Source organism: Choloepus didactylus, chromosome 19 (genome assembly GCF_015220235.1).
Source record: "Choloepus didactylus isolate mChoDid1 chromosome 19, mChoDid1.pri, whole genome shotgun sequence".
NCBI lineage: Eukaryota > Metazoa > Chordata > Mammalia > Pilosa > Megalonychidae > Choloepus > Choloepus didactylus.
Window position 1 is genome coordinate 30,381,654 of NC_051325.1, and position 72,089 is coordinate 30,453,742.

Consider the following 72,089-nt stretch of genomic DNA (forward strand, 5'->3'; position numbering starts at 1 on the left):
GGCAGTCTGCACAAGTGCTGGGTCTAGAATCAGAGTCCTGAGGGTAATCCTGCCTCCAACACTCACCAGCCCAGGGCCCTTGGGTTATTTGCTTAAACTTTCTCAGTTTTAGTTTCTCCATTTGTAAAATTAAGATTTTAGTGGTTCATATTTCATGGAGATAAAAGAATATTAAGCAAATAAAAAAATTAGCACATTCTCTAGTACTTAATCAGAATCTAATGCATGTTAACCACCATTATTGTTTTTGTCATCATTCGGAGCTGCATATATACTGTATGGCTTTAAATGATAATCACACACACACACACACACACACACACACACACACACACACTCTCTCTCAAATGAAGATAGCCTCTAGAGTGCATGACATCAATAAGAGGATAGAACATGCAGAACTCCCATAAACAGGCCCCTGAAGAAAGAGGATGCGGGGATGTGTCAACATTTTTCAATATCAAAGAAATTCAAGGGGAAAGAGTTACAAATAATAGGAAATTAGTTTGGATAAAGATGATAAATTGTATCTCTCTACTCTTTCCCCACGCTATTGAAATGATAGGAAAAAAATGTAAAAGGGAAAAATAACTGAGTGATAGTCATGGGAAAGAAAAAGTGCATCCTCATTAGATCAAATTTTTGCGAAATTTCCAGTAGATGGATGATGGCTTGAGAATGAAGAAAAAAACAAACAGGGAAAACATAACCCGAAATATACAGAGAAGATCAGAATGACGTGAGAAGAGTTCTTCCCAGCTGCACCTCAGAGAAAGCTTAAAAATTTGAGTACCAGGAAACAGAGTGGCCCAGGGGTCATCATCTGAAGAGTTCATTAAAGGGCTGAATTTGAAAGAATTGGCCATTCCTTTCCTGCTGGGATGAAGACAGTATATGGAAGCAATGCAATTTTCCCCAGCAAAAAGCCCCTTCTAAACAAGGGTAAGGAAAGGCCTAAAGCTGCCCTTTGTCATCACAAGTTCAGGGGCTGAAGTGAGGTGCTGAGCAGAACCCAGATTAACTACAGATTGCTTTCCTCCTTCAAGATAAAGTGCTTACTACCTACCACTCTTGGATTTGATGGGTCTGACAGAAAACTTACAGAGTAGGAGCAGGGCTACTTATGAGAAGAGGTTGAAAGTTTCCCTATCTAGAAACAAAGCTTCCTGTACCCCATATTCTGCTGTATACCCTGTTCATACCCCATGAGCACTAATGAAAGGAGAAGCTGAATCTACCAATATGCAAATAGGGATACTCACTGGACCTGAGTGAGAAAGAACAACCCAGATACCTATTTAATTTCACTCCTCAAACAGATATTTGATCAGATATCCAAGAATCACTAAATATTAGAAAAAAATTACTGTCAAAGAAAAAATATCAACATCAATATGTTCTCTAAAAACTAGCCTTCAAAGTTATTTAAGACTATTGCAACCTTTAAGAGTAGACCCATGATGAAAAAGAAACAAATCATCTGATTTATTAATAATAATAAATTCTGGACTGGATTTCAGAAATGATAGTAGGATAGGTCAGGAGAGGTATTCTTAAGGAATGAAGTATGTAATTTTAAAAAACTAGGGTTTATGAGGTAAAGTTAATGTACATGGAGAACAACATCTTCCAACATCTGTTTAACATGAGTTTCAAAGTGAAAGAAAGGAGAACATAAAGCAGAGAAAATTATTTTTAATGGAAAACAATTGGCAAGAGCTGAAGAAACATAACACCACATTGAATCTTTAGATTATAATAGCCAATCAAAACCAAAACATAATAAATTGGGGGAGACTTGAGATTTTCACCTAAAACTATCCTAACTCCAGAATTCTTATGTGAGAAAAATATTTTTTAAAAAACCTAATTTGCTTGGTCTACTTGTTTAATATGACTTCCTAGCAGTCACATGTAATTCCTCACTAATACAAAGTCCAAGACATGTCAAAATAACAATGAATGTATATGAGTTTAGCCTAACAAAGACAGAGACTCTGAACTAAGCAAAACTTACAAACAAGCAAACAAGTGGAATTCCTAACTTTATCTGAATACTATTTACAAAAGGCATACCTCAAACATGGCAATGGAATTTTAAAAATAAAGGAAGGTTCAAAGCAATACAAATTAAAGGCTAAAAAATCCAAGGAAAACAGTGATATTAACAGAATTCAAAATAAGTATTATTAAACAGGATGAAAGCAATATAATTTCAGATACAGAGGAGATTAAAATTCTTACAATAGTATTTATAATTCTAAACTAAAAATTTCAAAATCTGGATGAAAAGATAATGTTAATTTTCATGGAAAATGTAAGTTACCTCAATGTACGTGAGAAGGAATAGAAAAAATGAACAGAACTTGGAAGAAATTGAAAATGTAGCCAAAGCTGCGGTCGCGTTTGCTGCTTCGTGGGGGGGGGGGGGGGGCAGCCGGTTGCTGAACCCTCGGCTCTCGGCGTTGCTCTGAGGGTACCGGCGGCGGGGGCTCTTTCCCGGAGGCGAGGGCGAGGCGGGGGACTGGGCCCTAGTCCCCGGCGGAGGCGTGCAAGGAGGGCGGCGAGAAGGAGCAGGCGGGACACGGTTCTTTGAGGGTGTGGAAAACCAAGAGAGCGAGAGCTTTATTAGGGGAGAGCACCAGCTTATATTGGGTGATTAGGGGGCGGGGTAGCTGTAGAGGTCAAAGGCTTGGATTGGTTCAGAGAGGGTGCAGAGGTTGATAGACAGGGGGCGGGAGTTGTTCCGGTAACTGAGCATGCTCACTAGAGGTGGGGGAGTTGCTCTGGCAACGAGGAGTGTCCGAGCAGGACAAGGGGGTGGGGAAAAGGCGGTTCCCTCCGGCAAGCCTCTCCCAACAGTGGTATTTTGGGTGAGGAAATGGGGCCTGCCTCCGGCCTCACTTTCCCAGGCCCGGGGGGCTGTGGAGGGCGCTGTCGCCCGTGCCCACCACCCTCCCCAGGGGCGGATCCGGTCCCCTGGCCCAGGCCCGCCAAGTTGAAGCACGTAATCAGTGTCCCGCATTTCCCCCTTCTTTTCAAATTAAAGGGAGAAGCTTACCGGAGAGGTCCGCCAAGGGATGAGGGAAGGGGACGGTTGGGGAGGGGAAAAAGGGGTAGACGGTGGCTCAGCAAGGCTGGAGCTTAGCGTTGGTGTGGCGCCCGGGCGCTCGACAAGGGCCTTGCTGGTAGCGGGCTGGGCGAAAGTTTAGAGAAGCTGGAGCTCGGGGTTGATACGAGGTTCAGGCGATTGAGAAGGGCCTCGCGGTCGACGGGTTGACCGGTGGCGGCGAGGTCGCTGAGGGTTGGTTGTCATCTTGGAGTAGGCAGCGTCAGAGGTGGCGAGTCGCTGGTACTGAACTTGCACGAACGAGGAAAAAATAGCATCCGTTTGTTTCCTTACAAGTTGGACGATTCTGCGGATAATGCAGGGCCCTAGGGTGAGAGCTAGAATGATCATTAGTAGGGGGCCAAGGAGAGGGAGGAGGTATGGGAGGAGGGGTGTAAAGATGTGGGACCAATAGTTGGTGGCTTCATGGTCTCTTTTACGTTGTTCCAGTCCCTCTCGGACCTTTTTTAGGCTGTCCTCGGCGAGACCTGTGGAATTGGCATATACACAGCACTCTTCTCCTAGGGCGGCGCAGAGGCCCCCTTCTTTGAGGAGGAGAAGGTCGAGACCTCGGCGGTTTTGGAGCACTACCTCAGAGAGGGAATTGACAGAATTTTTAAGATGAGAAATAGCGTTTTGTAGGTGAGTGATATCTTCGTCCACGGCTGCCCTGAGGTGAGTTAGGGCAGAGTTTTGTCGGGCTAGTGCAGCAATTCCAGTGCCAGTGCCTACAAGACCTAGGAGGGAGGCAATTGTAAGGGCGGTGATGGGCTCTCGCTTTTGCAGAAGGGCGGAATCTGCAGTTCTTTCCAGGCGGAGGAAGAAGTCTTCCTCGCTGTGGTATAAGACCCTAGGGATAAGGACAATTAGGAGGCAAGTTTCATTAGTTGTATTGAGGGTCTGCACGTTAAGGCAGGGGGTAAGTCCTGTAGAGGAGCACAGCCATTGGGAGGAGTTGTGGGGAATAAGAAACTTGGCAGAGCTGCTGGGAGAGGAGTAGTTGGCACAAGCTGTGAGGCTGGGAGAGTTACTCGAGCGAGGGCGGATGCACTTTCCTGTAAAGGAGACTGAATGAAAAGTTAGAGGGACGGCAGAGGTATTCCAATTGCATTCCGAAGGGCTGTCCTCTGTGTTTTCCGAAAAGGAGAGGTTGGAGGCAACTGGCTCATATAGGGGGAAGGAGGTGGAGAGGCAAAGCCAACAAGAAGAGGTAAGATTGGGGTTGGAGGAATTCACTGAGGTGAAGGCCGCTTGGATAAGGCCGAGGAGGGGAGAGGAGTAGCGAGAGGAGTAGCGAGAGGGGGGTAGAGGAGGTCGGGGTGGTAGGGTTGGCGATGCATTGTTTGCAGCTGAGGTGCGGCTGGTTGGAGCTGAGGTGCGGCTGGAGAGCTGTGGAGAAAGGGGGTTCACTCGGACTGGGGTCCAGGCCCAGGTGTACTGTTGTTATCTGGTGCACCAGGTTGTGAAGATGACGGTGTTCTCGTCTCGTTAGACGCGTGGTTGCTGGTGGTGGGCCGGATTGCCCTTCCTGGGATCCAGATTGGTTGTGCTGCATCATCTGGAAAAACACAAGCAAACCCGCGCCCCTGGGCGAGGAGTGGGGAGGGACCCTTCCAGGCATTATTCTCTGGGTCCTTCCAGTAGACCATCGGGGCCTGGGTGGGCCTATACGAGGGCCCCCAATGTTTATGTAGGGGCGAAAGTCCATCCTTATTGAATGTGAGTAGATTAAGGTGAATAAGGGCTGCTATGATAAGGTCCCCTGGAGTTGCCTGGGGGAGCATAGCCCTCTCTTTTTCAATTTGTATTTTTAAGCGGCGATGGACTGCTTCCACAATGGCTTGCCCCTGAGGATTATAGGGGATGCCGAAATGATGGGTGATGTTATATAACTGAAGAAAGGCCGCAAAGGAGGCACTGCGATAGGCAGGCCCATTGTCCGTTTTTAGGTCCCAGGGGACTCCCATGAAGAGAATTCCTTGTCTTAGGGCCTTGATACAGTGCTTGGCCGTTTCCCCGGCGAGGGGGACTGCATAACACATGGCCGAGAAGGTGTCAATTATTACATGCACATATTTGAGGCGTCCAAAGGACGGAACATGAGTTACATCCATTTGCCATCTAGAATTGGGTTTTAGGCCTCGTGGGTTGACTCCCTGAGGTTGCAGGGGGCCAAGCGGCGCAAAGGGCGCACAAATTGCACAATTGCGGACAAGATGTTTACAGGTATCTAGGGGGAGGCCACATAGATGATGTAACGACGTAGCCGAAAAGTGAAACCTAGAATGCAATAGCTTGGCCTGGTTAACAGCGTCCCCCGGAGGGGCTGCCGTGTGAGTTAGCATAGCTTGGGTATTTTGAGCTGAGACCGCTTGGTCTACTATACTATTGCCATTAGCCAGGGGCCCCGGAAGGCCTGAGTGACTACGAATGTGGCTAATGAACCAAGGATCCTGTCGATGCTCCAGGATGCTTCTGAGGTCAGAAAGCGTTTTATCAATGGCCGAGTCTCCCGGGAAAAAGGTGGAAAACGCGAGGACTCGGCAGACCTGATACGTGTAGAGGCTGTCGGTGAAAATGTTTACTGGGTGGTTACAGTGGGTGTTTAGCGCGTATGACACCGCCAGAATTTCTCCCACTTGGACTGAATGAAGGTTGACATAACTGAATAGGCGGGGTTCAGGGTGGTCCTGGGAATAAGAGAGGAAGGCAAAACGGGTTTTGGAGGCGTCAGTGAAGACAGTAGTGGCACCCGGGATGGGTGCAGAGGAGGGGAAAGGATGGAAGGGGCTGCGGAAGGGAAGCTTGGCGAGCCCCTGTAACAGTCGATGGCTAGGATAATGACAGCTGAATTCCCCCTGAAATCCTTCTAAGAGGATTTGCATGTCCGGGTTATCACGTATAAGCAGGCGGGTTTGGCCTGCGTCCAGGGGCCAAACAATTTTTTCCGGCGGCGCTCCAAATACATGAACAGCCAGGGTGACTAGATCTGAAGCTAGGCTGATTCAGAGCCGCACTGCGGGGCAAATTTTCCTAAGCCGGCTTTTAGCAGGATGCACTCAAAGTACAGGGCCTGGCACGGGAGTGGGGGTAGGGGCAGCGCTGTCCTAAGGGTTGCCTTGAGGTGTAGAAGGCAGCCAGGGGTTGTTAGTCGGCAGGGTGGGAGGGGCGGTGGCAGCCGCCGGCAGCGGCTCCGAGGGGGAGCTCGTCGAAGGGGGAGGCGGAAGTGGGAGGCCCCAAGCGTCGCAAGATGGCGGCACGGTGGGCGTGGCCAAGACACAAGATGGCGGACCAGCCCCGCCCTATGAAAGGGCGGGGTCTAAGGCACAAGATGGCGGACTAGCTCCGCCCTGTGAAAGGGCGGGGTCTAAGGCACAAGATGGCGGACTAGCTCCGCCCTGTGAAAGGGCGGGGTCTAAGGCATAAGATGGCGGACTAACTCCGCCCTGTGAAAGGGCGGGGCCTAAGGCATAAGATGGCGGACTAGCTCCTCCCTGTGAAAGGGCGGGGTAAAGCGCAGGCGGTTTCCAGCCCGGCTTAGGGCTGACGTCATCACTAGAGCACTTCCTCCCCTCAGTAGAAGAAGGAGGAAGTTCGCCATTTTGAAGCAGTCTGGGGGGGGCAGTTGCAAAGAGGTACAGGGCGCCAAACAAAGAGAGAAAGACAGAAAGGAGGACAGCAAAGTAATGGAGGGGAAGAGGGAGAGCGTTAGGAAGAATGGGGGTTATAGAAGAAAAGAAGGAGAGGCAGCCGGGATAATGGGGGAAGGGAGGAGCGGCTCCGGAGCGGCGAGGGAGAGGCGGCCCCTAACGCGGAGCGGCGAGGGAGAGGCGGCCCCTAACGCGGAGCGGCGAGGGAGAGGCGGCTCCGGGAGCGGCGAAGGAGAGGCGGCCCTACCTTGCAGGCGAGGAGAAGGGAAGCTGGAGAGGCGTCCGGGCGAGCGGGCGACCTGCTAAACCGTCGTGTGGAGAATTCCTCACACGGGGCACCAGTTGCGGTCGCGTTTGCTGCTTCTTGGGGGGGGGGGGCAGCCGGTTGCTGAACCCTCGGCTCTCGGCGTTGCTCTGAGGGTACCGGCGGCGGGGGCTCTTTCCCGGAGGCGAGGGCGAGGCGGGGGACTGGGCCCTAGTCCCCGGCGGAGGCGTGCAAGGAGGGCGGCGAGAAGGAGCAGGCGGGACACGGTTCTTTGAGGGTGTGGAAAACCAAGAGAGCGAGAGCTTTATTAGGGGAGAGCACCAGCTTATATTGGGTGATTAGGGGGCGGGGTAGCTGTAGAGGTCAAAGGCTTGGATTGGTTCAGAGAGGGTGCAGAGGTTGATAGACAGGGGGCGGGAGTTGTTCCGGTAACTGAGCATGCTCACTAGAGGTGGGGGAGTTGCTCTGGCAACGAGGAGTGTCCGAGCAGGACAAGGGGGTGGGGAAAAGGCGGTTCCCTCCGGCAAGCCTCTCCCAACAGTGGTATTTTGGGTGAGGAAATGGGGCCTGCCTCCGGCCTCACTTTCCCAGGCCCGGGGGGCTGTGGAGGGCGCTGTCGCCCGTGCCCACCACCCTCCCCAGGGGCGGATCCGGTCCCCTGGCCCAGGCCCGCCAAGTTGAAGCACGTAATCAGTGTCCCGCACAAAGCGATAAAAGGAGACTTCTATACAAGGATATCGATTACTGCTTTATGTGTAGTACCAATCTCTTGGTCCCTCAAGAGTAGACTGGATAAATACATTCTCAGTATATTTCAATAGCACCAACTTGAATAAAGAATTACTAAACATATCACATGATTACATGTCATAGAATAATTTGCAGTAAAAACAAGCGATTCATAATTTATGCAGTTATGCCATTTGTTTAAAATGTCATGATATATACAATTATACATATTTATTTTTGTAAATGTATAAAATATGTAGAAATTATACCCCCAAATTCTAGGTAGCAGATACTTTTGACAAGGATCCCTTAGATGGAATTAAGAAATGGGGTTTCAACAGTATTGCCTTTAAAAAAAATCTGAAGCAAAAAGATAAGAGGTTAAAATATCATGAAGCTGATTGAAAAGCATTTTTTATGTTATTTTCTATTCACTTTTTGTATATTGAAATATTTCAAAATAAAACATCTATTTAAAGGGACTCCAACTATAACATTTTTGCAAGCAATGAGGGAATTCAGTTAAATACATATAAAACAACATACACACAAAAATATTAGCTTTCCTGGTAATCAGAAACAATCAATTAGAAAATGTAATGAAAAAACTGAATCCATTTGCAATGGAAACAAAAAAGTGAATTACCAGAAATTAATCAGCCATTTACAACCTATGAAGAAAGCTACAATTTTTTTATGAAGAAAACTTCTGATTTCCATATGGAAAAATCAATATTGTAAACTTTTCAATTTTCACCCAAATAAATCTGTAGATACAATGTAATCCTCAAAGTTATTTTTTCTTTTTTGTGGAATTTATAATCTCCTAAAGTTGATCAGCCAAAGCAATGTGCAATATTCAAAATCACATTTTCAAAAGGATTTTACACCTTTTATATATTTGTTAATTTCAGTCTAAAGTTAATAGAGAAGAAATATGGGTTGATTGTATTTTTAATAAAATACACATTACAATAAAATGTACTGTGTTTTTTTTTGTACTGATTTTGCCAATTTTTATTGTTTGTTTTACAATGCACATGTATTTCATAGCTAGGAAAAAAGCCTTATCAAAAAAAACCCCAACACGCTGCCCTCCAGAGGGGCTGCACCATTCTACTTCCCCAAGAAGAGTGAATAGGTGCATCTTCCTCTCCTCTTCTCCAACACTTGCATCCTTCTGTTTATTTTTAAAAAGTTTTATTCGCACACCTACAATCCATTCTAAGTGAACAATCAATAGCTCCTAGTATAATCACATAGTTATGATTTCATCATCCCAATCTATATGGAAAATTTCCATTTCTTTCATCAATAAGGAGGAAAAAAAAAAAGAAAAAAGGATAAAGAATTAAAAAAAAATAGATTGTAAGCCCTTACAGCAGTCATCTATTCCTGAGTTTTCACTATTACTTAAGAGCTGTTTATTTGGTACAAAATTTATATTCTCTGTAGCACATTTTCCAATTTAACCTGTATGGTCAGTTTATTTAAACAACATAATTACATGGACCCTAGAATAGGGAATGAGATCTTGTAACTCTGCACAGGATAATGTAATACCCTGATACACTCCGGAGTATTTTGGGCAGAAAATAAAAAAGTTATCTGCCAAGTCCCCTTGAGGGACCAGAGAGAAATGTGGAAATACTAAGCTTCCTCACCTGGGGAATTCCTGATATTCTCACAAAATTGAGGACTACCAGTTTAGTAAGCCAAGCCCTCGATCTTGGGTCTTGCCCTAATGAAGCCTGTTACTGCAAAGAGGCTAAGCCTACTCATAATCGTGCCTGAGAGTCACCCCCAGAGAACCTCTCTTGTTACTCAGATGTGGCCTCTCCCTCTAAGCCACCTCTGCAGGTGAACTCGCCGCCCTCCCCCCCCCCACATGGGGCATGACTCCCAGGGGTGTAAGTGTCCCTGGCAACGTGGGACATGACTTCCAAGGATGAGCCTGGCCCTGCATCATGGGATTGAGAATATCTTCTTGACCAAAAGGGAGAAAAGAAATGAAACAAAATAAAGTTTCAGTGGCTACGAGATTTCAAAGGCTGGAAGTTATTCTTATGCATTATACAGATATTCCTTTTTAGTTTCTAGGGTATTAGGATAGCCAGAAAGAAATACCTGAAAATGCTGAACTGCAACTCAGTAGCCTTGATTCTTGAAGACAGTTGTATAACTATACAGCTTACGCGGTGCAACCGTGTGGTTGTGAAAACCTTGTGACTGACACTCCCTGGATCCAGTGTATGGGCAGGTGAGTAATAAAGATAAAATATACATAACTAATATGGGGCAATAAGGGGTAGGGGATGTTTGGGTGTTCTTTTCATTTTCATTTTTTTCTTTATTTTGGACTAATGAAAATGTTCTAAAATTGATTTTGGTGATGAATGCACAACTATATGATGATACTGTGAGCCACTGACTGCATACTTTGTGTGGACTATCTGGTGTGTGACTACATCTCAATAAAATTGCATTAAAAAAAACCAAAACATAAAACCAAAATCTGTCCACATCCATCCCCTCCCTGTCGGCTTCCAGATGCCCTTCTCTCAAGAGAACTCTCTCTGCTCCTTCCCGTCGTGTCCCTGGTCCCACGAGGACGGTGGCAAGGGCCTGCCTCCTGCCCTGACAGAATCCAAGGAGGTCAGGAGTCTGAATGAGTGCATGCAAATCCTTTCCCTCGACAGGTAAAAAGTGAGTTCTGTGGGTGCTGAGCTGGGTGGCCGGGGGCTCCATCTTGGGTCTGCACAAGCCATTCCCTTACTTGCAGTGTGACCTTCAACAAGTGCCTCGCCCACTCTGGGCCCAGCGCATTGGGCTGGACGCCGGTGAAGGGCCATCGGAGCTCTGAGTTTCCATGAGACCCCTCGTTTGAGACCTCCCGACAGGAGGTCAGGAGTCACGGATGCGGCACTCACCCCAGCCCGAGGATCCGGAGACAGAGCAGGCCGGGAGCTCCAGTGCCGCCATCTTGACCTGGGCTTCTGTACTGTGTTTTTTAAAAACACAATAATTGAAAGTGTTTATTGGCACAGATAAGCACAAATAGAACAGAGAAAAAGAAGTAGTGTCCAAAGAGACACTAGTCTTGGGGGAGACTGCCTTTATCCACAGGAAAATAAATGTCCCTTCTTGACTCTATACTTATACATAAATTTCAAAGGAAATAACTGTAGAAGTTACACAACATGCAGTAAAAGTGCAAGAATTGGTCTTGGATTTTACAAGTTATTTCTTCCATTAAAATGAGAGGGAAGAAGAAGATGCAAGCAGGATTTTGTATTCATTGTAGAAAAATGAGGAATCAACTGAACCCATTTTAAATACTAATGCCCTCCTTTTCTTAATGCCATATTTTACTAGGCCTCAAAGTTAGGAAATACATTTTGTCAAGCTTCATAATTTTTCTTTTCTTCAGTCACAGCTGCCTATGACTCACAAGGTAATCCCTGAACTGTGGTGCCTCATTCTCTCTTCAGCCAAGGTATTTTTTTCCTTTTTTTTTTGGTTTTCTCAAGAGTAAGATTTGTTGTTTATGGATGTTGGCTCTGCAACAATTTGGTTAAAAATCATAACTGGCCTGAAAATTCCTTCAAATCTGAATCTGAATCTTTTTGGTTGTTGTCCTTCAGAGGTTCAAATAAGTTTGGCTGAGTTTTTCTTGACAGTCAGTACAGATTTTTATTTCTGCTTAAAATTTTTTTCAAAGCTACAATGACATACATGTTTTCCGGTTAGTGATGTTATACTGAAGATTTTACTAAACCAAAGCCAGACGGATGACCATTCAAGCTCTTTGCTACCTCCTACCCATGCTGAGCTAGAGCAATGGAACACCATCTTGGTAGGAGAACATGGAGAAGGAATTGCAGAGCTTGCAGAATCATGTTTTTTACTAAGTGCACACCCACTCCAACAGAAAACCTAATGTATTGAATTACATAGAAAGAATTTTAAGCAAACCTGCACAAACACACTTAACATGTTATAAGTAAAGGATACTTCTTAGTCAACTTCTGCACACACTCACATTCATTGGTGCCCAGTAAGTAAGGAACAACCAATGCAGAAAGCATTTTTGCCTTCATAGCATTAACATTTAAAAAACACACAGCATTTAATACCTTGATCTTTAAGCGGGTAATCATGGAAATTCCTAGTTTAGATCCACTAGGTTAACCTGAGTATTCATCTATAAAAATACATATTTTTCAAAAATAGTGCTTAAAAGAGGCTTCTAGAAACACTGTGAGACTATATCAGGACCAGCAGAAGACAAGGATAAAAAGACTGGAAACACAAGCTGAGTTTCACATGCAAATTTTAGGCACAGGGCAACTCTTTCAGTTGATTGCCATGGTCAAGGCTAGCTTTAAAAATAGGAGATCCAGAAATCTCAAGAACAGGGGCAGTGACACCCTTGACAAAACATTCCAAAAAAAACCCACCCAGCTGGACCACTCAGGCTGAAGGACTGAAACTCTGACCCATGTGAAAGAGCTGAGCGTGCACAGAAGATTCGTGCAAAGCCTGCTGTGGTACTGGGAGGAGAGAGGGCTCCTGATGGTGGGTTACTCCACACTGTTGCTATTATTCCATTTGTGCTGGGGGAAGGGCTTCTCCCAGAAGCACCTGAGAGAGGTGTCTACCCTAGGAGGACTACTAGGCTCACTGAATACCAGAAGGTGGTTCAGGAGGAACAGGTGTTTCACCCATCAATACTTAACATTAATAAAGAGCTGCAGGACAGTCGGTCTTTGCAAGATTATTCTTGTCTGCATCAGCTGGAGCCTCGCTCAACCCACTGAGCCAGTGACATCCAGTGATTGGTTCTTGAATGGACACATGATTCATTTTGAATAATTAGAGAAAATACAATGACTTTTTTGAAATTTCAGGAAAGAGCCACTCCCTTTCCACCAAGGTTGCCAAGATGGCAGATGTAAGCTTGTTGCCATCTGGCAAAAATATTGGAAGGGACTGCGTGGAAATGAAGCCAACACAGAAGGAAGAGAGATGAGATTGAAAGATGCCCTGAAAATATATAATCCTGAGGATCTAGCTAAACTTGAAGTCAGTGCCAAAGTTTGGCTGTCCTCTCCTTAAGGCATGTTGGGTTTGGTTTCTATCATTTGCAACTGATCGTGTCCAAAGTAATAGAGATCATGTAGATATGAAACACAAACATTTTGTTTAAATGAGGTGACCGTGCTAGTGCTGTGGTTAGATATAGCTAAAAGAAAATTTAACATATCAACCTTCAAGCTCCAGGTTGAAGTAGAGGAGAATGAATATCAGGGCTGTGCGTCTTCTCCATACAAAGTGTGGCATGGGCAGAGAATCTGAATTATGTTAAGAGAAAACTATTTCAAAAGTCTTTCCTGTGCTTTGTGAGGCTCAAGTACAAACCCCATGATTAGATAGTCTTTGTCTGGGAAAACATTTTAAGGACTTTGTGCTATACAAAGTAACAGGAATTTGGTTTTGGAATCAAGCAGATAGGAAACAGAGTGAAAGGAACTGGAGTGAGGATTTAGAAGATTAAGGCAAATGTGATCTGCAAGAAGTTTCCCATGGATGGGAACAATTAATGGATTTCTAGGGCAGGTAGGTCCAATGTTCAATTTGAAAGAATTTCTTGTTCTCTTCTGTAATCCACTGCATTAACTCAAAATTTCAGTAAAAGGCTGTTACATGCAAGAGTCTTAAGTTAGGTGTTCTTTGAGGGAGATGAACTGTTGGGGTTTTGACCACTGCGGGTAAATCACGCTGGTGAGAAGTGGCAGCAGCCACTCTCTGGTGGTGATTATTTGAGCAAGTGACAGAGAAGAAGCTGCAGGGTGCTGTGGCCCACAAGGCTGCAAACCCCCTTCCCTCTCTCTCAGAAAATTTCAGAGACATTTCAAAGGATGGAGACTTGAGCCAATTTATTTGAATAAGAAAGGACAATGATTCTGGAAAGGATTCTGGGGTACTTGGTGGTGGTGGTGGTGGCAGTGGTGGACAGGGCATCAATTTAGCTGAAATCTAAATTTCTCTGCTTTCGTAATCTGAGGAACCCCAAAAGCAGGTCTGAGATAAGCACTTACATGCAAGCAGTTTTTTGGGGGGTGATTCTGGTGACCCACAATGAGGGGAGTGGGGAGAGTGAAAGAAGGGAGTAAGGGCCATGAAGTGGGGAATTAATGGGTAGGTTACCACTGTAGGCAGCCGGGGCTCAATCCCTCTGGGGAATCTATGGGATACCGTGAAAAACAAAGTCCATGCAAAAGTTCAGGAATTTGAAGATGCCCCATTCCTTGCTGGTTATGGGTGGCTCTTGGGGTCATTAAATCCTGGCACTTCCCGTCTGCCACTTGTGGGTTAAGCATGCTCCTGAAGCCAGAGAAAGCCTTCAGATAGAGAGACACAAGTGCTTACAGGAAAACAAAAGCTTTGGCACATGGGGGAATTGTTTACAACCTCAAGGAGCTCAAGTGGGCCAAGGATTATGGAGTAGAGAGGCATCAACTATTTCTTCTCTTTCTAGTATTCTATTTATTTTAAATAAAGTAAACTCAGCAAGAAATATTTTTTGTTGCTATTGGACATTGCCACTTGAAGAAAGACTTAGCAGATAGAGGAGGAATAATAGAAAAGTATGTGTGAAAATTCTGAAGAAAATTACTATATTATAATAACAGTAGACCCTTATATATTCTGCATCAACCTGCTTCTGTAGACCTCTTCATTTTCTTTTAGTTTTAAAAATAATCTTATTAAGAAATAGTTCAAATATACAGAAAATACAAAGACAAATGTAACAGGTAACAGTCATCCAGATTTAACATTTGTAAACATTTCTTCCCCAAAGAAACCTGGTAATGCTATACATAGCCTTTTACTGAGTTCAAGAAAGTGGCATATTAAAAAAAATTAATTAAAAAAAGATGGCTTTGATGACAGTACACAAGATGGAAAGGAAGATAAAATTCCAGAGTGGAGGGAGTTATAGCCAAAGAGATATAATGAGGCTATGAGAATATGGGGGATTGGGGGATAGTTCAGTGACCTGAAATGACACCCGCTCCTCCTTATCATTTCTTTCTTCTTCCTCCTGTCTGACATATAGCTAGAAGTTCACGTGTGAGCCTCCATCACACACTCAGGCAGTAACCATGAGGATGAAAGTCATTATCAAGAACGAGGGAAAGATGAAAGAGCTGAGACACTGGTGACGTCAGGAACTGCTGCACCAGCCCTGGACTCGGTGAGAAAATTAAACCCTGATTTGATTTAGCTATGGCTGTTGGACATTTGTTCTATGTAGCCAAATACAATCCCTAACTGTTACAACATGTAAGCCTCTTTTTCCAGAAGCCTTGCTTCAAAAACTGATGAAATAATTATGGCAAGATCCAGACAAAAAAGTGGGAACATAATGCAGAACTAAATTAGGCAATGAAGAGTGTTGTTGAATGCAATCAAGTGATAAAGGTAATTAGCAGCAATCAGGAGATAAAAAGTTGATGTGGAGTGTGCAGTGACAGATGTCCCAAGTCCTGAGGGGGAGAAATACAATCCCAGGGGAAAAGCATGGACCTTGGGGGGCAGCATCGTCATAGTTGAAAGAAATTGACCGGAAGGAAACAGGATACTCGCCTGTGCCTCATTGATTCACCCTGAACATGCACAATTCTGAATGTCCCATGTCCTGGTCGGGAATCTCTGAGTCTCATAGGCCCAATATTTTAACTCAACAACCTCAGAGATGACAAAATTTTGTTCCTTAATTATTTGAATATGTGCCTTTACAATCATCTGGAAGATTTATAATTAAGTAATAAGATTATGAAAGAAATTAGACCCTTCATATTAAGACTTCCTTGTGAAGTTTTTTATAAAGAGGTTTGCAATTTTGATAGAATCTGGCCGATTAACTTTATAATTTCAACTTGAAATAAGCAATTGATGTTACAATTATGACTTTAAATTTGAAGATGTACTAAAATGCAGTTGTTTGTAAACAATAATGGAATGCTTAAGAGAACCTAATTCACCATATTTATGAATTTGAAATTAAACATATTTGAGAACAGACTATAGTTTTAAAAGTTTAAGGGCATTTAAAAAATAGAACTAACAATTATGAGTATTAAATATGATAAATTTTAGTTACATGAATATTTATAAATTAACAAAAGCAAATGATTGAATTGTTCACAAAAAAAGCTTTAAGAACAAAAAATAAGCTTTGAAAGTTGAACTTAACATTTTAAGAATAATGATGCTTTTAAATGTGCAAAGATTGTTAATGGAATATTATTTAGAAACCAAGTAACTATAAGAAACCCTTTCCACACAGCAGGCTTCCTTCAGATTTAAAATAACTCACACCCACATTTTTCAGTTGAGATACAAAGATAGAACACAAGTCTTAGAACAAGGTACAGGAAAGAAGTTTCTTATTTTATTTTATACTATTTTGTTTTAATAGAGTAGGGGCAACATAAACATGTTTAAAGTAAGTAGGGAAAGAAAATTATTGTAGAGAAAAAGAAATTGAAGACAACACACATACATGGACATACACACACACACTGCCTGTTTTCTTCCCTATACGATAAAAATAAAATTAACAAACATTTGAAAGGTCATCATATCTGCATAAAACTTTTGAGGAAGCATTGCCCTATCTCTAACAGGAGGTGGCAACTTATACTATGAGTAGAAGCTTCAGATTTTAATTTTTATGTCTGTAGTTTCTTGACAAAATAACAGTTTATGTGACCTTATATCAAAGGCTATAGATAGCTGCTGAAAAAAGCAATTTATTAAAATAGTTTTGGTGCTATAGGATATTGCAGGACCTCAGGCTGGCCTTTCTGAGAGTCATTTCTGATAATTCTAGAGGTACAGAGACATTAGGACAAATGATTTATAGATCAAGAACACAATGTCTAATAAGTTTTTTTAAAAAATCTCTAATCACTTTGATGATTTATAGTACTTGCTTAGACTAAACACAAAAACAGTAACAATTATTCCATTGTTTTGCTTTATTTGGAGGTATTTTTTCCTCCTCATGTGATAAAGCTGCTAAAATTAAAAAGATGTTAAATTAGATAGACTATGTAATCTGTTCACTATCATGTCACCAGATGGTGAGATCATATCCAAAAACACTTCTTTTTTCTTTTCTACACTTTCTTTTCACTAACTTTCTCCATTTCTCAGTCAGATGAAACCCGACTGCCTCAAGGAGAGTCAGGATTTTTAAACCAAAAAGGCAAAGAGAAAGAAGCAGTTGTTTTGACTTCCAGTCTGGGCTTCTAAGCATCCAAAGAGAAGGCTTGGGGGGGGGGGGGGTAGGGGGGGGACTGAGTATGGAATTTAGTGAGAGAAGAGAGGCAGAGAGAGGCAGCTGACCCAGTTCCTACTCCCTCCTCTAAAACCTACACCAAGGGGATCACCGGAGCTGACAGACAGTCATGCATGACCTCGGGACGGTGGTGCTCAAACTTGGGTCTGAATGTAACATACGGACATCAGGCACTGAACAAATCCTCATGGCCTATTGTGCAGTCATCGTGCTGGATAAAGATTGGGCAGGAAAGCAGTCCATGAGAGAGCTGTATTATGTCAAAGCTTAACCCTCCCCTTAACCTGAGCCCATGTCATGCAACTTACATCAAAGAGAGAGCCTGGTCCTGCAACAAATCTGGAAGAAAGAGAACAAAAATATTTCTGTTTGAAAAAGAGTCATTGTTTTCTGCACAGGGTATCATCAGCCTGACTGAGAATGAAACAGTGTGTCTTAGTTTCCTAAGGCTGCTAGTACCACAAATTCAGTGACTTTAAAAAAGCAGAAATGTATTTTCTTGCAGTTCTGGAAATGATAAGTCCCAAATCAAGGTGTCAGCAGAGCTCTACTTCACTTGAAACTGCAAAGAGAATCCTTCCTTGCCTCTTCTAGCTTCTGATGTTTGCAATCTTGACTTGTAGATACCTATCTCCAATCTCTGCCTTCTCTTTCTTCACATAGCCTCTCCCCTGTGTCTGTCTGTGTCTCTTCTCCCCTTCTTATAAGGACACTGTCATATTGGATAAAGGCAGACCTTACGCCAAGGTGAACTCATCTTAACATAACTAATTGCATCTGCCATTACCCTGTTTCCAAATAAATTCACATTCATAGATACTGGGGTTTGGGTTCCAATATATCTTTTCTATGGATACAATTCAATCCATAACAGAGTGTGAGATAAAACCAAAGATTTTTGGGCCACATTCAGTCTTTTGAGGCTACTGGCATTAAAATCACTATGTTATCTAATCAGACCATACAAATATCAATGAATTATACAGCATATAATCTTTGAAATAGCTATTTCTTGAGGAAGAACATATAGGGTTCCTATTTGGAACAATGGAAATGTTTTGGTAATGGATGGTGGTGATGATAGCACAACATTGTGAATGTAATTAATGGTACTGAAATATATATATATATGAACATGGTTAAAAGGAGAAATGTTATGTTGCATATATGGTAACAATAAAAATTAAAAAGAAAATCCATGGAACTGCAGGAAAAAAAAAACTGTAAGTAGAAAAGGAGCCTTCTACATGGTAAACATGTTTGAGGGTGTATGTTAATAGAAGAAGATAAAAGCCTATTTTGAATAGAAGCAAGGGAGATGTTGATTCACTTATTTTTTTTCCTTTTTTTTAATATTCATTTTATTGAGATATATTCACATACCACGCAGTCACACAAAACAAATTGTACATTTGATTGTTCACAGTACCATTACATAGTTGTACATTCGTCACCAAAATCAATCCCCGACACCCTCATTACCACACACACAAAAATAACCAGAATAATAATTAAAGTGAAAAAGAGCATGATTCACTTCTATGCATCAAAAATGAAAATCCTTCATGCTTTTTTCTGGAACTATGGCCCATTCAGTTTTCCTTGGGCTAACTGGAAAAGCATGATTAAGAGGCAAAGAAATGGGGTTGAAAACTGCTTTGACTAACTACTGTTAATGTTGGGGGTGGACCTTTTATGACTATAAAACTAGAGATGGGTCCATGCTTGTTCAAGCCGCCCTATTATCCAACAAGCCCAGACGTTTTATAGAAACTGGACAAATTGTCCATAAGAAGTTGCCTAATGCCTTAGATGACCATGAGTCAATTGACACCTTTTTTGTTCCATATGAAAAGTACTTCTTAAAACCCCAAAGTTCTAAAGACTTCGATCCTTCCTGAGGAATAGGCTTTGGGCTCATTTGCATCTCTTTGTCTCTTTCCCTAACTCTGCTAAAGACTCTATGGCCCTTCACCTGTCCGTGAACTTCATTAAAACTGATGTGCAGGAGGGAGCTGGGCTCCTTTCCTGAGTTGCCCTCTCCTCTTTCAGCAGCTTTAGAGATCAGACAGTGGGTTAACTGATGTAGCTACCGGCATCAGGTCCTGAATGAACCTACCTTTCTGTTGTTTGTGGAATGTAGTCTAAATAAACTGCCTCAAAAATATTTTTTGCAGAAACTTTTGCCAATATTGCAATTTTCCACTATGGCTTTTGAGGAGGAAAAAAATCCTCAGTGGATTGTTCATTTAACATTTAAAAAAAGAAGCAATCCAATGCATGGGCCCTTTACACACACACACACACACACACACACACAAACACACAAACACACACACACATGCATGTGGTGAATAGCACCCTCCTCTCTGATGGGATTCAAGTCACTTCAAGGAGAGGCTCATTAGTGAGGCATACTGATGTCTTCCTTGCTTGGCAACACAAATATCCGGAGGATACAGACATTAGGTTCCGTGATGACTTTGCCTCCTTTCACTTCTAACGAAGAGTCAACTTTTGGATTGTGGTACTAAAGACATAGTTCTACCATTGAGAGCAGAGATTCTCAAATTTAGGGTGCATTGGAATCACCAGAGAGCTTCTTAAAACACAGAGTATTGTGCTGGGGACCATACTTTCAGAACCACCATTCTCTCTCTTACTACTCAAAGTAAAATCCATGGACTAGCAGCAGCTGTACCCCTGGGAACTTGTTAGAAACACTAAATCTCAGGCTCCAGCCTAGACCTGGAGAATTATCATCTGTTTGATCCCCAGGTGATATGTATGCACATTAAGTTTGAAAAGTGCTGGTCTAGAGCGGTAGTTTAGAACCGTATTACATTATTGCTCTTTACAAGGGTGATACATTCTTCTTGTCATAGCTAATGTGACAAATAATTTTCAGGCAATTTCAACTGCACCCCACTAACAGAAACAAAATATATCCTACTGTGAGAGAGAGAGAGAGAGAGAGAGAGTAAGAGAGAGGGACTGCACACTGTAGTTCTTGGTCCTGCCTTTTGGATGAGCTGCTGCTGAACACCTTTTAGTCTATAATCTCAGAGCATTTTGATCCAGATCCCAAAGAAGTTAAGAGCCAAGTATCAAAGTTGTTGTGTCTCTATGGTCTCTCTGAAGTTCTTTAACATAGTTCTTTATCCATCAATTGGGCTGGATTCACAGGTCCATATTCAATACAGTAACTATTTAAGTTAATATTCTATTCACACAACCCATTTTACTGATTCCTTCCTCAAAAGAAGACTGGAGAACTTTGAAGTAACAAAACCACAGTCACAGAGTGTTTCTGCATTAACAAATACCCAGTTGTCGAGGAGTTAGAAAATGGTGAAAATATCTATAAGGGGTAGAAAAAATAACTTGCTGCTAACAATATAGAGATGAGCTGACTTCTGTAGAGTCACGTGTTGGGGCCTCAGGAGCTGAGCAGGAGAGAAAGGGGAGAAGGGCTGGGTGGAAGACCTCACAGTGAAGGCCCTATTGGCTATCAAGGAGGACCCAAGACTTAATTTGTAAAAAGAGCATGTTAAACTTGTTGTGATGGTTAAGTTCATGTGTCAACTTGACTAAGTTATGGTGTCCAGTTGTTTGGTCAAGGAAGTAGTGGCCTAATTGTTACTACGAGGGTATTTGGTAGATTTAAATCATTCTTCAGTTGATTGCATCTATGGCTGATTACACCTGAAATCAACAAAGGAGAGTGCCTTCAGCAATGACAGAAGACTCATCTAATCAGTTGAAGGCCTTAAAGGGAGAACTGATGATTTCAGCAGTTAGAAAGAGAATTTCTATCTCTACTTCAGCCAGCCTCCTTCTCTTAGGGGAATTCATTGAAACTTTCATCACAGTTCCCAACTTGCAGGGAATTCAGACTTGCCAATCCCTCCCAGTTATGTTAGCCAATTCCTTTGATCTATGTCTCTCTCTTTCTTCCGTATATAGATAGAGAGATAGAGACAGAGACAGAGATAGAGATATAGAAATAGAGATACCTATCCTATTAGTTCTGTTTCTCTGCTGAACCCTAATATACTTGCACTTGCCCTGGAATGGTGAAAAGGTGATCGGGTAAGTAGGGAAGGACAGCTGAGGTTAGCAGATAAGATAGCAGCCTTGTGAGTCTGTAATAATCAACAGTTACAGAGCAGAACTGTAGCCTAGGGTGGGTGGATGGAAAGGGGAGTCTTGCCTTACCTGTAAAGGAATGGAGAGAAAGGCACATCTCAGTGAAATCAATCACACTATGCCCTCACCTCTAGCATAAAACTGAAGAACCGAATCAAGGAACTGAGGAAGAAACCAGCACATGGACTGGAAAATTGGTCTCTGGGACTCATTCCAGGCATGTGGGCTATCAGATCTAGAACAGCAGTAAGACTCACCCAGACCCTATCTGAAGGTGAGAATTGGGCTTTCCCTGTGATTAGCTCGGCATTACAGGTGCTTCAGCAAACAGGTGAAGGGAGGCAGGGCTGACAGCCATGCTGGGCTAGAAAAGGAGAAGTAAACCGAGGGGCGTGGAGTCCTGTCTGAGGGAAGGCCAAAAACATGTTGTTGTCTGTAGCTGTAGCAACTCCCTAGCCCGTCACTTCTTGGCAAGGGAAATCAGGTAAAAGTGTTTTGTTTAGGTGGTCAGCCTAACATTGCATTTAAAAATTTTGTTTTCCAGGGGTTAGGGATTTCACAATCACACAAGATAACAGTTAAAAGCAGGACCAAGAGTTGAACTACTACAGAATTTGATAGCAATTTATTTCACGACACAGTATCATAGAAAGAACAGTTTCAGACTCCATCTGTGGTCATCCTACACTGTCATCTGTCTATGTCACCTTTGGAGCAAAGAATAATTTGAAGAAACAGAGACAGTCAAGAAATCTCACAACATGACTTTCTTAGACAAAGAAAATAAGTCTGAGGCCTTGGAATACATTCTTTAACCCAATCTGTCTGGACCATGGCAGCAAACAAACATTCTGGGGAAAATAAAAAGGTGTAAGAAATAAAACACAAGTTGAAGACAAGAAGTGGCCAAACTAGTGTCTTTGGATCAGTCCTTAATTGAGTAATGGGATGTAAACAGCATTTCAAGAAAATAAATCTTGCTTGGCTTACTGAGCATCTTACATCTCAAAATTCCATAAAGTGCAAAGTTGTAATTTTCCATTCCTGATATGAACTCAGATTGGGTTCTCCTTGAAGCTCCTTTGTCCAGCTTCAATTTTCATCAAATCCTTGCACAGCTCGAGGAGCTGGACTGCATGTGGTGATCTGATGAAATACAGGGATGTTTCATCCAATATCCACTGGAACAAATTGTCTTAAATACCATTTGCAATGGGGCTTCATTCCTCCAAGGAAAACAAGCCCTCATTTAAAAACCAAATAGCAAAGAAAAGGTGCATGTCAAAGGGGCAGGGTTACTTTCGTCCTCTATTTCAAAATGTGCCTGGAAGTGACCTCAGAGGAAAAACTTTTTTTTCTCTTCATCAATAGTTAAGGCAATAAATGTTGTTAGAAGGATTGTTAAGCACTGAATCATTGCCCCTTGCCTCCAGCCTCTCGACTAATATACCCAGCACAGTAAGCCAAGCAAGATTTATTTTCTTGAAATGCTGTTTACATCCCATTACTCAATTCAAAACTCTTAACTAGCTCTCCATTGGTCAATAGAGAATGGCATTGAATGATACTTCTCAATCCTAAAAGAGATTCTAAAATGTATCTAATGCAATCTCCAGTCCCTTCAATAGAAAGAGGAAACTGGGGCCCAGAGAGGCTAAGTGAATTACTACATGTTCCACAGGTAGTTAGTGAGGAAGCTAGGCTAATAACGGGTTCTGGCTTCCATTCTCTTGCCTTGGAAATCACCAGGAGCCATACAGGGCTTCCTCAGCATGCCTCCATGATCCTTTTTAGCTTTATCACCAATGCTTATCTCCTCCAAACTGCCGTCTTTGAAATTTGTCAAACACCTCACGGGCATAATCCCTCACCCATTTTTTTTCTCCTTTCACATGTTTTCCCATATAAAGACAAGGCTACATTTCCTAGGAATTCTTCATAAACAACTCAAGTCCCAAGAACAATTAATATTAGTTACACTTAGTTGTCATGTTTCCCTGCCTACTTTTATTTATATTTAAATGCTTATGATCAAACATAATAAGACTGTAAGATTTTTTTTATTTTCATGTAATAATTTATTGAAAAAATTCAGTATCATTGCTTATTACTGGTTAATATAAGATTTTTAAAGTGATGATTTTTTTCTTTTATATATTTATATCTACTTATCACCCCATCCTCATTATTTAAAAATGCACTCTGACCATAGAATACACTTATGGCACAAATGAATGGATAATACTAGCTTGTGAATTCCTTCTATCATATACACATACATCTCAAAATTCCATAAAGTGTGAAGCTGTAATATAAGCAGTATTACCTTATCTTTTGGGATGATATTAAGATCGTTATACATTTGCTAACAGAAATTATTCTGTATTAAAAAGTTGAGCTGTATGTAAGTGATCAATGTCTTTAAGAAAAAGGAGCTGAGATAGTATACTTAAGAACTTCATCTGAGGTCAAGTTCAATGGGTAGCATGAATCAAATGGAAATCCAAGGCTCTTGAGTTTTTCTGCTCTCTTTTTCCCAATCTTCCAAGCTTACATCTTTATAAGTTCTTCTTATGCAGAATTAGGACCACAGAATTAGTACCATTTTGAAATGGCCATGACCTCAACTTCATTGTGTTCTGTTTGCTGATGCCTCACCAGTGTCTACTAAAACCAATGTCATGTACCTAGACAGATCCCAAACGGATGGGGAATTCCCTAGTTTAACTGATTTGGCCAAAGTTTTTGGCATCAGTCTTGCACTTTCATATAGCACTATGGTACAATTCCCAGAGTTACCTAATATGAAATATCAGCTGGACACATAGTCCATATTTCCAGCAACCATTTCAATGAATTGGGGCCAAACTCCATATTAAAATCTCCTTACGCATCACCCACCACCTTATTCGGCAAGATGGCTTCATCTCCGGGACAAAAGAGTAGCTTTTGCAGAATAGGACAGACTGGCAATGCAATGCATTCTATAGAACTAGGGAAGTGACAAGTCTGTAAGATGGCTCTTAAATTGTGTCTTATTAAGGAAGGGAAAGATGGAACATTCTTTCTTCATCAGAAAAGTGGAGGAATAGATAGGGGAATTTATTGGAATATCTGGAGAGTATAGATAAAGGCAAAAAATCAGCTTTTTAGTGGACAATCTATATATTTATATCTACCTCATCTGCATCCATTTCTGTATTGGAAATTGTATATTTTTCTGTCTAGTGATAAATCTTAGCACTGTTTCAACAAGGTTCAGTTGAGCAAGATTTCCCCAAAGCTTAACTAGGAATGGTTTACTAATATTTTTCCCAAGATCCATCTGATCTTCAGGTGATTAAGTCAGTTGATGATGACATGGGGACCAGGTGAACCCTGAAGAAAGAGGCCCAGGCATATCATACAGAGATGGATTTATTGGGAGGTTTTAACTACTTTTCTTTTCCTTACTCCCTATTTGCATGTGACCATCACTGTGAGCTGCTGGACATTGCCTTTGATTGCTCCAAGGAGAGGCAGATTAAAAAACTAAAAAAAATCAGTCCCTTGACAGTCAATAAGGTTCTCAGCATGGAAAAGTATTTGAAGAGTTTTATGAAGGAACTAATTACAGAGGGATGTGAAAGCACCAGGGACAACTGTGGGGAGCTGTTATGAGCCCCCAGGCTTCTTACTAGGCAAGAGGAGGTGGAATGGGTTACTGGTTCACAGAAAGTGCTATGGCCACAAGTAGAGGAATGGAGTCGCTGCTAGAACTGGGGACTGGCGGGAAGAGAATAATAATCAACTTAACTTCTCTTTCATATGACTATGCATTTTTTGCTAATTATAAAACTTGACAGTAAAAAATAAACAATCCAATATGAATATAGGCAAAATATATGAACAGACATTTCATCTAAGGAAATACAAAGATGGCAGATAAACCCACAAAGAGATGTTCAACATCATTACTCATAGGAAAATGCAAATCAAAACCGTAATGAGATATTAGTACCTACCTACTGGAATGACTATAAAGAAATAGAAGTGATAATGCCAAATGTGAGTCTGGATGCAAAGAAAATAGACAACTCATATATCACTGGTAAGAATGTAAAATGGTATCGATATTCTGGAAAGCAGTTTTGCAGTTTCTCAAAAAAAAAATAAAAACAGAAAGAAGTAAGTACAATGTGACCCATTCATTCACTCCTACACATATATCCCAGAGAAATTAAATAAATGTTCACAAAAAAAAATCTGTACATGAATGTTTATAGCATCTTTTTTGTAATGGACAAAAGCTAGAAACAAGAGAGATTTCCTGCAAAGGGTGAATGATTAAATAAATTGTGCTACATCCACACTGTGGAATACTACTTTTCGATAAAAAGAAGCAAACTATTGATACATGCAAGAACCTGGATGAATCTCAGAGAATTATTCTGAATGGAAAAAAAAAAAAAATCCATCCCCAAAGCTTACCTACTGTGTGAATCCATTTATATAACATCCCTGAAATGAAAAAAAAAAAAAAAAAAAAAAAAAAAAGATAGACATGAAGAACAGATTGGGAGTTGCCAGGGGTTAAGGTGGGGAGGGGGGTGGGAGTAACTGGGTGGGACTAAAAAAGGGCAACAGGAGGGATCCTTGTGCTGATGGAAATGCTGTGCTCCCTATCTGACTGCACCAATGTCAATATCCGGACTGTGATATTTTATTATGGTTTTGCAAGATGCTACCATTGGGGGAAACTGGGTAAAGAGTGCATGGGAGCTCTTGCTGTTGTTTCTTAAAATTGTATGTGAATCTACAATTACCTCAAAATAAAGTGTTTAATTTTTTTAAAAAAGTTGTAATTCAGATCTGGAAGCATACATAAAGATTTTTAGCATCCATCTTCCTCCCTCCCTCCCTTCCTTCCTTCCTTCATTTCTCCCCCCGTCTCTCTCTCTCCTCATCCCTCCCACCCTCCTCCCTCCCTCTCCCCCTCTCCCTCTCTCCCCATCTCCCTCTTTCTTTCTCTCTTTCTTCCACCCCAAGCCTAGAATCACCGTAGCCTGTCAGGAGGGAGAGAATAGTGAATATGAAGGTATTAGTATCAGATAAGCAGATTTCTAAAAATGAAACAAAACAATACCCATATCCTGCCTTCAGGCAGCAAAGAGCTGAGGCATCAGGTCTCATGGTGGGTTCTGCCTCCCCCACCACCAACCTCCCCAAATTAGAGATTTGAAATTGAGAATCACCACAGCTTTCCTTGTTGATGGTGGACCCAGGAGGCAGCCAACTCAATGGAATTCTCCTTCCCTCCCCAGAACAGGAGGAGAAGAGGGAGCCGCATGGTACTGAGGCAATCCCCACAGTCCCCGACAGGGAACACAGAGCGTCCCGCATGGCTAAGAGTTAGGTGGCAGGTGGACTCGGTTCAGTGGACCAACGTGGACATACACATGTCAACAGACACCAGTGTGGAGGGGTGACTACCCTTAAGGACCAAATGGGACCTGACAGCACAGAACATTCTCCTGATGTTTAAAAGTCACTGTGAACTATTTCTCAGGGGATATACAAGAACTGAAAAATGCTAAGATGACGAGAAAACTTCGTAGGGATTAAGAAAATTCAAAAATACATTTTTTATGCCATCAAGCAGAATAGGATGTCAAGTCAAAATCATAGTTAATGATAGCACTATAAAGATGGCACTTTTTTTTTTTTTGCACTGTCAAGCCTTGGAAATTAGTATACACTATAGAGAAATAGAGAGACAGAGAGAGGGAGAGAGAGAGACACCATATTTTGAGTGTTTGCTTTATATGAGGTTATTGCCTTTAGTCTAAATCAACATTTAATTCTCCCATCAACCCTTTGTTAACCAAATTTTACAAATAGATAATCTGGGTTTCAGAGAAATCAGTAAGTTCTCTGAGATCTTGTATGTGGAGTGGGGATTCAAACATACCACTTACTTTTGAATTCTGTATGTCTTCACACAAAGATCCCAGGAGAAAGAGAGGATGAATATTGAAACCACAGAACTCAGTGATATTTCAAACATTGGTAGAACTGTGAGGAGAGGAAAAGCTGAGCATGCCAAGCAATTTTCTTTCCTAGAAAGCTGAAGGTTGTTCTTTCAAAAGCCAAATTATTAAGGCAGATGGATATTGCAGGTGCAAACAGAACCTACATTCCAAGAAAGGATAATTGTGTTTCACTTCTAGCCCTTTCTTGAACTGCCATTATATTCAAAAGAGCAAGACTTTGCTCTTAATCACTGCAAAGAAATGAGGAATAAATGCAAAGGTGTGACTATTACCAGAACCATCTCAGAGAGATGACTTAATACACATGAGGATCAAAACTTTCTGATCATTTCAGACACAGTGAAGTTGTTAGATACTGATGATCTGGGCAAAATGACCACTCTGGAAAGACCTCCCAGTCTGGCCACATAGGCTAGTCAGACATAGTGACCACCCTAGCAATCTGCCTACCCTGGAGAGACCACCAAAGAGTGACTTCCATAGTTTCAAACTTGATGAGGAGAAGACATCTCTCCATGGCTCTCTCTCTTTCCTCACTGGATTCCCCTATGAGGAGATCTATCCCAGCCTCCTTGAATCATGACTGTCAGTGCTCCAATATGGCCAAGGAAGGTGTTCTATGCTTCCTCAATGCTGATTAGCCAGCCCTTCTAGATCCACCAGCCCTCTTGTGGACAAATTCCATACAACTTTAAATGACAATAAAACAAAGGTTTTTTCACTCTTCTTCAACATGGAGAAAAGGTGGGCTGGCTCAGACCTGTCTGCCTAGATTTCCCTGCCATGATCTTTGCTGTACTCTAGCTATCAATATGGGCCTCTCTTCAAAGATTTCTTCATCAGGTTTTCCAGATGGGCAATGAAGAAAAGACAAATGAACTCTCAGACCCCTCATTAGCAGTTTTTTGCTCTGGAAGAGAATATGATGTGGAGACTCTTTTGCAGGCACACATTCTCAGATTCCTCTTCTGATTCTGACGCTCTTCTCCTCTCTTTAGGAAGGTCTTTACTCTTGTGCTTCAGTTGTGGGAAATGATTATTCCAAATTTATTATTAATGATTGAACTGCAAATGTTTCCTCTCAGAGGTATCATCTCTGCAATGGGCTTCAGAATCCACTCTGGAATCAAATCTCAATCTTCAGTGTTTCTTCCCCATTGCATTTTTGCTATTTGGATACCATTCTTCTCTGATACAAGGCATGCCCTGACTGAATCAGAGCACAGACAGGAAGTTAAGAAGGGGGAAGCACATGGATTAATATTTCAAGATACTATTCTACTTTATGGTTATGAGAATTGCATATTCTTCTAATATTTCAAGATACTATTCTACTTTATGGTTATGAGAATTGCATATTCTTCCAAGGATGTGACATGGGCAGGGTAATAGAACTTGAACATAGAGTGGACCAGAGCTATGGTCCCTGTTTTCATTCTCCTCCAAATCCAGTGTTTTGGAGTAAAGGAGGGTGGAGTCTAACTTTCCACTCCTCTTTTCCCTCTTCCATCTGAGACCAACTCCTCCAGTATGGGGGAAAGTAGGGGAAATAAGAAACAAAATAGGGTTTTTTTTTTTTTTCCTGTGGAATAGTCACTGTTGTAGGAAGAACCATGGTCTTACTCAGGCTTAGGCTGATTTCATTTGATTTTTATTGTCTCCACTGAGGGAATGCTGTCTACGTAGATGTGCATGTGGTTTCTGCTTCAGATTTACACTACACCTTTACATCCTTTACCATCAGTCTTTGATAAATACCACTATTCTCCTCTACAGATTGGGCATCTTCAAGCCTGGCTGGTAGCTTCTTTGATAGCCCTATCAAACATAAACCTTCCCCCTACTTTCTATGTTCCACATAAAACCATGGAAACTACAGAAATCCTCTTCCATGCCTTCTGAAAGTCAAGGGGATCTGGTGGATGTGGGTGGGGGGGAGTGTCCTCTTCAGCTCAGGCACACCACACATGGTCATTTCCCATACCTCTGCTTTTGTTTCAGGACACAAGCCTTCAGTATTTCAAGATCTAAAAATGAGGTATGGCCATGCAGCTCACTGTTTGTGTACCCCTGCAAATCTCCCGGGAGCACATGATAAACTCTTGCTAAATTTTTTTAACCATGGCTCATGCTAATGGCAACACCAGAGTAGTGTGGGAATCAACTTGGGGAGAAGGATGCCCGTCTCCCTTACATGCAGGTACTCTCTGTTTCTAGAATGATTCCTTTGAAGTTCTCTCTTCTTTGGTTTGGTGGAATGAGGCAACAAACTAATCTTCCTTCATGAACACTGAATTCTTACACCTTTTCCTCCATTCTCTAGACTAAAAAATATTGGAGAAGAAGTGTGTTAGGGTGAAAACTGGAATATCAAGGCAGACCCACACGCCTCTTCTAAGCTCTGGTGGATCTCTTTAGAATGTGAAATACTTAATGTCTTCCTGATATCAGTTTTGGGACCAAAGCACCAATTCCAAGGACCTTTAATCTCATTTCACACTAGATAGATCACACGAGATAGATCTAATTTTAGAAGCAGAAAAATGATCATATACTCCTATTCTATTATGACCCACCCAACTCATCACCTCTTCCCAACATAAGGGGAACCCTCACCCCATCATATTATTGTACAGTTTCACCCTATGTCCTGAATTGTCTTTGTGCACTGAATTGGGAGCTCATCTGCACATACGTTGCTTAAAGGTCAAAAAAATGACTTATGGCAACTGTAAATGATGTCAGATGAATTGAAAGGGGATTTAATTAAAAAGTGTGCTTGTCTGAATGAATAGGTGAGAATCAACTCAATCTTAAACAAAGGTCTTACTGAAGAAAGGAAAGATAGGAATCTGTAGATTGATATCTTTTACTGGCTTTCAGAAAAAATGACCATTTCTCTTCAAATATTGCACCTGTCCAACTTTCTCTCTCCTCTGCTTCTAGGACTTTAATTACATCTTCATAACATGAAGGATGGAGAGAAAAATAATTATTATTCACCATATCCTGTAAGTCTCTTATGCTCTTTTATGTGTTCTCTATTTACTGTTCTCTTAAATATATTAATTTTAATTATTTTTAAATCCTTAACACCTAATGCTAATTTCTGGATCACCTCTGAATTTATTTCTATTTATTTTTCTTTGTTTTCTGATGACAAATTGTGATTAATATGTTCAAAATAAAGAGGAAAGGGTGAGTAACATGAAAATAAAGGTGAAGTAATTTTACAAGAGTATTGGAGTCTACATAAATCACATTGAAATTCTACAACTGTAACATAAAATATCCATAATTAAGAATTTAACATAAGGGTATAAGAACAAATCAGACACAGCCAAAGGTGAAATAGATAATCTCTATCTGCTGCTTGGAAATTAAGCAATACACTTCTAAATAACTCATGGATCAAAGAAAAACAGAAATACAACAGAAACTAGAAAATAGGCTGAAAGATAATTAAGATGTGATATGTCAAAATTTAAAGATGTAGGAGAACATGAAATGTATATGTCACAGAGAAATAAAGTTTAGGAATTAATGCCTGAACTTCAGTTTCAAGAAACTTTAAAAATAAAAATAGCAAATTGAACCTAAATGAAATAAAAGAAGGTGATGATTAAGGTAAGAGTGGAAATAAATAAAATTAAAATAAAATAATAAAATAAAAACAAATATGCAATAAAGAATATTAACAGCTAAAGTTGCATCTTTGGAGAGAAGATAAATATCTATCAAGACTAGTTACTAAAAAAGAGATAGAAAACACAAATTACTAATATCAAAAATGAAAAGAGGGACATCACTACAGATCTTATAGACATTTAAAAATAATTATAGATATTATGAATAATTGTATACCAATAAGTTTGAGAATTATGATGAAGTGAACATATTCCTTAGAGAACAAAATTACCAAAACTGATACAAAAAAAAAAAAAAGGAAAAACAAACCTGAATGTGCCTATAACTATTTAAGAAATTACATTTTCTTATCCAAAATCTATTACAAAGAAACTCTAGGGTCAAATGGATTTACAGATAAATTTTTCCAAACATTTAAGGAATAAATAATGCCAGGCTTTTACAAATGCTTTCAAAGAAAAGAAAAAAAAAGTGGAAATACTTCCCACCTTATTTTAAGAGGCCAGTATAATCTTGAAACTAAAACCTGGCAAGGATATTACAAGAAAGAAAATTATAGAACAATCTCTCTCATAAAAATCAATGTATACGATTAACATAGATATAATATTAGCACATCAAATCCAGTGATAAATATACACATGTACATGATAATAAAACATAATCATGTGGGGTTAACATTCAGAAAGCAAAGGTAGTTTAACATTCAGAAATCAAACAATTTTATTGCCACATTAACAGAAAGGGAGAAAGCATTTGATAATTTCTATGGATGTCAAAAAAACAATATTTATAAAATTCAAACACACATTCATAATTTTTTTAATCTTGAAAATTTAAGAATAGAAGAAAATTTCCTTAATGTGATCAAAAGTAGTTAGAGAAAATCCGCAGTAAACATGACTGAAATATTTAGAGCACTTTCCCTAAGTTAGGGAACAAACAGATTACTGCTGCCACCATATTTTTCAAGTCTGTACTGCAGGCTCTACCCAATGCAATTAGTTACTTAGATAGATAGATTGGATGGATGGATGGATGGACAGATAGATAGAAATAACAGATAGATTGGGAAGGAAGAAATAAGATTATTATCATTTACAAAGAAATGATTATGCACATAAAAAATAAGAAAGAATATAGTAAAAGTTATTAGATATAAAAACAAATTTTGCAAGGTCACTAGACACAAGGCCAATATACATACACTCATTGCATTTATATACTAGCAAAAACATACAGGAAATTAATATTTAAAAGACACTATTCACAATAACACCAAAAAAAGTACATTTCTGAGAATAAGTTCATTGAAAGATGAGCATGGCCTTTATATTGAAAACTTAAAATATTACTAAGAGAAATTAAAGAACATTTAAAGAAACGAATATAGCCATAAGTTGTAATGACTCATTATCATAAAGATGTCAGTTCTCTCCAAATTTATCTACACATTCAACATAATCACAATAAAAATCCCAGTAGTTTTTTTTTTTTTTTCTGGTGGAAATTTAAAAAATTGATTGTAAAATAACATGTAAATGCAAATGAACTAGAATATTATAGAAAATATTAAAGAACAGAAAATCTAGAAGATTTATACTCCCCAATATCAATACTTATCATAAAGCTACAAAGATAGGAAGATAGAATAGTGGAAAAGAGAATTCAGAAAGAGATCCACATATGTATGGTCATTCAACTGTGTTAAAGATGATATTGCAGTAAAGTTGGGAAGAAAGATCTTTTCAATAAATAGTGCTGTGTCAATAATCCATCCATAAGGGAAAAAATAAATCTTGACTCCTAGCTCACTTCTTACACAAAAACCAATGCCAGATTGATTATAGGAGTAAATGGGAAATAATCACACTTTTAGAAGAAAAAAAATAGGAGAACCAGCCCATAATTTGGAGGTAGGCAAATTTTTCTTAAATAAGACAAAGAAACACCAGTCATAAAGGAAACCACTGATGAATTGGTGTCTATTAAAATCAAGATCTTCTATTCATCAAAACAGAATTGAGAGATAAAAAAAGCAAACTGAAGCCTGGCAGAAGATATTTGTAGTGCATATGTTTTATAAAAGATTTAGACCCAGAATATACAAAATACCCATACAAATCAATAATAAAAAAGCTAGCAACCCATGGGAAAAAATAACCAAAGATGTGAATGTAGGCTTTATAAAATAAGTTATCCAAATGGCCAATATATGTGAAGGTGTTCAACTTCATTAGTCATCAGAAGATGACAATTAAATCTACCACATACCTGTAGGCATGGTTAAAATGAAAAGACAGAAAATACCAAAGTGAAGATATTGGGCACCTGAGACTCTCATTCACTGTATGTAGGTATAAACTGTATGACAACATTGGAAAACTTATTAGGCAGCATTCAATTAAATCTGAATATATGCAAAGTAAACATATCAGAAAAGTACAGCTTTTGCATATATATAAATGGAATTAGACATATGTTCCAGTATGCTAATTCCATTTATATTAAGTCAAAAAGTGAAAAAAAAAATAAACAGGCAAAATCATCTGTGGTATTAAAATGAGGAGAGTGGTTATATTTGGGAAGAAAGGTGGGTATAGTGACTGGAAAGGTGAACAGGAAGCTCACGTGTTTCTGCTTTCTTGACCTGTGTAATGATTATTCAAGGGTGTCTACTTTGTGTTATTTCATCAAGCCATACTTTTCTGATCTGTTTACCTGTTTGTGTCTATAAATGTTAAACAAAGAAAAAATCTTGTGATAGTATATGTGAACAGTCTGTTCACATAAGAAGGTCATTCTCATTTGCTTATGCACTTGTTGAACAAATATTCAAGTGCCTACTCTATACCTGGTTGCTGGGGTTAATGATGAACATATGAAACATTCATTGAACAATTATACATGAAGGGGATAAAACCCTAGAACAGTGACAAATGTTGGGAGGGAAAGTTCTGTGGTGCTATGAGGAGTTCATAAAAGAGGGGCTTCACTTAAGAATGTCAGGAAGAACTGCTCTGAGGAAGTGGTAATTAACATACAATCTGACAATCAAGGATGTAGTAGTAGGTCAAAGGGGAAGAGTAGCATTCTAGACCAAGTGGTCAGCATCTTTAAACATTCAAAAAATGTCCAAGGTGTGAGGCACTGAGGTGAAGTGGTGTATTGTGTGTCTGGAGATTAGGTAGGATCCAGTTCATGTGAAGTTTGCTTAAGAATTTTGGTCTTAACCCTGAGAACAATGGGAAGCAATTGACAATATCATGGAGAGAGGGTTATATAGTCTGATTTGTATTTCAAATAGATTACTCTGAAGAGGAGGAGACTGAAAGTAGGTAGGATAAATCCTGTTAGTATATTACTGCTGTAGTCCAGATTTCATATACATCCATGGCTAAAACTGGGATGGTGGTAGTAGAAATGGAAAGATCTGAGATCTACTTGGGAAGTAAAATTGGCAGGATTTGCTGAAGGATTATGGGTGAGATTGATGGAAGTGCCAAAGATGAGCACCAGGTTTCTGAGTAGTAGAAATGGGAGTCATTAAGTTTCATTCACTGGGAGAGAGAATATTGAAAGATAACCTACTTTTGAAGGGATGATCCTGAATTTCCTTGGAGACATGTTCAATTTGAGATGTCTTTCTGATGTGAAGTAGAGATGGATGCCAAGGGTACATCTATGTGTAGGATTTTGGAGTTCAGATAAATCTTCCAATAACAATAATAAAATCTAATATGATTAAGTAAATTTTTATTTGGCAAGCACTGTTCTGAGGGATTGACCTTTTGAACTCATTTATTCTGCACTAAAACCCTATATTTGTTAGTATTATTATCCTCATTTTCAAGATGAGAAAACAGAGGTACAGAAAGGTTACCTAACCTACACACATCTAGTAAATGGTGGTATTCAAGCACGAGTGGTCTGGCTTCAGAAACTTTGCTCTGAATCATTAGTTTAGTGTGTCTCAATCACTTAAAATATAGAAAATCCTTTCTTTGCATTATAGAAAAACCTGACCCAATAAAAACCCCAGAAAAACAAAATTCAATATATGAAACATTGTCCCTCAAATAATCCCATTCTCTGCACCTCCAAGTTTGACACATCTAACCTCTCTATTCTGCTACACCAATTGGTTTCAGCTTGAGAATCGGTAAACTCAAAGACAAGACAATTGAAATGATTGAGGCTGAGGAGGGGAAAGAAAACAGAATGGTAAAAGTGAACAGAGCCTAAGAGACCTGTGGAATACCATCAAGCATACCAATATATACATTATGGGAATCCCAGAAAGAGAAGAAAGAGGAAGTTGCAGAAGGAATATTCAAAGAAATAATGATAGAAAACTTACTAAATTCCATGAAAGACATGAATATACATATCCAAGAAGTCCAATGAATGCCAAATAGGATAAACTCAAAGAGAACCATTCCAAAATACATTGTACTCAAACTACTAAATACCAAGGACAAGCAGAGCATTCTGAAAGCTCCAAGCAAAAAGCAATGTTTTATGTATAACAAAGTCCTGACAAGGTAAACTGCCAACTTATCATCAATAACCATGGAGGCAAGAAGGCACTGAGATGAAATATTTGAAGTGCTGAAGAAAAACGATTGCCAGCCAAGAATTTTATATTGGGTGACACTGCTTTTCAAAACTGAGGGAGAGATAAAAGCATTCCCTGATTTAAAAAAAAAAAAAAAAATCTGAGGGTGTTCATCACTACCAGACCTGCCCTATAAGCAATGCTAAGGGAGTTCTTCAGATTGAAAAGCAAGGACACTAGACAGTGGATCAAAGCAGCATAAAAAAATAAAGATCTCACATAAAAGTGACTATGTGAGTGATTTTGTATTGTATTTTGGGTATTTAACTCCACTTTTTATTTCTTATGAATTCTAAAATGCAAATTCATAAAAAGTAATGATAAAATCTATGGTTTTGGACATAAAATGTATAAAGATGTGATTTTCCAACAAGTACAACAAAAGATGGGGGGACAGAGGGGCATAGCAATAGTGTGTATGCTATTGAAGTTAAGCTGTTATCAAGTCAAATGTGATTGTTATAGATTTAGGATGTTAAATTTAATCCCCATGGTAACCACAAAGAAAATACATGAAAAAATACATATAGAAAGAAATGAGAAGAGACTCAGATGGTACACTACAAAAAATTAAATAAATATGAAAGCAGGCATTAACAGAAATATTAAGGGTCAAAAAATGTGTAAGATTTAAAAAGACCAAATAGTAAAATGGCAGAAGAAAGTCCTGCAATATAAATAGCTACTTTAAATGTAAAAGGAACATCTCTTTAGTCAAATGGCAGAGATTGGCAGAATGGGGGGTGGGGGAAGAATTACAACCCAACTATATGCTGTTTACAAAAGATTCACCATAAACTCAAAGACACTAGTACAATGAAAGTGAAAGGATGGAAAAAATATACCAGGCAAATAGTATCCAAAAGGAGGCTGGGGTAGCTATACTAATATCAGATAAAATAGACTTTAAATAAAAAACTGTTATGAGGGACAAAGAAGGTCACTATATATTGATAAAGGATACAGTTCAATAAGAAGACATAACAATTATAAACATATGTGAACCAGACGGTAGAGCCTCAAAATATATGAAGCAAATATTCACAGATTTGAAGGAAGAAAGAAACAGACATATATAAAATTTTACCAACAGCAGCAGAATAAATATTCTTTGCTATTACACATGGGTCACTGTTCAGCATAGGCCGTAAGTTAGGCCACAAAACAAGTCTCAATAAATTTAAAAATATTGAAATCATCTTCTCTGACAACAATGTAATGAAGCTAGAAATCAATACCAGAACAATTGGAAAATTCACGAATACATGGAAGTCAAGATGCTCTTAAACAACCAATGAAGTAAAGAAGAAATCACAAGAGAAATTAGAAAATATCTTGAGATAAATGAAAATCAAAACACAACATAGCAAAACTTATGGGATGCAGAAAAGGCAGTGTTGAGAGGAAAATTTATAGCTTTAAATGCTTATTTTAAAAAGAAGAAAGATCTCAAATCAGGGACCTACCCTTCCAACTGCAGGATCTATAAAAGAAGAGCAAACTGAATGTACAGCAAGCAAAAGGAAAGAAATAACAACAGTTAAAGTGGAGATAAATGACATGAAGAATAGAAAAACATAGAGAAAATAAATGAAATGAAAAATTGATTCTTTGAAAAGATCAATAAAATTGACAAGTCTTTAGCTAGACTGACAAGGAAATAAGAGAAGATGCAAATAACTAAAATAAGAAATAAAAGATGGCACAGTACTACTGACGCAGTAGAAATAAAAAGGATTATAAAAGGAAACCATGGACAATTGTATGCCAACAAATTAGATAACCTAGATGAAATGGGCAAATTCCTAGAAACACACAAACTACAGAAAAGCCCAAGACCAGATGGCAACAACAACATATAATCATCTTAAGTGATTCAGAAAAGGCATTTTACAAAATCTAGGACTGCTACTTGATAAAAATACTTAGAAAACCAGGAACAGAAGGAAATTTCCTCACATGATAAAGAGAAAGCATGAAAAAACCCACAGCTAACATCATACTCAATGGTGCAAGACTGAAAGCTTTCCCTCTGAGATCAGGAAGAGGTCAAGTATGCTCACTGTCACTGCTGTTATTTAACACTGTACTTGAAGTTCTGAGCCAGAGAAATTAGGCAAAAAAATAAATAAATACATAAATAAAAGCCATCCAAATTGGAAATAAAGAGGTAAAACTTTCCTATTTGCAGATGTCATGATGCTACACATAGAAAATCCTGAAAAATCCACAACAAAGCTACTAGAGCAATTAAACCAATTCAGCAAAGTGGTAGGGTACAAGATCAGCATGCAACAATCAGTAGTGTTTCTATACACTAGTAACAAACAATCTGAAGAGGAAATCAAGAAAATTTTCCATTTAATAGCAACTAAAAGAATAAAATATCTAGGAATAAATCTAACCAAAGACGTAAAGGAATTGCACTCAGAAAACTATAAATATTGCTAAAAGAAATCAAAGTTGATTTCTAAATAAATGGAAGTGCATTCTGTGTTCATGAATTGGAAGATAAAATATTGGTAAGCTACCAATTCTACCTAAAGTGATTTACAGATTCAACACAAGCCCAATCAAAATGCCAACAAGCCTTCTTTGCAGAAATGGAAAAGTCAATGACCAAATTTTTTTGGAAGAGTAATGGTCCCCAAATAGCCAAAAACATCTTGAAAAAGAACAAAACTGGAGGACTCACCCTTCCCAATATTAAAACTTATTACAAAGCTACATTAATCAAAACAGTATGACAGTGGTACAAGGAAAGACAAATAGACCAATGGAAAAGAATTGAGATTTTAGAAATAAACCCTTACATCTATGGCCAATTGATTTTTTTAAATATAGTTTTATTGAGATATATTCACATACCCTATAATCATTCACAGTGTACAATCCACTGTTCACAATACCATAACATAGTCCTGCATTCATCACCACAATCTATTTTTTGAACATTTCCCTTACTCCAAAAAAAAATAAATAAATAAATAAAAGTTAAAAGAACACTTATTTTTCATTTAATTTTTGTCCCCATTTTTCTACTCATCTCTCCATAACACTGGATGAAGGGAGTGTGAGCCACAAGGTTTTCACAATCATACAATCACACTGTGTAAGATACATAGTTATACAATTGTCTTCAAGAATCAGGGCTACTGGGTTGCCTGAGTCAGAATACTGAGTTCAACAGCTTCAAGTATTTCCCTCTAGCCATTCCAACACACTAAAAACTAAAAAGGGTTTCTATATAACACATAAGAATACCCTCCAGAGTGATCTCTTGACTCCATTTGAAATCTCTCAGGCACTGAAACTTTATTTTGTTTCATTTCGCTTCCCCCTTTTGGTCAAGATTTTCTCAATCCCATGATTCTGGGTCCAGGCTAATCCCCGGGAGTCATGTCCTGCATTACCAGGGAGATTTACACCCCTGGAAGTTATATCCCACATAGCGGGGAGGGCAGTGAGTTCACCTGTGTATTAGCTAGGGCTCTCTAGGGAAACAGAATCAATGAGAGGTGTCTCTGATTATCAAATTGTAAAAGTGACTCACACAACTGTGGGTATGCACGAGTCCAAATTCTGTAGAGCCGTCAACAAACTGTCAACTCCAAGGAAGATGTCCGATGAACTCCTCAGGAAACGAACCAGCAACTTCGATGAACTCCTCAGGAAATGAACTGGGATCTTCGACTAACGTGTTCAATGAACTCCTCAGGAAATGAACCGGCAACTCTGACGAACTCCTCAGGAAATGCTTCACTGGGCAGCCAGAGAAGAAGTGAAGGTCCTCTATCTATCTTGCTTATAAGTCTTCAACTGATTAATTGGATTAAACCCAGCCAATTGCATTCTCTCATTGTGGAAGGCACGCCCTTTGGTGAGTCATCAGTCACAGCTGCAGTCAATTGACTGATGATTTAATAAACCAGCCTGTTGGTTTATTAACCAGCCTCAAACATCCTCACAGCAATTGTTAGGCCAGTGTTTGCTTGACCAGACAGCTGGGTCACCTGGCCAAGTTGACACATGAGCCTAACTATCACAACCTGCCAAGTGGGCTTGGAGAGAAGGGGCCATATCTGATCAACAAAGTTGTTCTCTGGGGGAGACTCTTAAGGCACAATTTTAAGTAGGCTTAGCCTCTCCTTTGCAGTAACAAGCTTCATAAGGGAAAGCCCCAGGATCGAGGGCTCAGCCTACTAAATTGTAGTCCCCAATGTCTGTGAGAATATCAGTAATATTTCAGGTGGGGAAGTCCAACATTTCTGCATTTTCTCCTCAGTCCCTCGGGGGGCCCTGCAAATACATTTTTATTCTCTGCCCAAATTACTTTGAGATATATCCAAATTTCACCCTAACCTCTATAAACCTATATAGCCAATTGATTTTTACAAGGGTGCCATGTCCACTCAACTGAGAAAGAACAGCCTCTTTACCATATGGTGTTGGGAAAAGAATTAGTTAACTCAGAATTGATCCAAGACCTAAATATAAAAACCCAAACTCTAAAACTCCTAGAAGAAAACATAGGGAGGCATCTTCAGGACATTGTGTTAGGCAATAGTCTCTTAGACTTTATACCAACAGCATGAGCAACAGTATAAAAACAGATAAATGAGACTGCAACAAAATTTAAAACTTTTGTATATCAAAGGATTTCATCTTAAAGTTAAAGAGAATCTACAGAAATTTTTGGAAACCATAGAACTGATAAGGGTTTATTATCTAAAACATATGAAGAACTCCTACAATTCAATAACAAAGAGACAACTCAGTTATCAAGTGGGAAAAAGACTTAAATAGAAATTTCTCCAAAGAAACTGCACAAATTACCAATAAGTACATGAAATGATACTAAACATCATTAGCCATTAGGGAAATAGAAATCAAAACCATAAGATACCATTTCACACCCACTAAAATGGCTTCCATTCAAATAATGGAAAATAACAAGTGGTGGAGAGGATATGAAGAAACAGAACACCCATTCGTTGTCGGTGGGAATGTAAATGGTGAAGCCACTGGAGAAGAGTTTGGTGGTTCCTCAGAAAGCTAAGTATAGAATTACCATATGATCTGGCAATCCCACTACTAAGTATAAACCCCAAAGTTTTGAAAGCAGGAACCCAAACAGATATTTTCACACTGATGTTCACAGCAGCATTATTCACAATTGCCCAAAGATGGAAACAACCCAAGAGTCCATCAAATGAGGAATGGATAAACAAAATGTGGTACATACATTCAAAGGAATATTACTCAGCTCTAAAAAGGAATGAAGTCTGGATAAATGTGACAACATGGATGAACCTTGAAGACATCATGTTTAGTGCAATAAGGCAGACATAAAAGGACAAATATGATATAAACTCACTGTTTTGAAACAATTAGAATAAGGAAACTCATAGAGTCAAAATCTAGAATATAAGTTAGCAGGGGATGGGGTGGGGATAGGGAATGGGAAGTTAAAGCTTATTTGTTACCAAGTTTCAGTTTGGGGTGATGGAAAAGTTTTGGTAGTGGATGGTGGTAATGGTAGCAAAGCATGTGAATGTAATTAACACCACTGAAATATATATTTGAATGTGGTTGAAAGGGGGAGTTTTAGATTTTATATATGTTACTAGAATTAAAAAAATTTAAATACCATAGAACTGCATAACACAAATAATGAATCTTTATGTAAACTATGGACATGGTTAAAAGCATAATTACAATAATATTTTCATCATTGGTAACAAATGTACCACACTAAGGCAAAATGTTAATAATAGGGAAAATTTTGCATGTGAGGGTGGATACATGGGAACTCTATTTTCTGTATGATTTTTATGTAAACCTACAACTTTTCTAGTAAATTTTTTAACAAAAATTCTATGTAAGATTCATTATCAGCACTTACTGTGAAAGCAGTTATCCTTCCTCCTGAAAACTAGGATGAAAAGCTGTTACCATGCACAGGTCCCTGTGGCTGGAGTGGTGAGGGCAGTGGACATAGACAAGGCTGGTGAGGAGATCTCGGGTGGAGTCATTCTAAGTGCAATGGGACGATATTTTTGGGTTCTCAGGCTTTTAAATATGGGAGGGACATATTCAAGATTTAACTTCAAAGGGAATCCTGGCTGCTGAGGAGAAAGTGAAGTAGAAGTGGAATGGACTGGAGTGAAGGAAATGAGCTAAGTGGTTGCTGAAAGAGTCCCAGTAAGTCACGGGTGTGATCTGGAAAGGATAATGGCAGCAGTAAAGGCAGACTTCTCAGTTGAAATCTCATTGCGTTGAAACCATTCTCTATGGCCTTTGTGGTAGTTTGTGTTTTCCACAGATGGCTGTAACAACGTGCCCTATGCTTCATGCTTTTCTGCAATGTGCCTCACTTAACAAACAGTATACAACAGTGTGATGTTCTTGCACTTCCAAGTTGAAAGCCGTAAGAAGCCTTGCAGCTTCTGCCAGTCCTCTTGGAATACTCACTCTTGAGATGCTCCCCTCTCACAACCCAGGCTATGGTGTGAGAAGCCCACATCACCTGGAGAGGTCACACAAGCAACCGCAGCGATAGTCCTGGGTGAATTTCCTGACCAGCTTGCAGCAGTAGTTGCCAGCCATGTGAGTGAGTCATCTTGAACGTCCAGTCCCGGCGAGCCTGCTGGTGACTGCAGTCCTGCTGATACCCAACTGCACAGCAGGAGAGACCATCAGGGACTGTCCAGCCGAACCCAGTTAATCTGTGGAACTTTAAAAGGTGTTTTAGTTTGCTAATGCTGTGGAATGCAAAACACCAGATATGGATTGGCTTTTATAAAAAGGGGGTTTATTTGGCTACACAGTTACAATCTTAAGGCCATAAAGTGTCCAAGATAACACATCAGTAATTGGGTACCTTCACTGAAGAATGGCCAATGGCGTCCGGAAAACCTCTGTTAGCTGAGAAGGCACATGGCTGGTGTCTGCTCCAAAGTTCTGGTTTCAAAATGGCTTTCTTCCAGGAGGTTCCTCTCTAGCAAGCTTGCTCCTCTTCAAAATGTCACTCACAGCTGCACTGAGTTCCTTCTCTTTGAGGCAGCTCATTTATATGGCTCCACTGATCAAGGCCCACCCTGAATGGGTGGGGCCACACCTCCATGGAAATATCCCATCAGTTATCATCTACAGTTGGGTGGGGCACATCTCCATGCAAACAACCTAATCCAAACGTTCCAACTTAATCCCCACTATTATGTCTGCCCCACAAGATTGCATCAAAGAATATGGCTTTTTCTGGGGGACATAACACATTCAAACCGGCACAAAAGGTAAAAATTAATTATCATTTTAAGCCAGTAAAATTGGGGGATGGGTGGTATTCCACAGGAATGGAAAACCAGAAATGCCTTCAACATTTGCCAGAATCAGGTCCTCCCTTCCAGACCAAACACAGTCCCCATCCTCCTTGCTACACTCCCCTCCTCAATCTGTTACTGACCAACCACACTAGACCTCATTTGGTCAAATGGCTCCTCCGCTTAAAATTCCAATAGCAAAGCACCAAAATCGGTGGGTCTCCTAAGAAAGCTTTATTATTTTTTTTCCAGGAGATAATAGAAAGAAAAATTCACTTCTAAAAAAAACAGGGTTGACAGGAGTGAATTTGTTAGTTATGTAAAATAACTGTGCATCTTTAGTTCTCAGAATAAGACATTAGTATTCTTTACCGTGAATTACTTATGCTCATCATGAGGCACGTTTCAGCTGAACTAGAGACACAAAGTACAGGAAATTCACCAGGAATGAACTAAAGTTATGATAAAAGCAAGGTCTTTCAAGCTTCCCATTCCACACAGTTAGGCATTTAGGCCATTTTTTTTTTTCAACTTACTTGATTTTCCATTTAACACTCCAATTTGAGAGAAATGCTGAAATATATCCAATACATATTACATATTCTTCATCTAATTATAACTTGGTATCCAGCATCCTAGTTAAAATTCAAAGCTAGTTGTGTTTTCGTTTTGTTTTTTTTTTTTTTCTGGTTAAATTAAGAGCATATAAAGATGGTGATTGTGAAGTTCTGAGGAAGAGGTGGTTGTAAAACATAAGCCAAATTTTACATAACAAATAGTGTATACATGCACACAGTAATTAGCCCACAAGTGTTTTCACCTATGTATTTTTTACTATCTAGGTAAAGATGAAGACTTTTTTGACTTCGAAGTGATTGGAATTAGTTGAGAATACATGGATAAAATACTTAAAATTGAATTTATTCAGAAAAATTTATGAAGAACGCTTTAAATGTAAGTACTCTGGGGATTGGGTCTGAGCAACAATGCAACATGGTAAAGCTAAATAAATAAGCTAAACTCAGAGGTTTAAAGGAACAAAAAGAAGAAAGTAACCAGCTTGAGACATGGGGAGGGGCAGCAAGTTACATTTTATGAAATAGAGCGATGAGGAAAGGTATTCCAGGAAGAGGAACTACACAGGCAAAAACACAGAGTTGCAATTGTGTAAATGGTGTTTGAACCAATCTCAGAAGCCAGGTGGAGCTGGAACATGGTCTGTGTGGAATCATGGAGTCATGGAGAGGCCGGAGATTGGTCTATGAAGGTGGTGTGGGGGCAGAATACAGGCTCTTTTTTGACCTGCTAAGGATTTTGAATTTTATCCTGCAGCTAACTGTAGTTAACGAGGAGCCACAGAACATTTCCTTAGCAGAAGGGTGGCATAATCTGATTGGTTTTGTAACAACATAGCTCTGGCACCTCTCAGGAGGCAGAGACCAATACTGGAAGTATGTGTGAATGAATAGTATACTGCACTCTTTCCCAAGTCTAGTCCCTCTCACAATTCACTGGATGATTATTTCACACCATTCTTCTCTCCTTCAATCTCTAATACTTAATTTCACTCCTATGATTTTGCTTGTTATTGAATAGAGAAATTAGGAGCATGCTGAATAGAACTTCCATCAGATCAGCCCCCTACCTGCACCTGTGCCCATAATTTCTGCCTTCTCTACCATTTCTACGGACAAACTGTCCACTCTCCTAACAAAGGCCAAGCCTTCTATTTGTGCACTAGATTCCAACCTGCTCACCTACTCAAGGATTTGACTCTCATGCTTCTCCCTTCTTTCAGCATAATACCGTTTCCTCGCTACCAAATCTTTTTCAACACAAAATGCTGCCATTCTACCATTTTAAAATATAAAATAAAATCCTTTGACCTAAATTCTTCCCATTTCTCTTTTTCCCATTATAGAAAATTCCTCGAAAGAGTTGTCTATACCCACTGTTTGCAATTTCTATTCTCTCTTTCATGAATCCAAGCAGGTTTTCTATCTCTTCACTTCAACAAAACTCTTTTCATTAGGTCATTCTTGACCATCACAATGGTCAAATATCTGTCCTCATTCTACTTATTCATGTGGTATCAATTCATCATTCCTTGTTACTCAAAGTTGCTTTTTAAACTTCAATTCCAGTACTCCAGGCTCCTGGTTTGTCTCCTCAATCAGTGGCAGCTCCTTCTTGGTCTCATTATTCAATTTGCTTTACTTGCCTGGCCTTTGAAATTAGGAGTGCTTTGGGATTCAGTCCTTGAACTTCTTTTCTATTTAGATTCACTCCCTTTGTGATATCCTAAGAGTCTTATGGGAATAAACACCATCTACCTGCTGATGACACCCAAGTTCATGTCTCCCCTGAATACTAACACCATGTATCCAACAACCTACTCAAGAGCTTCACCTGGATATCTAACAGAAATCTCTAACTTAAGAGGTACAACATTGAAACTGTCCCACGCCCACCGGACCCCTTACCTGTTCCTCAAACTGTCCATGCCTGCTCTTTGTACCTGCTGTTCCTTCTACCTGGAAGTCTGTTTCTGCTGGTCTCAATACCTCACCTTCTTCAGGACTTCATTCAAATGTCACTTTCTCTGAAAAACCTTCTTTGGGAAATCTATTTTAAAATTTCTGCTCCCACCTGCTGACCTTTCTTAACCCAATTTTCTGCTGTAATTATGTCCATAGCACTTATCACCACCTAACATTTTACTTATTTTATATCACTTTTGGTCTACCCACCTTTCCCATTCCTGGAACATAAGTTCCATGAAGGCAGTGACCTTTCTCTGTTTTGGTTATTGCTTTGTTCCTGTTGCTTAAGAATGGTTTTAGGCAAATAGTGGGCATATAATAAATATTTGCTGAATGAATAAAGTAATGTGCATTTGCAAAAGAATACAAACAAATGCAAATGACACACTGGTTAAACTATAACATATATGTTGGGGAGAAAAGATCAATCTCACTAATATTAAAGAGATCTTACAAATCACTAAGACAGAGACCAGCACTCCAACAGGAAAATAAATGCATGTAGCCTGAAAACAGAAAAAAACAAACAAACCAAGAACAAAAACAAAACCAAAAAACAAACAAACAAACACTTCAAAACCACCAGGAGTCAAAACATACAATTAAAAGAATAATGACACAATATTTGCATTGGTGAATTTCAAAAGAAATGCATATGTAAGGTGGATGAAACTGAGGAGAAGTAAGCAATCTCCTTAACTGTACTGAGAAAAAATATAAATTAGTTAAAAACAAGGGAAATTGACCATGCACATCAAAAACCTTCAGATTGGGTATACCTAAAACTACTCCGAAAATGTATTTTCTATATTTCATTTATTCACTCATACACAAATTATGTGGGCAGAATGGAAAGCAAAAACAAATCCTCTTACCCATGTTTGAGTGGTCAGACTGTGTTAATCAAACAGCATAGAAAACAATGTAAGGTTATGGAAAATTATTGGAAAAGAGAAAGACATGGACACAGGGTGTTGTAAGGGTCTATAATTAGGGATTTGGTCTACTTTGGGTGCTAGGGAAGGAAGTCCTTCAAGAAGAAATTATTTTTAACCTGAAACCTTATGATACACAGCAAGAGACGATGGTGACTAAATCTCCTCTTTTGACCATCTCTTATGTGTCAGCCACCGGGGCTAAAATGATGCCTAAGGCAGCCATAGCCCTGTCTGTTGGGATCTCCACATCTCTTGGATCATGATGGGTTTGAGTGGGAAGTAGCAACTGAGATGAAGAGAAGGGATTTAAGATATACGTGGGAGCATCACACAGTGGATTTGATTTGGTGAATTACCACTGGGTGAATGGTGTGCCATTTACCTGGAGAGGAAGATGGGTGTCAGTGGAAGGGGAACATGAAAACTTGTGTTTTAGATGCACCAATTTTGTACTGTCTGTGAGTCATTTAATACAAATTGATAAATAGTCATTTGTCTAAGAATCTGAAGCTAAGAAAAGAAAGCTGGTTATATAAATCTAAGAGATGCTAGCATAGAGATGCTGGCTAAGAAAACCTAAGGAAAACATGCAAATAGAAAAAAGAGGGAAAATTAGAGGAGAGAAAACAGTAGGAAATAAGAGGATATGAGAGACAAGGGAGTGCAAGAAGTGAGAGGAGACGGGGAGGGGAACAGAAGAGAAAATGAAAGAGGAAGAGAATTACTAATCTCCAGGAGGAATTCATTCATTTAGAGTTTGGCCAGCAGAAATTGAGTCAATAAAGGAGAGAGAAATCAGTGGCCAGAAAAGAGAGGGGCCAATGGAACCCAAAGCCGAGAGAAAGTTTTTTGCTTGGTGATGTGCGGGACACTGATTACGTGCTTCAACTTGGCGGGCCTGGGCTGGGGGACCTGATCAGCCCCTGGGGAGGGTGGTGGGCACGGGCGACAGCGCCCTCCGCAGCCCCCCAGGCCTGGGAAAGTGAGGCCGGAGGCAGGCCCCATTTCCTCACCCAAAATAACACTGTTAGGGGAGGCTTGCCGGAGGGAACCGCCTTTTCCCCACCCCCTTATCTTGCCCGGACACTCCCCGTTGCCAGTGCAACTCCCATTACCACCAGTGCGCATACATTGTTGCCAGACACCGTTACCGGAGCAACTCTCGCCCCTTTTCAATCAACCTCCACGCCCTCTCAGAACCAATCCAAGCCTTTAACCTCTACAGCTACCCCGCCCTCTAAACGCCCGATATAAGCTTGTACTCTCCCCTAATAAGCTCTCTTGGTTTCTTCACCCTAAAAAGAAACGTGTCCCGCCTGTTCCTTTCTCGCCGCCCTCCATACTTTGCACGCCACCCCGCCGGGGACCTGGACAAGTCCCCCGCCTCGCCTTCGCCTCCGGGAAAGAGCCCCCGCCGCCGGTACCCTCCAAGCAATCCTAAGAGCCTAGGATTTAGCAACCAGCCGCCACCCCCCCCCGACGAATCAACTGCGACCGCAACTGGCGCCCAACGTGGGGCCCCTGGAATTAAAAGTCCTCTCCACGCAGCGGTCCAGTAAAACCACCCGCTCGCCTGGACGCCTCTCCAGCTCCCCTTCTCCTCGCCTGCAAAATGATGCAGCACAACCAATCTGGATCCCAGGAAGGGCAATCTGGCCCGCCACCAGCAGCCACGCGTCTGACGAGACGAGAACGCCGTCGTCTCCGCAGCCTGGTGCACCAAATGACAACAGTACACCTGAGCCTGGACCCCAGTCTGAGTGAAACCCCGGAAAAACAAGAAATCAGAGAAATTATACGCCTCTATAGACGGGCAAAAGCCAGCCCCCTACACCTCCTTAACCCCCACCCGAGCATTGCTTCCCTTCTAACGATCATGCTGGCTCTCGCCTCTTCTACCCAGGCTGTCTACCAGCCCCACTCCCCTCACCAGCCTTGGAAATGGACCTTGGCACGGTGGGAAGATTCCACAGTTACACAAACCCAAGTTACAGCAGGGCAACCTTCTTTTCTCGTCAACGCCTCTAATCTATTTCCCAACCCTCCCGTTGGCAGTAATGAACACCAATATTATATGTGCCCAGCCTCCAACCCTGGAAAATCGTATTGCAATGCCCCCAATCAATATTATTGTGCCTATTGGGGCTGCGAGACACTAGCTACTGGTTGGAAGCCGTCTAGCGTTGATCACTATCTTACCCTACGCTGGGCCCCCTGGAACTGCAAACCCCGTGATAAGCCTGTTTATTTCAGCACGGACGACAGTTCCCACCTTCCACCCACAGTCCAGTACCAGCGACTCGCCACCTCTGACGCTCCCTACTCCGAGATGACAACCAACTCTCCGCGACCTCACCGCCACCGGTCAACCTGCCGACCGCGAGGCCCTTCTCGATCGTCTAAACATCGCACCAACCTCGAGCTCCAGCTTCTCTGAACCTCCAACTTTAAACCCCCCACCCTCGTCCATCCCGCAAGCAGCAAGGCCCCTGTCGAACGCCCGGGCGCCACACCAACGCCGAGCTCCAGCCTCGCTGAGCCACCGTCAACCCCTTTTTCCCCTCCCCGGCCTCCCCCTTCCCTCATCCCTTAGCGGGCCTCTCCGGTAAGCTTCTTCCTTTAATTAGAAAAGAAGGGGGAAATGCGGGACACTGATTACGTGCTTCAACTTGGCGGGCCTGGGCTGGGGGACCTGATCAGCCCCTGGGGAGGGTGGTGGGCACGGGCGACAGCGCCCTCCGCAGCCCCCCGGGCCTGGGAAAGTGAGGCCGGAGGCAGGCCCCATTTCCTCACCCAAAATAACACTGTTAGGGGAGGCTTGCCGGAGGGAACCGCCTTTTCCCCACCCCCTTATCTTGCCCGGACACTCCCCGTTGCCAGTGCAACTCCCATTACCACCAGTGCGCATACATTGTTGCCAGACACCGTTACCGGAGCAACTCTCGCCCCTTTTCAATCAACCTCCGCGCCCTCTCAGAACCAATCCAAGCCTTTAACCTCTACAGCTACCCCGCCCTCTAAACGCCCGATATAAGCTTGTACTCTCCCCTAATAAGCTCTCTTGGTTTCTTCACCCTAAAAAGAAACGTGTCCCGCCTGTTCCTTTCTCGCCGCCCTCCATACTTTGCACGCCACCCCGCCGGGGACCTGGCCAAGTCCCCCGCCTCGCCTTCGCCTCCGGGAAAGAGCCCCCGCCACCGGTACCCTCCAAGCAATCCTAAGAGCCTAGGATTTAGCAACCGGCCGCCACCCCCCCCCCCCCCGACGAATCAACTGCGACCGCAGTGATGGAACTCATTTTGGGATTACCTTATGATCACTACTATTTTTTTTTCCATGAAATGTAAAGATTGGGCATCTGCTGAGAATAGAGAAAATGAAAGAGGAAGAGAATTACTAATCTCCAGGAGGAATTCATTCATTTAGAGTTTGGCCAGCAGAAATTGAGTCAATAAAGGAGAGAGAAATCAGTGGCCAGAAAAGAGAGGGGCCAATGGAACCCAAAGCCGAGAGAAAGTTTTTTGCTTGGTGATGGAACTCATTTTGGGATTACCTTATGATCACTACTATTTTTTTTCCATGAAATGTAAAGATTGGGCATCTGCTGAGAATATGGATCTGGGAGGGTCAAATTTGGAGGTTCGAGCAAAATATTTAAAATAATCAATGTTTAGAGTGGGAAAGTATTACCAAACACAAAAGATTGAGAGCCTATTTGAGGTCATTGATCGTGAAATTTTAGTGAAGCCAATTTTCTCCATTCTGTGATATTTTTCACTATCAGAATTCATGTACAACCAAGAAAGAATAGAAATAAGATAATAGTTGGATTAAGTTGGATTGGGTTTCTGGCATTTGAGGACCAAACAGAGAGATTTAACTTTTGGCAAGAATGATATTGAAATCATGGACTATGTGCCCAAAGAATTAGTAAGCTTGGTTTATAAAATGAAAAACTAAAACCTGTTGAAATATTCATAAACAGGAACTTATTTTATATATGTAGACATATGGTACAAAAGCTTACTATATAGCATTTTGAAATAACAAGCTCTTCATTTATTTACATGGAAAGATGCTCAGGCTAAGAGTATATAAAGTATTATTTTATTTTATTTACAAACAATTGTTTGATATCAAGTGTTGGCATGGATTTGGAGCAACAGGTATTCTGATAGATGTCTGGTGAAAGTGTAAACTTCCAATATTATTATTTTAGAAAATTCTTTGTCAATATGTATAAAATACTCAATATATGAATACACCCTAGAAACCAACAATTCTGTTTCCAGGTATATGCCATGCAGAAATATGTCCATATTTTCCCCTATAAGGCATGCACTAGAATTTCATAGCAGCAATATTTTGTAATGGCCCCAAACTTGAAACAAACAAAAAAATAAAACGGTAAAATGAAGTGTGGTATATTTATATAATGCAAGTATATTCTGCAATGAGAATAAGCAAATCACAATGGCACAAAACAGTATGAATAAATCTTACTAACCTAATGTTGAATAAAAGAAGCCTAACTTAAAGGAATACTTAGAGTATGATTCCATTTATGTAAAACAGAGAAACAGGTGAAAGGAATTGTGGTGTCAAAATCAGGGAAATTTACTCTTATTATGGAGGGGCTGTCTTGAGAGGACCTCTAGAGTTCTAATAAGATTCTGTCTCTAGAACACTTATTATTGGTTTACTTTCTATATATACAGTATGATTTAATAAAAATTATATAAAAATGCTATGACAATAAAAATTATATAAAAATAATCCTCCTATATAGAAAATATATCTGTAAAGGAATGCACCAACATGTTAATAGTTATGAAATCTGTACCATAAGTTTATTGGTTATTTCTATATTTTCTTTGTACATTTTGGTCCATGTGAATTTTTATATTGCAGCTGTATTACTTTTATATGGAGCAAGCACACCAAAACTCTTTGTTTTTAAAAAGTTCTAAATATCATCTCATGAATAACCACTCTAAAATCATGTAGTTCATTTTTCATCTTCAGAGAAAGACACTCTACCTCTTTAAACACTTTTAAGATACTGTAAAAGAAAATGTTATCAATTCTTATCATTTCAGTCAGCTGTCAGCATTTGGCCTTAATAAGACTTTCTTACACAGTAAAAAATTTAGCTTAACACTAAAACAAATTGTTTGCCTATTTCTGCCATTAACTTTTTTTTTTATTTTATTCTGAAATAAATTCACAGTTATAGGAACAGCTGCAAAAACAATACTAACCCCATACAAAGAATTCCATCATACCCTGACCCTCCTCCCCCAATAGCTCAATCCACCAACCTTACATGCTGTCACATCACTATTTCTTTCCCTCCCTCCCTATCATCCATCATCTATTGCTCTGTCTTCTGAACATATGAGAGTTAGCTGCACACATCCTTGAACATACACTATAATTCACGTATACACTTCCCATGAACAAGAACATTCTTTTATGCAATCCCATTGAGCGCAGCTAAGAAGTACAAAAGATTCAACAATGATACAAAGCTTACATTCTATATTTCCTTTACCTATGTCTCAACTGTGTCCTCTATCCTTCAGTTCCATCCAAGTTCATCCTTGGCATTCAATCATCTTCTATTTAGACTGTCTTTTTTTTTTTTTTTTTTTTAGTTGTGGAAACATATATACAGCCTAAATCTTCCCATTCCACCCCCTCCCTAGCCTTCCATTAGTGGGATTAATCACATTTAGAATGTTGTAATGCTCTTTCCCACCATCCATTACTAGAAATTTCCCTTCACCTAGAACAGCAACTCCACCCTCATTTCTTAACTCCCCATTGCCCCTTCCCCCATTTCTCTTAACCCAAACTCTACATTTCATCTCTATGGTTATATTCTCTGATAATTTCTTTGTGTTTGCTGTGGAGGTTACAATTAACCTCTTAGATCCATATCAATCTTGTTTTTCTTTGATACCACCTTCACTTCAATAGGACACATAAACTATGTTCCTATACTCCTCCATTCCCCTACCTTTATATAGTTGTCTAAGATTACATATTTTACATTGAGTTCAAAACCACTGATTTGTCATTAGAGTTTGTGTAATTTATATCATGTAGGAAGAAATAGTGGAGTTATAGTTCAAAAATTATTGACTTCTATTTGTATTCCATTGTGGTTGGAGAATGTGCTTTGAGTATATTCATTTTTTTTTTTTTTAATTTCTTGAGGCTTGTTTTATGTCCCAGCTTATGGTCCCTTCTGGAGAAAGATCCGTGATCACTAGAGGAAAATGAGTGTCCTGGTGCTTTGGGATGTGAGGTACTATATATTTCTGTTAAAATTCTCTACATCTCTTTCTTCTTTCTGTTGTTTCTCTGTTGGTAGGGCTTCCTTTAGAATCTGAAGTAGGGCAGGTCTTTTATTGGCAAAGTCTCTCAGCATTTGTTTGTGAAAAATTTAAGCTCTCCCTCAAATTTGAAGGAGAGTTTTGCTGGATAAAGTATTCTTGGTTGGAAATTTTTCTCTCTCAGAATTTTAAGTATGTCATGCCACTGCCTTCTCGCCTCCATAGTGGCCGCTGAGTAGTCACTACTTAGTCTTATGTTGTTTCCTTTGTATGTGGTGAATTGTTTTCTCTTGCTGCTTTTAGAACTTGCTCCTTCTCTTCAGTATTTGAGAGTCTGATCAGAATATGTCTCAGAGTGGGTTTATTTGGATTTATTCTATTTGGAGTTCACTGGGCATTTATGCTTTTTGTATTTATATTGTGTAGAAGGTTTGGGAAGTTTTCCCCAACAATTTCTTTGAATACTCTTTCTAGACCTTTACCCTTCTCTTCCCCTTCTGGGACACCAATGAGTCTTAGGTTTAGACGTTTTATTTTATTTATCATTTCCCTGAGATCCATTTTGATTTTTTCGATCTTTTTCTCCATTCTTTCTTTTGTTCTTTCATTTTCTGTTCTGTGGACCTCTAGGAGACGTTGTTCAGCTTCCTCTAGTCTTGTATTGTGACTATCCAGAGTCTTTTTAATTTGGCCAACAGTTTCTTTTATTTCCATAAGATCTTCTATTTTTTATTTACTCTTGCAATGTCTTCTTTATGCTCTTCTAGGGTCTTCTTTATGTAGCTTATATCCTGGGCCATGGTCTTCTTGATGTCCTTTAAATCCTTTGCCATGTTTTCGTTCCTCAATTGCATTTCTTTGATGAATTCTGAGAGGAACTTTGTTTCTTCTGACAACTTGATTTGTGTGTTTGGAGTTGGATTCTCCATATTGTCTGGTTTTATCATATGCATTGAGATTTTCTGTTGTTTTTGGCCTCTTGGCATTTGCTCTGCTAGACAGGGTTCTTTCAATTTGTAAAAAAAGAAAAAAACAACAAAACCTATCTGATTTTTCAGAAACACTGTTTGGTGATGTACACTTTCTCTAACTAACCAGCAGATGGCGTCTGTGAGTCACCTATACCTCTCAAGTCAGTTCTCCACCTTGTATGTGGGGTATGGTATGTGGGGAAATGATTCTTGTGGGGTCCAGCTGGAGAACTCAGCCGGGGTGTGTTGCTGGAGCCGTCCTCCCTGAATGCGGGGCACTTGTACGGGTGGCCAGGGAGGAAGGACAGTCTCAATATTCAAATCCCCCCAGTTCCCGGAGATTCAAGGCTGCCACGGGAGTCCAAGCCTTCATTTCATTTGAGCCCCAGCCTCTCTCTCTCGCTGTCTCACAAACCACCAGACTTGGAGTAGTGTCCCTGGGATCTCTGAGTGGGCCCCCCCGCCCAGCTGCGCTCCTCCAGGACCTCTGCTGAGGTAATGCTGTGCTACGTCATCAGTGCGCGCCGTCCCTCAAGGGAAGCCCCAGGCCGCCGGTCCAAGCTGGCTCACTTTCAGCCTGATGCAAAAATGCCCAAACAGGGCATCTCCACATCCCCCTCCTCGCACAGTTCCTCCTTCCCAGCTCCGGGACAACTGGCAGGGCTCTGGGCTGTGGGCATGGCCCCGGGCAGGAGTTTATCCAGCCCTCCCGGGAGCGAGCTGCTAGCCGCGGGGTTTCATTCGGCTTCTGGCACTTCCCTCCGTTCCCCCAGCCCCAGGGATATCTGCAGCGGGCTATCTTCCAGGCCAGACACTGAGAGGCCGGCCCAGCCCCCTCTTGCTGTGTTTTACTGCGTGGTTCCCACAATCGCACCTGGGTTTCTCCCCCCATTTTTTTTTTTTTATTAAAAGAGGCCGTCAGTCTCCAGACGCCAAACCCTGGCTTTCCCAGATCGCCGTGCGGCTGCGGGACTTCCAGCCAGCTTACTCACTTGTTTCAGAATGCAGACTCCCAGTTTCACTAAGCATACAGCCCCCTGGGAACTAGCAGATCTTGTCCAGCTGGCACATCGCTGTAACCGGTATTCTGGGTCACTCTCTGGTCCTTATCTAGTGTTTTCCACGGAGTTGTTCCTTCGCCCTGTCTCACCTAGCCTCCATCTTGGTTTCTCCAACATTAACTTTTAAATATGGCAAGGAACTAATCTCCTTAAATTCTTTACTGTGAACTCATTTTTAAACACCTACTCATATTTCACCACTAATGGAATGGGAGAGGATACTGCAGAAAATGCACAATTATTTTTAATCCCCTCCTTTCCCATGCGAGTCAGATCAATCTCCTTATGTTTTCTTTTCCTTCACAGTGCAGGGTCTACTTAACAAAATGCATGTGGTTACATTTGTTGCTCTAATAAAGCTCAAGAGGATGGAATTAAATTAGTTTAGGGTAATTATTTATAATTAGATATTCTTAATGGAACACGAATAACTGCTAAGTTATTCTAAAAACTTGCTTGCTTAAATATGCTGCACCATTGACAACTCCCCTTTTTGCCTCCACACATGGGAACAAGAAAACTGCTTTCCAGTTCTCAAGGCAGAAATACATCTGATTAGAAAAGACTCTAAAGCACATTCATTTAGAGAAAGTTTGTAAAATTAACAGCCATTGGTCATTCAACTAAAGAACAGCTAATGAAAACTTGGAAATTTAGATTATTCAAAGATAACGGTGCCTTCAAGTTGACAATCTAAGGGAAAGGGGTCCAGAGAAAAGAGGAAACATTATAATAAATGCAGTAAATGTGACTTATACTTCAAAAGTGCAGTGAAGTGGGGGTGGGGTGAAGGCCACCCAGCCTCCGGGAGGACGAGGTGCTGTTATCTGTTGTCTGTTCAGTTAGACACCTGGAGGTGAGAGTTTCTTGAAAACTCATCAGGTGTCTGTCTGTATTTGATGCTGAGCAGAAGAACTACTCTGAGTACTGGCCCAGCTCCATGAGGGTACCTTGTGAACCTCAGAGCCCCGTGAGCCATGTGGTATTCAGTGAGTTATGCCGAGGGGAACACATCTGTTTTGAATCAGGGATGTCTTCACACCAAGCAGGAGGAAGAGATAGTCCAAGACACTAGCAGCCAGCACCCCTATAAAATCGCCGGGACTCCGATTTTTATCTTTCTCTCATGAAAACAGCAGAGAGGTTAACTTCTCCAATTGACAGATGTGTAAAAAGGCTAGTGCAAGACGAGGCCTGGCATGCTTTATGAAGCACTGTAGCACAAGGATGTTTTCATCCCTGTGATGTGAAAAATTAAAGTTTAAATGACTTGCACATGGGGGATTTTGTGTTATTCCATATGAGAGCCTAGCTTTTGCCTTCTAATGATGCTGCACCCTAAATTAGATTTGTTCATTTGGTTAAACTCTTTTTGTGAATTCCAAGTAATAGGTTCCTCTTGGTCTCAGTTAAATGCAACTTTTGATCAAAACCTCTAAGTCAGAGAAGAAAAAGTAAGTTTCATCCGAATGAAACATCCAGGGGTTCTGATTTGACCTAAAGGTTCTGGGATTGTATTGTTTAAATATCTTATACGTATTTTCCTGATATTAGGGAGCAGAGACATGGGAGAGACACAAAAAGGAGATACCTGATAATATTACCATGACATAGTGATGCCTATTCCTTGGGCCATGGCTAATTTTCTTTTTGGCTTAATACAAAGGTTGAGTATGAAGTACATCTGTTATGTCTTAAAGAAAAATCAAACTGAAAATCAGGTCCTAATATGTCTTTAAATTAGGCCTCAATAAATAATAGAAATTGGTATGTGAAGTGAGAGAGGTGTGATATCATCATTCTAACATTAATTGTGTGCTGAGCACTATGATAGGTAACTTGCATATGAACTTTCTTCAACTGCAAAATAGATATCAATCTTCCTCTTTTTCAGAGAGGTAACTGACTCAGAGAGTTTGTATAATTATCCAAGGTTATTCAGATAATTACTGATAGAGCAGAGATTCAAATCATGATCTCATTTCAAAGTCCATGTTCTTGCCTTACACAATCCCTAGAGATTCCTGGATTCTGGGGTCACAGGGTATGACGTTTTTAAAGCACAACCACAAATACTTTAACACTGCTCTATCAAAATGTGGGTTCTCTGTCTCCTCCCCTAGAATCTGGGTTTAACTCAGTGATGTGTTTGCAGCTAATAAAATATAATGGAAATGAGGCCATGTGGCTTTGGTGGCTAGGCCAAAAGAGACCCTGTGGCTTCCACTTGGTTCTCGGTATACTCACTCTGAAGGAAACCAGCCAGCATGAAAGAAGTCTGACTGTCCTGAGACTTCCATGTTGGAAAGGCCATTGTACATACTCTGGTCAACAGTCTCATTGAGCTCTCTGCCATCGTCAACTGCCAGACATGTGACTGAGCCACTAAACATGCTAAACCTAGTTGAGCTTTCAGATGACTGCAGTCCCAAGGGGTAACTGCATCTACATGAATCATGTAACTTGATTTAGTTTCTTAATGTAGTTTGCATAAATTTACTTGTGCTTCCTCCTAGCAAGGATGAAATTATGGGTTTCACAGTAACAAATATGCATTAATGGGTGGATTTCCAAAAACATCTGGTTTTACTAGTGATTGCATTGATTAGAAACCAGCACCCTTACATCACCAATTACGGCTTTCAGAGCCTTCATCTTAAAGATTTGCCTTCAGCAATCATGTACACAGGTTGTTCTACACTGTCACAGCTTTGCTCATGAGATTATTTTCCAGCTTTAAATCATGAACTGAAGCCTTATATAAAAGTGCACATAAGTGTCTAAGTGTACAAACTGAACACAGGTTACCAGCCTTCAGATTAAGAAATGCTCATGTGATTTTAACTATAATTTTCTTGCTTCTTCAAGAATCTAGGCTTAAGCCCTGGAATTGCAGCAACCATCCAAATCTATGGCTAAGTTTGCAGCATCTAGAGTTAGATAATCAGGGTTCACCCTCTTCTCCAGCACTTGCCTAACCCCACCCCCCGGTGCCAGACTATTCTCATCAATGAAACAGGCATAGTAATATACCTACCTCATATGTATATTAAATAAGTAAACACATGTAAAGATCTTAGAAAGTGCCTACGTTTGCAATAAATGTAAACCATTTTTTATTACTTAGTTCATTTCCCCTTATTCTACCTGTTACCAGATGGTGCCTGAAGTGATGTGCTCGCCAATCGAATAGGAAGGAAAAATAGGAGGGCTTTACCTGACAGAATATAATGTTTCAATGTAATTGCACCATGCAGAGAAAGCAATTTGTCCTGTTTATATGGAAGACAAACAAGGAACTGGACTTTGACTTCGAGCTGCATGAATGGAAGATGGCATTGCTTCCGTGATCCGCATCCACATTCAATAACAAGACCAGTGAGAAACAGCTTTCAGGAGTCCAGCAGGAATTGTCGCCTAAAACTCACTGTTGGACGAAACAGCCACTCCATTCTTTCCTTCTACACAGCCGTCCCTTACACCTTTCAACTGTTGGGCAAAATGACTCTCCTGAGACTGAGCAACAGTGTGTCAAATTGCATCCATCCTTAGAATAACAGAGAAGCGGCAGCTACAGGATAGGAGAAAGGACGATTTCATTGATCTGGAGCCCTTCATTTCCATCCCGAAGAAGAATCTGCTCACAGCTGGGCTGCTCCAGGACTACTGGCCAGTTAAAACCTTGGACCATCAGAGAGCAGGGTGGGATCACCCACATGCCCAGGAAGAGTCCCAATTTAGAGAAAAAGTGGCACTCACAGCTTTGTCAGAAAATTTGTCAGAAGCATACCAACTTTTTTGTTACATTTGTAATATGTTTGTGAAACATCAATGCTAATCCCTTCCTTGACTTAGTCTGAATGATCTCTTCCATTTCCTACTAGAGAAATCAGTAATTTATTGAGCTACTTATACCTAGAAATGTTCCTTGTAAGCCCTCTGGAGTTAGGAATCCAGTATGTATGAGCCATTAAACCAGGATCATTAAAATAATGAGGTATATGCAAAAGATAATTTGCCACTGGGTCGATACTATGGGGGTACTACTCACACTTGTCATGGTTCTTTGCTATTATTTAAAGATTATTCAAAAATTAATCTTTTCGTATATAAACTAGATGGTTGAGCTCTTAAGAAATTCTGTGATTCCTTCATGTGCATGCTCCATTAAGCTACTAAGCTGTTTCAAAGAAACAAGCAAACAAAACAATCAATAGGCTGATTCTATAATTATCCTATTAAATAGGTGTTCTTTCTGTGGGAACATAAAATTGCAATCATGGTATATATTCCATCATTATTTAGCATTGAATTTGGTCAAAGGGCATTGCAGGGAGTCATACAGTTCTTGGTGTACATGTAATACAAATTATACCATGTTGCTAGGCATTTGAGAAAGCAAGGAAAGAGAATAAGAAATATCTTTGAATTGAGTGCAAATGCCAATGAAATTTTAAACATTGTTGGGGTTATTTCTTCTAGTTTATTGGTTCTCAGCTCCTCTAAGAAGCTTACCCTAGACACTGTCTTGTTCCTGTTTATTGAACCCAGTTCTTTTGCCACATTTAGACAGTCCCCAAGGCACTCAATGGCAAACTATCTCATCTTCCGGCAGAAAGCAGAACATAAGAATTAATGCAGTGGACTTTTAACCAATGTATACTCTGTACTTCCTTCCCAGGGTAAGAATAATTTCCATCCCAGACACACCACCATGATTTTGATGGTAGTAGCAGCAAAAAAATTATTTTACATGTACCAAAATAAGCAACAATAAATCTCAAATTTCTTTTCACAGATTTGCTAATCTTAATTTACCCAATGAGAAATTTACTAGTGGGAGCATTTGGTAACTGGAAGGTACACTTGGATTTGCCTTCATCCTGCCAGACTGAATTCACTTCTAGAAGCTTCACTGTATCATGTAGGATGGTAGGAGAAAAAAGACTGTTGGCAACAGGACTCCTGAATTTATAAAATGTGTGTGTGTGTGTGTGTGTGTGTGGTAAGCTTATAGAGAATGAAATAGGTTTGGAGTTACAAACACACTTTTTCACAGTCACTTGTGTATATGACATCAACACAAGTGTCTAAAAAGAAAAAAATATCAAGAAACCAATTTATATGGAGGTTCTCACAGTAAGGAAGATAATTACAAATATGAAAAAAGCCAAATTCATTCATTTGGTGCCAAATTCATTCATTTATATTTCTTTTATATTTAATTCTTAGAACAACTTGCCACTTAAAAACTAGGAGACTGGGATTGGCAGCAATTAAGTAGCTATTTAAGATTTATGGCCCCACTTACAGTGCCTAAGCGGAAGTGCTAGATTAGAAATATGTCCTCTTGGGCTTTGGCTCCAGAATCCAAATGTGGGAAAACAGTAGAAGAGGTGTGTGCATCAGTGTGTCAGCCATGACAGCATGGTGCCAAGTTAGCACACCCACTCGGAGAGCCACACTCAGTGCAGCCAACTCCTACCTGCAGAGAATCCCATCAATTTTGTCCTGGCACAAGGAGATCTGTGCTCAGATTTCAAGTTGGGGGGTGTCAGGGAGCTTGCTGATTTCTCTAGCCCCTATCCACATAGAACGATCATAAGTGGGGAAGGAGTTAAAATGAACTTTAAAAATGACCCCAGTTTCATGCATTGACAAATTTCTGATTTCTTCCTATATTTAAATTCCCTGTTTTGTCATCCATTCCATTGTGATGAAAAGCCAAGGCAGATCCCCAGGGTCCCCTGTCGTATGCTTCTCTCGGTTTTAAGTGAAGGCTGACTTGAAGCAGAAGTGGGGCTCTGTCTCATTTTCCTCTTCTGTCTTAGGTGTCTCTAGTACAAAAGGACTTAACCTGGGATTCTAGGTGTGCTCGAAACAGATAAGGAAGAAAGATTTCCTCTTTCAAACAGTACATGATCCAAAACAGTTTAAGAGCCTCTATTACAGGCCAAGTTTTAACTCTGAAGCATATAAACCACATGTTGACATATTTCTTCTGATGTTCCTTTTAGAATTCTTATTTTGTCTTGTTTAGCTTTGCTCTGCTAGTTTGAAGATAATCTTGAAGATAGAATTTTTCCTTGAACACAAAAGCCCTCTGGATTTGAGGTGAATATTTTAAGGCCTAACTTTCACCACTATATTGTCAGGAATAAGGTGTTTACTTGTGCCCAGTTGCATGAAACAGAAACAATGAATCTTTCAAGAAGCTTCAATTAAGCCATGACATTTCACATTTGTCAAAACTTCCCCTGAGACCTCTGCTTCATCATAACCAACTCAATACTGTGGAAAATGAGACTTACAACAAAGAGACATAACCCATGAAATAGTCTCTTAACTGTGGTTTGACATATTAAGTAGAACCATTTAATTATTCGGTAAATAACTGGTCTATACCTTTTATATTTATATGCATGGCACTATGCTATATTGTGACAGTGCTAATGGAATCTAAAAATCCTCTGAGAAAAACACAGATGAACAGAAAAATTACAAAACAAGGTGCAAAAAAGTATTTATTTATTCATTTAATATTTATTGACCCTTATTATATTCTAGGTGTTATTCTGGGGATATAGCTCTAAACAATGAACAAAGTTCCTCCTCCCATGGAGTTTACATTCTAATGGGGATAAAGTCTGTAACCAAATGAATAAAATATAATATAATGTCAGATACAGCTCTGAGCTATGATGAACTATAAATGAGGGCAGGGGGGTAGAGAAGGGCAGGAGGTGGTCTGTTAGAGTGGGCAGGAAGCCCTCACTGCTGTGGCTCAATAAGAATAGAGGCCTGAATGAAGTACAGTAGAAAAACTGATTAGTTTCTAACTTCACCTGGGAGAGATATAAGAGTCTTTGTTGACAGGAGACATTTAATCACAGTATCAAGTGAAGAGAAGATGAAACAACAGAGAATGAATAGGCCAATGCCTAGATGGTAAACTGACTTTTCCTAATTCCAAAGATGCATCAAATATAGGTTTAACAAAATTTATGGGAATGACAACTTAACCTTGGTAGGAAGAGATGAGCAACTGGTCAACACAACATGCAGGCAAACAACAACAGCAAAAAACAACCCAATTAAAAAAAAAAAAAGCAAGGATATAAATAAACATTTATCCAAAGAAGGTATATAAATGGTCAATAAGCACCTGAAAATGTGCTCAACATCATTAGTCATTAGGAAAATGCAAAGCAAAACCAGAACGAGATACCACTTCATAACCACCAGGATAGCTATAATAAAACTTTTTTTTTTTTTTTCAAATCTGCAAAGTTTATTTCACATAGCACACCTTCCTATGGTGTTAACAGAGTGTTTCAATGTGACATTTGTGCATAAAAATAACAGAAACTCATTTTTTAGGATATTGTCTCTGCCTTCCATAAATGAAAAGCTAGGATAGAAAAATAGTTTAAAACCTAAGGCACTGCTCTAATTTATAACAAAGGTACAGTATTCTGAAGAGCAAAGAACTGGGAAATCAGAAAGAATAATTACTTCCTTTATCTAATCTGACTGATGGACAGAAAGGAACTCTGGCCCTTGTCACCTTTGTAATGATGGAAATGTTCTGGTAATGCATGGTGAAGGTAGCACAATATTGTGAACATAATTAACAGCACTGAAGTATATTTCTGAATGTGGTTAAAAGGGGAAATGTTAGGTTGTGTATAGGGTGCTAGAATCAAATTTTTTTAAAAATCCATGGAACTGCCCAACACAGTGAACTCTAAGTTAAACCATGGACTAGAGTAGTACAATTATAAAACAGTCCTTTCATCAATTGTAACAAATACACCACACCAATGCAAGGTGTTAATAAAGGGGTGGTATATGGGAATCACATATATTGCACATGATTGTTCTAACCCACAACTTCTCTAATTAAAAAAAATACATACAAAAAAAAAGCTGAAAATAACAAGCATTGGCAAGGATGAGGAGAAATTGGAACCCTCAAACATAGCTAGTAGGAATGTAAAACGGTTCAGCCACTATGGAAACAATTTGGCAGTTCATCAAAAAGTTACCCATAGAGTTACCATCTGACCCAGCAATTTCACTCCTAGGTGTATACCCAAGAGAATTGAAAACACATGTGCAAGCAAAACATTTTTGCAAATGGTTACAGCAGATTATTCATAATAGCCAAAAAGTGGAAATGACTAGAATGTTCGTCAATTGATGAATGTACAAAGAAAACATGGTACATCCATACAATGGAAAGTTATTCAGTCATAGAAAGGAATAAAGTACTGATACGTGCTACAACAGGAATGGATTTCAAAACATCGTGCTCAGTGAAAGAAGTCACGGAAGACCACATATTGTATGATTCTACTTATATGAAATGCCCAAAACAGACACATCTAGAGAGACAGAAAGCAGATTAGTGGTTGCTAAGGGCTGTGGGGAGGGGGATGCAGGTAGCAACTGCTCAATAGGTACAGTTTCCTTTTGGGGTGATTAAAATGCTTTGAAATTAGATAGTGCTGATGGCTGCATGACATTTTTACACAGAATTATACACTTTAAAATGGTGAATTTGATGGCATGTGAATTCTACCTAAAAAAATAAAAAACAACAAAGTCAGGCATCTTTCACTGAGGAAGACGTCACAAAAGGTAAAATATGAAATGCCTGTTCAGTGGAAATTTGGAATGGCTTTTCTACTTCTTTGGAACTAAGGCCGATGTCATGTCTTCCCTTGGGTTTATTTCCATGGAGCTGGGGGGGACGCCTTTTCCACCCCTCAGATAATGCAATTGCACCAGCTGAGAATTTGAAGGTAGGGTTCCTCAGCGTTTGTAGGTGAGATCTGTATCACCATTGCCCCAGGTTTTATTAAACATAAATTTATGGGCCTCAATTTACACCAATGAATCAAAATTTCTCAAAGAAGAACCTGAAAATCTTAATTTTGAACAGGCCTGAAGATGAGGAAGAATCAACTTTCTGAAGAAGAGAGATCCTTCCAGGTAGAATGAACAGTAGAAAAAGAGTTTCCAAGGTCGGCAAATTTTGAAGATAAGAAAGAAGGTCATTTGGGCCAGAACGTAGTTATCAAAAGTTAGAAAATGGAGGAATAACGTCAAGAGTTAGGCAGGGTCCAAATCGGGCAGTAGCTCCTAGACCATGGCTTAGAAGCTGAGGTTTTTTTTGAAGGACCACAAAAGTCATTCCCACTTTTTAAGTACAAGAGGATTATGTCCAAGATAAAGACACCAGTTGAGTCTCTGAAGGGGGAATATTTTAAGAGTGTTCCAAACAAATATTACCAATCTTCACTGCTTTTTTTTTTCTTAATGCTCATGTTTCTGAAGAACAACGGTAAGCAACTTTGAATTCATGGCCTCATTTTGGCTAAAAAGAAAAAAAATCAAACACAAGTTTCTTTTTAGATGCCATTTTTTTATTATTGTACATCCCACCAAAAGGATACAAAACTGCCATTTCACTCTGTTTCACAGTTTTAACAGCTGTTTCATCAATATCAACTGCAGGGCAGCTAGTGAGAGAAAATGTCTTGGATCTTATCAACACTATCAGTTGATCGTACATCAAAGTTGCACTGGAGTCCACAGGATTTGATGTGCAGCAGCTGTGGCTTTATTCACGCACAGGAGTGAATGCCTTTAAAGAGGCCTCAATACACTTTGTAAAGTGGGGGAGAAGAATCTTCTAAACAGGCCCTTATTGTGGATATGGTCTAATCTATTTCTCAGTTCCATCATTAATTTTTCCTGGATATTATCTAAACAGATAGCATAGTATAGACAATGTACTAAATGATTCCATAGGTGTCTTACTTGTTTCCTTGTATGCTCTTCCCATGGGCTAGATTCAGTTTTCAGCTAGAAAAAAAACAGCTTCACAGAGATAGATATAAGGAGGTCCTAGTGTGGGATTCAGAGAATGGAATGTTATTGTAGCTTGAGAAAGAATATAATACACTATGATACAATGCACTAGGCAATGGTGCACTAGATAGGAAAATAATCAACATTCCTTCTGTGCAGCTGGTGTTTGAAAATGTAAAGCAGATTGGTTGGTTTATGAAAATAAAATAGCTACTAGACAAGTTATTCTTAACCAGGTGCAAATTAGCACCCCAGGGGACATTTGGCAATGCCTGAGAATTTTTGATTGTCATATCTGGCTACCGGCTTTTGGTGGATAGAACCCAGGGATGCTGCTAAAATTCCTGCAATACACAGGAGAGCTCTCTCCATTCCCCCATCCCACCCCAACAAAGTGTTACCCAGCCCCAAATCTTGGTAGTGCCCAGAATGAGAAACTCTGGACTAGAAATTTCACTCTGGAAGGGATCTCTAAGTTCAGTGTCCTCAGTTAACTTATTAAACAGACCCACAAATAAATAAAATCCCTGCCATTGATGTCAAATCCAAGATTTGGACCCAGCTTCCTAGGAGAGACAATACCAATGTCACAGGAAAAATCTTGATGCATACTGGACACAAAGGAAAAATAAACCACAAGGCTGCAGAAGTTTTCATGCTAAGGGTGACCTCATTTCAACTGTGAAATCTAGTTATGATAAAGAGACTGGCTATTTGTCATTACTCGTGTGTATGCCAATGAAAGTGATGAAAGTGAAAACAAGAGGAAAGGGTTTAGATGCATCTGGTTTCCTACAATTGTATCCCTTTAGGTGAAGTCCCTGGAGGTGTGGGGGTTAGCATCTAATTGGCCATACAATCCATTCTAGACCATTGTGTTTCCTACAGGAACAGCTGAAGCAATGAGGAGAGAAGAAGGGACTGGGAATCAGACCACTGGATTCATCATTCCAATCTGACTCTAGCAAACCGTTATCCTTAAGCAAGATGCAACCTTGCTGAGTTTGTTTCCTCCCTTTGTCCTTGGGGACCCCAGTTTGTCCTCATGGGATCTAGTTTGTCCTCACTGGTTCTAATTTGACCCAGCAGATATGAATGGGTTTGAGCATTAGAAAACTTACGCTGCATCCTGGGCCATGACCAAACTCACCCCACTTCGAGAGGGTCTCTTCCATACCAGTGATCCCATTATCTCTTGAGCATATATCCTTTGAATCACTTCTCAAGGGCAAGGCCTTGCTGTCTGAAAGTTCTCAATTGGAGCTGAGAAGGTGTAATATGTATTAGTCCTCCCTGGCTTGTTTCCACTTAGGTTAGTAGTTCAGAGATCCTGAAAACATTTGGGTCAATGAGAGAGAGATTTTTTGTAGGTAGCAATGCCTGACACTGCTTGTACCAACTTTGTAAGGCCGACATTGCATCCATTCTGCTATTCATCCATATGGGAGAAAGGCAAGGAGAGTAGTATTTGGAGAGAATGCATTTTAAAAAGAAAAAGGACACAGGACACTACTGCAGACACTGTTCTTAAGGTCTCTGCATATATCATTTCACATAAGCCTCTATACCTTTGCCATTAGAGTTTAGTCATGGACTTGCAGCATCTGTATCACTGGGGAGCTTGTTGGAAATGCAGAATTTCAGGGCTCACATTAGACCTACTAAATCAGACTTTGAATTTTACCCATACCCCCAGATACTGCATATGTGTTAAAGTTTGCAGAGCACTCCTCCAAACAACTCTTTGTGGTAGGAATTTATATGTCCATCATGAATGATAAAGCAACAAAGTAATTTAGGTAATTTGACTTGCAAATCATTCTTTACATTCTCAAATTAGATTTGGCTTTTTTTTTCCTGCTGATCAAATTGAGTCTCAAATTTCAAGCCTGTGTTCTCCTTACCTAAAGACCAAATTCTTTCTACCACCCTAATTTCCTATTTCAACCACAAATACTTAAGAGATATTTATTAACCACCAATATTTGGGCAAAATTACTGTCATTGGAAAAGTACCTGTAGAGCAATTTGCTAGACAACGTGTCCTGGGAGCACAGGCTCAGGCACATCAGAAACTTTCAGCAAATGACCGCTTTATTACTTACACAGCACAAAGGTCCAAAAGAGCAGGGGAAGAGAGCTCATCGTGGTCGGTCCTCCCCAGGAGGCCAACTGCTCGGGTCAGGGGCAGCGGATGGCGGCTCTGAAGGCCCTGCTTGCTGTTGAAGAGGAGGGAAAAATCTGTGCTGCCCAAGGGCGGGGTATTTATCCAATCCCAGGGGGAGGGGGCCCTGCCATTGAGAGTTCCACCCTGATAAGCAGCAGGGGCTGCTTGTCCCCAGTTTCAGGATTTAAGGTGTGGTCAGGCCAGTCCAGTAAACCTAACATCTCCCCTGGGCTGCAGAATGGAAACATATTAAAGCATCTGCACACAATAGAAAAGGAGGGAGTTAGACGAGGCCAGGGAGGTAGCCACTAGGTGTGTCCGTGACTTCCCCAGCAGCACCTTCTCTAACCATACCCTACACTGAACCAATAAGCCACATTCCTATCTTCAGAAGGGTAAAATCAAAAAGAAACAAAAGTATCATTTATTGATGTCTCTCATCAATTTAAAAAGAAGTCATTGTTAGGGAAGCACTATGGTATCTAACCACTGGATACAAGATCCTGATTTGAAGCTGAGTTTTTTGCTGTTCTTGTTGTTTGTTTCAATGGCTACTAGAACAGGACATAATCAACTAAATTCTTGAAATGTCATGTTGGTATGAGAACAAATTTACGTATTTGAACCGTTTTTCTTGGCCTAAAGAATATGAGGTTCATTTGCTTCTGCCTGGCCTTCAGCCTTGCTGAGGTCAGAGAACACAGGCCCAGCTTGACAAAAGGATTTGTGTCATCTTTCTTGTTTGGCAAATTCTTACTCATCATTTTCTCCCAGCACCACAAAACTACATACCTCAGGGCACCCTGGAAGTTGAGCAAAATGAGCCATGTTGGTTTTGGTTTAATGTTCTGCTTTGCCAAACCATTCAGGAGAAAATGGAACTCCATGGGTATTAAACACAAATAGATCAAACCTCTGAGATTGGAAAGACCATAGAAGGAGAAACCATGGATTCTTGCCAGGTTTTTGTTATTCTGGTGAACACTGGGTGTATCCTATGTGTTCTTTCTATCTTGTTCTGTCATTTTGATATTTAATCAGTAATCCTTCTCCAGGATTTAAGAGGGCAAAATTTGGTATGGGATATTGTGAAAGCTATTGGCAAACTGAAAATGGAATGGGATTTCCAATCTACATAGAAAGTGATGCTCATTTGTTAAAATGTTCTGGACCTAACTTTTGCCCAGTTTCTCCATCCATGTTGGACAGAAGTTGGAAGAAGCTTTATTTAGTGAATAGAAAGAAAATATGAGCAGAGCACTTGAGATTATTCTAAGTTCAGAGACTGAACTTCCACAAGGTCATTTTCCAGTCCTCAGAGTTCATAGGGCTTAGTTGCCCACACCATATTCAAAGCAAATAATATGAATATAACAGTCATGTCCTTCATTTATTGAATAAACAGGATATGACCAGAAAAATCTTTAATTTTATGTATCACATCAGAAATCATACCGCTATCAGTATTCAGTAGATACTTGGTATCATTTTAAATGCCCTCACTATATACCACACAGTGTTTTAGGCAATTCACATTATCTCTACTCAAATGCTGCAATAAATTAGGTATTATTATCCCCATTTTCTGGATTAAAACTGAAGCTCAAAGAGACCACGTTACTCTTTGAAGCTCACACAGCTAATAACATAAGTCTGACTCCAAAACCTACACATTTTCTCCTGATGGGACACTCTCCTTTCCCCTTAATACAGATGATATTATAAGAGTTCTATTGTCAAAAATTTTAAATAATAAATATTTTAATTAATCTGTTCACATACACATTCTAAGATACTTAATAATAGGTGTCCTTATAAGTTTACATTGTTTGACCTAAACCTAGTTAATTGCAAGTAAATTATACCTCATAAGCACTGTGAGGAGGAAGGGTTATCAATATGTACAGATTATAAATCCTAAATCTTCGTATTGATACTTAAGGAAACTCTAAGAATATAGCTGCTTTATTGCCTCTGATTTGTAATAAGAATGCAATGGCAAAGCAATTATAACACTATTACTATTGTTTATTACTAAATTGAATTTTTAATTCACAGATAAGTCTAATCTTGTGCAAGTATTTCATGATAATGGTAAATACCAGATGTTTTCTCAATAACACTGGGATTTGTTACTATCATAGTGTTTGATCCAGGAGATCAACTGTAGTACTTGGTGGCGCAATTTGCTGAAACTGGGCCAATCTTTCTCAGCTGGAATCATACTGCTATGCATTCACGTGAGGAAAATTTTGTCTCAATTCCTCTCTAAAGCATAAAATTACACAGAATATTGCAAGATAACATACTATTTTGTACGAAGTACTAGTCCAATGTATAAAGTGTTAGTCTCAATTCTGCAATTATAAATAATTAGCCATGGGCCTTTGGGCAAATCTCTTCACTTCCATGTTCCTCTTTTTCTGAATTATCAAAGTAGTGGGATGATGGGATTTCTATTAACTGAGAGTCTTTCCGTTGCAAGGGAGGGAAAATCCTCTTAAACTCATCCCAACAGGAAATGTATTGGCCTAAATAACTAAAATGTCTAGGAATACATTTTTTGTAGCTAGGTCAGAACCTCAATCAGTAGATATGGTGTCTGATATGTTTTCCTTTTCTTCAATCTCAAATGTGTCCTCTCCCATGTAGTTGAACAGATGGGCCCAAGAATTTCCAAGACAATACCATCATTGGCACCCATAGTCTCTGAAAGAGGAAAAACAAACCCTTTCCCAAGAGATAGATCAAAATTCATGAAGCTGATGCTGATTGGTCCAACTTGGATAATATGTCTTTCTTAGCCATCAACATTGCTCTGACTGGTTGGACCTGGGTTGCATGCTGTGATGATTTGATGCTGTATGTACCACAGAAAAATATATTCTTACATTTATTCCATTCCTGTGGGTGTGAACCCATTGTAAGTAGGGCCTTTTGATGAGGTTACTTCAGTTGTGTCCCACCTCAATCAGGATGGGCCTGAATCCTATTACTGGAGTCCTCTGTAAAAGAATAAAATTCAGACAGAGAAGGAAAAAGCCATGGAAGCAAAAAGCTGAAATCAATGAAACCTGGAAGAGAAAGGAGAGATCAGCAGATGCTGCCATGTGACAGATGAGCCAAGGATCACTGGCAGCCGGTCTCTGGGAAGAAAGCACTGTCTTGTTGATGACTTGATTTGGACATGTCTCTGGACTCAAAACTATGAGCAAATAAATTCCCACTGTTTGACCCAATCTACTTCACGGTATTTGCTTTGAGCAGCCTAGGAAATTAAAACACATGCCCACCCTAGAAATGAGCACTAGATGAGTCCTTTATGAACCACATAAACAGTAAATGAAAGAGTGCTTCCTCTAAAGGAAAAGACTGGCCTTCTTCCAGGAGAAGAGAGACTGGTAATCATAAATCAATAATATTCATACAACTATAATCTTGTTCATCTTGTGTGGACTCTTCAGCTGCCAAGATTTAGTATTATCTGTCATATCTGGAAGAGATATGTATAGCAAGGAAATTAATGGTTCATTTAGAGAACACACTAACAACACTTGAATTAGTAAATCAGCACTTGTTTCATAGTAACTTTCTTATATGTGTCTTGATCACTCTGACTTATACAAACTAGACAAGATAAATATCCCTAAATATTCAGTAATTTTACTTTTTGAAGTATGTGCTATAGATAATCATCAGAATAAAGAGAAGGATAGTACCCTCAATCTACTGCAGAGATGTCCTAACAAATAAATGAAAAGTAAACAATCAAAATTCCTTACATTTTAAGAAGTAAACAGAACAACTGTATATGCCAAAAGAGAGTGAAGGGAAACAGGCCAACCACTATCTGTTTAAGCACAGAAGCCCTGGTATCACACAAGCAGTTGCATGTAAGTAATCTGGATCTTATTTTGCAATTCAAGAGGCTGGCATTACATAGAAGATAGTAAAACCTTCACTTAGGCACTCCTGTTAATAGTTCCCCCCAAATATTTTCTCACCTTATGCTCTGGCCATGGTGCTGAACTCTGCAGGGCTACTGCTCGGGCAGCCCCAGGAAGACTTCCAGAATGCTGGTTCAGATTGTAGATTTACAGTGGATACCAACTTTTTGAGAGGAAGCGGTATTATATTCTCTGACTTTGTTGAGGAGGAGGAGTTATGACATGGGATGAGGCAGAAGTCTTGGCCCCAAATTTCACCCTATTGACTCTAAATCAGAGAAGAGCATTTATCTTTGCCTTTCTGTAAACTTATGGTTACTATGTAGTTCTCAGTATCTGGCAAAAACATCAAATAGTTTACAGAACAAATTAATTACAGGAACTATTTGCATTAGTGATAAAAATAAAAGGTTCTGTACTACCTTGATGTGTCAAAAATACAATTTCTTTACTTTGGATGCAAGCTCCATGAAAGCAACATTTTGTTGTTGTTTGTTTTGTTTTGTATGCCCCTACTGCATCCTTACTATACCAAACATTACATCACACATGGAAGGCACTAATAAAAATTTGTTGAAAAACTCTTCCAATGAATGGTGAATGGATGGTAATGGTAGCACAACATTGTAAATGTAATTAACAGCACTGTATTATATATTTGAAATTGGTTGAAAGGGAAAACTTTAAGTTGTATATATATTACTGGAATAAAAAAATTTTAAAAAACATAGGACTGTATAACACAGTGAACCTTAATGTAAACAAAGGACTATTAATTGTTAATAGTACAATTATACAAATGTTCTTTCATGAATTCTAACAAATGTACCACACTAATGCAAGGTGTTTATAATAGGGTGGTACATGGGAACTCTGTATTTTATGCATGATTTTTCTGTAAATCTACAACTTCTTTATCAACAAAAAAATATCTTTACACACTCTCTCTGTGATATTGGGTAAGTCAACATCTCTTTGTCTCAGTTATTTCACATTTAAGTTGCACTTTGATCATAGGGTCATGTGGTAAGTAAGTGAGATAAACATATAAAGTACGTGTTACAGTCTCACATTATAATCACTAAGGAAAACATTTTAGTATTCAACATCACAGAAAAGGGAGGACATAACTAGAATATTACATACATTCTTTTATCAAGGCCTTTCAAAACAGAAATGTCTTTCTCAATACTTAGAGTTTTGAATTCACATGATTAGAATAGAGAGTCCAAAAATTCCAAAATATGAAAACATCAGTGCAGGAGATCTTTAACATCAACTTGACTACTGACCCATTCATTCAACATTACTGTGAAGCTGTTAAGGAAAACCATGGGCCTCACTTTT

At 39.9% G+C, this 72,089-nt stretch overlaps 1 long non-coding RNA gene across 1 annotated transcript; it reads left to right on the forward strand.

The window, feature by feature from the left end:
* The first annotated feature begins 14,951 nt into the window (after window positions 1–14,951).
* LOC119515413 lies at window positions 14,952–43,795 on the forward strand. Its single transcript, XR_005213028.1, has 3 exons — window positions 14,952–15,014; window positions 30,254–30,318; window positions 43,738–43,795. It is a non-coding gene; the product is annotated as an uncharacterized LOC119515413 (long non-coding RNA).
* The last annotated feature ends 28,294 nt before the right edge of the window (window positions 43,796–72,089 follow it).